At 44.0% G+C, this 63,311-nt stretch overlaps 1 protein-coding gene and 2 long non-coding RNA genes across 3 annotated transcripts; 1 reads left to right on the top strand and 2 right to left on the bottom strand.

Moving 5' to 3' along the window:
* Window positions 1-14,527: 14,527 nt before the first annotated feature.
* Window positions 14,528-16,685, bottom strand: LOC123391348. Its single transcript, XR_006605983.1, has 3 exons — window positions 16,275-16,685; window positions 15,698-15,864; window positions 14,528-14,766 (listed from the first exon to the last, which is right to left on the bottom strand). It is a non-coding gene; the product is annotated as an uncharacterized LOC123391348 (long non-coding RNA).
* An 18,566-nt stretch (window positions 16,686-35,251) lies between these two features.
* LOC101694197 (thrombospondin-1) lies at window positions 35,252-49,357 on the top strand. Its single transcript, XM_004751074.3, is given in 23 exon segments — window positions 35,252-35,406; window positions 35,964-36,059; window positions 36,321-36,880; window positions 37,764-37,839; window positions 38,143-38,342; window positions 38,451-38,573; window positions 39,566-39,659; window positions 41,049-41,222; window positions 41,514-41,690; window positions 42,007-42,180; window positions 42,444-42,571; window positions 42,686-42,838; window positions 43,186-43,404; window positions 43,884-43,991; window positions 44,494-44,653; window positions 44,800-44,918; window positions 46,418-46,652; window positions 46,836-47,063; window positions 47,222-47,328; window positions 47,330-47,494; window positions 47,916-48,013; window positions 48,100-48,239; window positions 48,576-49,357. Coding segments are annotated over 22 exon segments (3,513 nt in total). The 5' UTR covers window positions 35,252-35,406; window positions 35,964-35,992; the 3' UTR covers window positions 48,584-49,357.
* On the bottom strand, window positions 43,951-46,954 carry LOC123391347. The gene is made up of 3 exons (XR_006605982.1): window positions 46,831-46,954; window positions 44,707-44,980; window positions 43,951-44,087 (listed from the first exon to the last, which is right to left on the bottom strand). It is a non-coding gene; the product is annotated as an uncharacterized LOC123391347 (long non-coding RNA).
* Window positions 49,358-63,311: the final 13,954 nt, after the last annotated feature.

Genomic DNA, 63,311 nt, shown 5'->3' on the forward strand with positions numbered 1-63,311 from the left:
CAGGCAGGCAGCTCAGGGGAGATCCCCACCTCTGAACTGGTGGCAAAGCAAGACCCTCCTCACCTTCTGCCGCCTGTGCAAAGATCCCATCAGAACAAAAGATTGTAACGGCCCTTCCAGAATGGTACTGCTAAAGCTGGCCTTTATTTTTTTTTTTTTTTTATAAACCCTATATTTTATTGCCCTTTAAAAATCACGAAACTGAGCAGGAAAAAGTCAAGACTTCTTTTTGTTTATCTGCTCTGTTTAATGACTGGGCTGCTGTCTTCCCAGCTACCCCCACTCCTATTTGGAAGTGGACACTAGACATTTTTCCCATTTGTGACCAAAGCCGTAACAACCTGTTTTCAATTACCCTGCTGAATGTCGCATGGTTACCTCCCTTTCTGCATGGAAGGAAACAGTAAGTAATGCTTTCCAATTCTAGGGTGGCTCTTGGTCCCTCTGAAAGCAGCTGACATACATTCCAGGAGAGGGTGGGTCCCCCCAAAGGGTGACTGAGGATAGAGTGTGGGACCAGAGACAAGGAAGCAAATGAAACAGGCACATACAGGGTTAGGATCCCTCCTTCCAGGTGGGGTTCAGCAGTGTCTAATACACCATGATGAGGGCATTCCAACCCCGGGTCCTCAGGGGCTGAAGAACAAGATAAGCCAGAGGGGCAAAGACTTGGAGTGATACCAAATGGCAGGGCTGAACAGGTGGTTATTCAAACCTTTAGCATGTATAAACCTACCTGGATGCTTATTAAAATACAGATCCCTGGGCTCAACCCCTATACTGCCTCCCTGGAGAAGGGAATTAGTAGCTGACCACAGTCTAGAGTAAAAAAGGGTCTGAAGCCAAGAAGAAGCTCATAGAGCAGGAAGAGCTTCCGGACCGAGTGATTTAATATCCTCATTATCTTTCCTGTTGGGCTCCTACGTCTGGCAGGCCTGACCCTGTATGAAAATAGACCTCGGTGCCCTGCTTGGTCTCATCACATCAGTACTCACCTACTTGCTCCTTTTGGGACCCACATTTGGCATCTTGCCCCATTCTGACTAACAGTCCATCCTCCCTGTTAAAAGCTTGCCATGCTCTCGAATCTGACATTAGATACCACTCCAGTGTTGACTTCTGCTGCCCTCTCTCCCCACTCTCAATACAGGGATGATCTGCAGATGCCCTCCAGCCTCCCTGCCTTTTGCCAATCTGGATAGGTGAACATGGTCCCTGGTCCAGGTCCGCCCCAGATCCTCACATTCTTGGACTTTGCATAGGCTCTATGCACACGAGCTCCGTGGGATTTTTCCAGCTCCAGGGGAGAATTCACATACTCATGAAGAAAAGAGTAAGTGGGGTGTATACAGGAGGAGAAAGGAGAGCTATCAGATAAGGAGTAGTGGCCAGAAAGAAGGGTCCACATTTTAAGGTCAGTGATAACATCCTCCCTTTCGGTCAGATTATTTCCAAGCCCAGCTACTCTATTGGGAAGGGATAGACTGATTGTTCCTGGAGTCAGACAAAGCCATAGCCTTCTCCATCTTGATAGAACCACACAGGAAGGCAGAATCCACAGCACAACCGAAATACAAAAGAAAATCTGACAAGTTGACCATTAGTGGAAGAGCTTCATTTCCCCAGATTGGACCAGAGACGGGCTGTGGGAGTCTTACTCTTGCTGAGCTTCACCTATAGCTCCATAACCTTTGGAATTTAGAACTCCGAAGTCTAATCTCCACTAGACTCCACATGATACCCATCTGGCTTTGTGATCAAAGAACAAATCATGTCCCATGCAAAAACCCATCTACTAAACACTTGACTACAGTATCACTAATAGAAAGCAAATCTGGTGCTCTAGAGAATTATGCAATTTATTTTCTTTCATTCTCAATCTCTCTCTCTCTCTCTCACACACACACACACACACACTTTAAACTGCCTACGAGCAAGAAGTATTCCTTACTCAATATACTGTATGTTCCACAATGCTTAGAAAATACTTTGCACACAGTAGGCCTTCCAAAAGTGCTAATGAACAGAATTCACTATACTAATAAGAAGTAATATTGATAATCTGACCTATGGTAGAATCCATGAAGGATGCCAAGTATAAATATCTCCACAGTCCCTCTCATGAGAATGTCCGTCTGCCCTCACAGGCTCAAATTAATCAAGCAAAGGAACCAAAAGAGATTTTCAAGCCTTGTATATCCTTAATCATACTTTTTCTAAGTTTACATGGTAGCGACCATCTATGGCCAAATTGCAGTCATTGGCCATAGTCTAACCCTTGGAGATTTGGGGATTTGTAGCCTACACCTGTAGCTTGATCAGAGAGCATGTGGTAATTAGGCAAGTAAGAATAGGCAAGAATTAGCTGTTTTACTCATTCTGTCAAAATGCAGAAAAGCCATTCTTTGTTTCACCAAGAACCCCTTGTTGGTAAAGATTTACCAAGAGTGTTGGTTTGGAGTCCCTGTTGTTTTCTTCCCTTTTCGGGAGTCAACCATAGCAGGTGCCCCCCTCATTGGATATCAGCAAAGTCTTTGAGAGAAGACTCATAGGTCTATGACTCTGCCTCCTTTATGTAAGGATGAGCAGTCCCTGGAGACATTTTTCACTAGGGCTTGCCCATGATGTGGGCCAATCCCACTGCATTCCAGATTCCTAAGGCTTAGCTGAAAACCTTGTGGGAATAGAAAGCCTTCTGAGTGAGAGAGAACCAACATCCTCACCCTAAAGTGTTATTGTCTTTTCTGGTAAGTTATTCTCTGATAGCTTATCTTTTGTGAATAAAGAAATAGATTACTTCTCCTAGAAAAACATTAATACATTTACTCAAAGTGTGCTGGGGGGAAAAAGTTGTAAAACCATATCTTCTGATTCCCTAATTTTTTGTGTCCCATAAACAATTTGAGGAAACCAAATACCACATCTTCCCAGGGAGAAAAGCTCTTGCCATTTTGGCAAACCAGGTGTGATATGATCTCAGAATGAACAGAAAGTTGCCTCGTCTTGGGTTAAAGGCCACAAGGCCATACATAAATGAAACAAAGCTTCTGCATTGTTGAGCTGAATGGCCACCCAAAAATCGCAAAGACTGAACTTTTAACTTTCTCAATGGAAAGACAACCACAAGAAGTTTGGCAGCTCATGGAAAAAGTTCCTTCATGACTGTGAAACCTTTTACAGCATTTCATCTTTATACAGAATTAACCCAGGACCTGAAAGACATGTGTCTTTTCCTGTTTTGTTTTAATGGCACTCAGAACACAGGGTACAGTTTTACTTCTGTCTTTAGAACTGTCCTTGCCTTGCCCTCCAAGGCTGGCAGCCAGCTAAGCATTTTTGGCCAGACAGAAACATTCTCCAATCCCAAGAATGCCCAGGAACCAACAGGCCTAGGTGGTTCCTTAAGCTTATTTCCTGTGTTCATATTCTGGAATGGAATCCCAGTTTGGCCTTGCTACAGAGACTGGAAGGTAGGAAAGGTGAGAAATTCTCTAAAATGTTTCCAAGTTTTCTATTTACTGGATAGACAACAAACCAATAACTTTGGAGGAGCTAGACTGCTGGCAGCTATTTTCCAAGAATTTCCAAAGAACTATGGATGGCCTAAGGGAAGGAGGGTAACAGGAATAGAGCAAGAAAGGAGACAAAGTGAAAAAAAAAAAAAAAAAGATTTAATGGGTTCCCTTGTTGCAATTTAACGTCGGAGTGGAGAGCACAGCTAAAATGTATCTTGCTACTGCACTAGGCCAATGAGCCGAAGGGTGCCAATGAGCGCTGTGAAGATGGCCATTTCACTTAAGAAGCCCACTCTAGGAAAAGGCTGTTGTTACTGAAAAACTGCTCCAGCAGCTTGCCAAGTTATATGATGTTTGTTTTCACCAGGACTCTTTGTATGTTTGTGTGTGCCTGTGTGTGTGTGTGTGAGAGAGAGAGAGAGAGAGAGAAAGAGAGAGAAATGGAAGTAGGCTATTCTATTGGAAGGGAAGTTAAAGGGTTGAGGAAGTCCTCTGAAGAGGAAGAGTCACTACAATACATCAGGAAAATGAGAAGTCAAACTTTTGAAAAGGCAGGGGGCGGGGGGATCAAAATCAGAGACAGGATGAAGATGAATGAAAGAAACTGGCATAGAAGTGAAATTGTTTCTTAGAGATAACACAACTGATGTGATCCTCATTCCTACTATAGCTAATGTTCCTCCCTTACTTGAAGACAGCGCAGGAGTCTCTGCCTGGCAAGATAACATGGTCTCCTGTCAGGATCTAGCCCATCTCTCCTCCTGGTCACCAGAGAGTCAAGTGGCAACCTAACCTGACCAGGAAAGAGCCAAATCTACAGTGAAAGGAAAGAGACCCTACCCCAAAGGGGCTGCAGGAGTAGGTCAACTCTAACTGGGACTGGATCCTGAGACAGCAGCATCAAGGAGAGTAGAACATGAATATAAGATCATATAAAGATCATTTCTATGAAAACACTGTCTTTGACACAGGGTTTATCAATCCTGGTGAGCGCCTGGGCTGACAGGGTTAACATTCTCCTGGAACAGCTCTTGGAATCTAGATAAAATCAATGGTTGACAGTAACTTCCACAGAAAAGCCAGACTACTGATGATATGTTATGGAAGAAGAGATCTAAGGTTCAAAGAGGCAGGCACGAGGCAGAGCAGACAATGAAGCTGGAACACCTAGGAGCAGATTATGTTCTGCAGGTAGCCATGAGGACACTGCATTCATCAGAGTGATGAGAAATGTACTGGGGGGAGCAGCAGCAGCAATGAGAAGCATAGCAGTGACTGTCCTCTGTTGGCTGAGCTGACCAGAGCAGGTGGGTACAGGACTGGGCCCCCTGAATGCAATGGAGATGACAAGAAATAATAGACATCATAGAGGCCAAATAGTAGCACTTAACTGACCAGAAATGAGAAGAGTATGGTAATTGTCTTGAGCAGCTAAATTGGTGGGGCAGCCGTGATGCCAGACACAGAAAGAGCTATGGAATGATTAATAGAACATGGAATCCCTAAGGGCAAGAAAGATGGGCTGTCGATGCAAACATTTCTCAATCTGTATTATTGAAAGAAACCAGGACTGGATGATCAGGAAGCTAAAGGCAACCACCTAAGAAAAAGCTGTGATCTTTCGCCCAGTTTCCAGAGCTAAACCAGTTTTCAGATCTTCTACCTTTTGACTGCGGGAAAGGCCAGGTACCCAAACAGAAGTCTCCTGCAATGCCACAGTCAGCATATGAGGTGCCAATTACCTCTGTCTTTTCTAAAGGGTGTTATGGCCATTTACTCCAACCCTTCGAAGACTGATGGATATATAGTCATTCAACAGTGGTTCCTATGGCTGTGGGGCAGGGTGGGGGCTCTGATGTCCAGCTGATGGAGGAGGAAAAAAGAAGCCAAACTTTGTTCACAGATGGGTCAGCCTGATAAGTACAAGCCAGAAATGGACTCTAGGGTTCTCAGTCCCACTCAAGATTGACCCTGAGAGTAGTGAGAGGGCATCCTCCCAATGGACTTTGGGAGATGTACCTGGCCCTCACTTTGTGAAATACATACAGACTTAAAGCAGTGCTCAATAACCTGGCTGGTTTGTTGGTGACCTGAAAGAAGAAAGATTAAGAGATAAGGGACAAGGCAGTCTGGGGAAAAAGAATATGGAACCAGCCATGAAGTGCAGATATTTCTGTAACCCTTATTAATCCCACCAAAAGGCACTCACCAGGGATGAGGCACTTCACAGTCAAGTAGACAGAATGACTTGGCCAACTGATGTCAGACAGCCTCTCTCATTAGCCACTCTAGTGCTGGTATAACAGGCATATCAACAGAGTAGTCTTGGTGGCAGGGATGGAGGTTACACATAAGACCAACTTGCAATAAAAGCTGACCTATCTACTGTTGCTGCTGAATGTCCAGCTATAGGCACAGAGGTCATTGCCACATCCCAGTATAAAGAACCATCTTTCAAAGAGACTAACTACACTGAAACCTTTTCTACATGAGGGTGAGCAATCTATCTTGATTGAAAGCAGCACATACTGAGGGTGTGAATTTGCCTTTCCTGCCAATAGACCCTCATTCAGCATCACTAGCTGAGGGCTTGCCTCATGTTCAGTTCACTAACAATGGAGTCCTCACACTATCCCATCATACCAAGGAGCTCACTTAGAACAGAGGAGGAACAATAATGAGCACATGATCATGGGATCTGCTGGTCTTGTCACATACTGTACCACCCAGAAGCTTTTGATTTTACAGGGTGAAGAAACAGCCTTTGGGGGTGTTTCTGGAGCACATTACTGTTTATGCTTAAGGATGGAGTATCATCCTTCAGGATGCAGTGAACCCCCTTAATCAATGGGTAGTACATGATACTGAGCCCGCTCTATATAGAGCACATGGCTCAGGCAGGACAAGAATATGGTAGTTCCACTTACCACTCCACCCAATGACCTACCCAGGGAATATAGGCCTTCCACAAATTCCTGGCTCTGAGGATATAGAGATTCTGGCTCCAAGAATGTAAATACTTCCACCAGGGACATTGCTGGAATCCCACTAAACTTTAAGCTAAGGCTGCTACCCAGACACTTTGGACTTCTTTTGCCGAGAGATCAACAGACAAGAAAAGTCATCATCCTTGCAGGAACAACTGACCACGATCATCAGAAGAAGGCTGGGCTGTTGTGAAACAATGAGGATAGAGAAGACTATGTTTGGCAAAGAGAAGGAGCTCTGGGGCATCTCATGTTAATCCCCTAACCAATTATACTGGTAAATGGATAAGAGCAGGAGTCATGGCTTGAGAAGAGCATGATAACCAGGAGCTCATCTCCTTCAAGGTTAAAGATCTGGGTCACCCACCAGGTATCCCCCTGGACCATCAGAACTCTTAGCCAAGGGGGAGGTGAATCTACAGTGGATTGTAGAGGAAGGATTTGATGGAGTGTCAGGTGTCCCTGAGAGCAGGTGCTTTGATGAATACTATAATTTCTCCCATTAAACTTCCTTTTGTATGTTTCTCTAGGAAACAAGGTTGGCCAGTAATTCTAGAGGCTCTGTTCCCAGATAGGATTATTTTTTAAAAGGTACATGTGGATCCAAGAGATGCAAGGAGTGATTTCAGTGGATGCTGTGATATGTTACCTGATTCCCCACTTCAGTTCTGAGGATTCATTCCCCCAGTTGCCAGGATCATTAGCTGCTAGAAGCTAGCAGTGGGGTCCTTCTCCAAGAATTGCCCTTGGCTCGAGGGAGATGCCTCACCTAAGGTCATGTCTGTTCCCTCCCTTCAGGAGGCACCTGAAGCCAGTGAGTGGCCAGGGTCCAAAAGCTCAGTCCCTGTGCCTCATTTTGGGATAACTGTAAAGAGTTCTCTAAACTCCAGATCTCCCCAAGATCAGCTGAGGTCATTGTAATACATCATAGCTCAACTTCTTTCTCTGCCCAGCCCTTCCCCTCACTCTCTCACAGATGTTGAGGGCACTCCCTAGTAAATTTCCTACCACAAATCTCTAGCTTGGAGTCTATTTCCTTGGATCATGATCAAAAACACAACAGAAGAAAAAAATCCTAAAAAAAAATCACACACATTGACCCCAAGGTCTCACATCCAAGACAGTCCAAGGAAATAGTGAGAGATGAAATCAGAGTTTTGAGTTGGCTCGTGTGGCAATATAATTTAAAAACCTATGGAGCATCTAAATGTTCCAAAAGAGAGGATAACTAAAATAATAACCTAGAATTCTTCACAGCCATGACAGTTCATATTTTTGAAACATATGTAGTGATGTGGGAAAGTATTCACAATATAACAAGTGAAAACAGCAGGATACTATAAAACTATAAATGGTCCACAAACATGTCACTTGAAGAACTATAAAGTGTAAGAGAAATTCAGTGACCCAGAGGTGAATGTATGAGGAAAATCCAAGAAAAAAGTCACATTTCATTTGAGTAAAATTTCTCTCTCACAGCCAGTGTCATTTTTCGATAAAATAAAATACAGTGAGATCTCCAGCATGGGGTATTTTGAGGATGGCAAAAATGACCTCTTGGCAAACTTGATCTAGAGTGGAATTCGGTATTAATTTACAATGATAAGGTACGTTTTAGCGGTCTGGAATTCCATACTACAGTGGCTAAGTATCTAGGAGGTGTGTGATTTTAGTCTGCTTTCCTCTGTTTTCTCCTCATTTGCATTGCTTTAGTTGGTTTTCCTTAGTTAACAACCTCACTCTTGAAGATGTCTGATTTCTTTGGCTTATTTTGACAATTCAGGGAAAAGAAATTTGCTTGATCATTCCCACCTCAAAAATCCTAAAATCCTCTGGCCTTCATCACAAGCATTAGAGAAGAAGAATTCAAATAAAAGAAACTCATTCAGATGACACCACCAAGAATTTTGAGGTAATAGTAAGGAGTAACCCAGCTCTAATACTAAGGGGGGAGGGAATGATTTTTAAAAGTAAGGTTTTATATCTGGATAAACTAATAGTGATGTGAAGTTATGCTTCATATTCAAACCATCCCCTGTGCATATGCTCTCACTCTCAGCAGAGCCCAACCACACCAAAGCCATTCAAAGAATCTGACCCCATTTCCCCGCCAAGACCCTGATGTTTTCTAGGTTGGAATAAAAATCAAGCATTCTCATTTTCTCAGGTCCTTCCCCTCACCCTCAAGATAGTTCAAACACCAAGGAAGCAAGATGGCAGAGAAGCAGCATGCTGAGATGACATTGGATAGCAGGAGTTCAGCTAGCTAGTTATTAAACCATTCTGGAATACCTACAAACCCAACAGGAGATTGAAGAGAAGAAGAGCAGCAATTCTATAAACAGAAAATTGATCACTTTCTGAAAGGTAGGACCTGCAGGGAAGTGAATCTGAATTGATGGGAAGATAGACCATGGGGGAGTGGGAGGGGCTCCCAGCAAGGGGTGTAGCAATGAAGCACAAAATCAGAACTTTTAGAAGTTGCTCCAGAGGCTAAGTGGGGTGGAGCCTTCACAGGGACAGTGTGGTCTCAGGACCTGTGGGGTCACAGAAAGACCGTGGGTGTCTGAGTGTAATAGAGCTCCCAGGTATCAGAGCAGGGAAGCTGGCTACAGAGACGGAAGCCGAGGAGTGAGCTTCATCTCAGGGTTACCTTAAAGGTTACCTTAAACTGTTATCTGCGGTGCAGTCATACCACTGCTCTTTAAGCAGGGACCCCACAAGTGGCAGATCCAGGGAGACTCACCTTCCTCTTCTGGAGGCAGGAATCTACTGGGTTTGGAGACTCCAAATGGGGTCATGCATCATAGACAGAAATGCTCCGTCACAGGCCAGTGATCTCAGAGCTCAGCCAGAGACCAGGGAGACCAAAGTGATTGAGCACTTTTCTCTGAGGGCACACCGAGGAGTGGGGCACCAAGCTCTCGGCTCCTCTGGGCTGGAGATTGGAAGGCTGCCATTTTCATTCCCATCCTCCAGAGCTCTACGGAAAGCTTCAGGGAACAAAAGCTTTCAAGCAAACCCAAGCAGAGTACTTAGCCTGGCCCCTGGCAAGGGCAATGCAATTTCACCTTGGGCAAAGACACTTGAGAATCACTACAATAGGCCCCTCCCCCAGAAGATCAGCATGAAATCCAGCCAAGACCAAGCTCACTGATCAAGGAGAACAGCGGAATTGCAGAGGAGGGGAAAGCAAAGTATGGAATTCATGGTTTTCTCTCCATAATTCTTTAGTCTTGTAAAGTTAATTAATTTTTTTAATTTTATTTTTTTCTTATTCTAATCTTTTTAACTTTTACTCTTTCCTCTTTTAATGTTTTTTAACTAGTTTATCTTAACAATACCTTTCTTTAAAAAAAATCTTTTTAAACTTTCATTATTATAGTCATATTTTATCCTTCATTGTATCTAACTTTATTTTTTGTATACATATAGGGTTTTTGTTCTGAAAGATTTTGGGATACAATTTCTTCTAATAGATCAAAATATACCCTAAATCTAGCACAGGGCTTTGTTCTATTCTCCAGCCTGAGCAAATTCTCTACACTTTCCTTTTCTTTTCCAACCAACTTATTTTATCAATTCCTTTTTCAGAATCTTTTTTTAATTTTCATCTTTACAGTCATATTCTATCCCTTCCTCATGTTTACTCTTATTTTTGTTTATGTATGTTTTTCTTTCTTAAAAAATTTGGGAGGTAGTTTCTTCTAAGAGACCAGAATACACCCAAAGTTAAGTGGGTGGCACTGTTCTATTCACCAGTCTAATATATAAATTTTTTATCTATTTTATTTTATTTTATTTTCCCTCCTTTTTTCTCCCCCCATTTAGGATCTCTTCTGATTTGGTTAGCGTATATTTTTCTGGGGTCTTTGTCACTCTTTTAGTATTTTACTCTCTTATTCATATATTCTTATCTGGATAAAATGACAAGGCAGAAAAACTCACCACAAAAACAGGAACAAGAGGCAGTACCAAGAGCTAGAGACCTAATCAATATGGACATTGGTAATATGTCAGATCTGGAGTTCAGAATGACAATTCTCAAGGTGCTAGCTGGGCTCAAAAAAGGCATGGAAGATATTAGAGAATCCCTTTCTGGAGAAATAAAAGAACTAAAATCTAACTAAGTTGAAATCAAAAAAGCTCTTAATAAAGTGCAATCAAAAATGGAGGCTCTTACTGCTCGGATAAATGAAGCAGAAGAGAGAATTAGTGATATAGAAGACAAATGATGGATAATAAAGAAGCTGAGCAAAAGAGACAAACAACTACTGGACCACAAGGGGAGAATTCAAGAGGTAAGTGATGCATAAAATGAAACAATATTAGAATAATTGGGATCCCAGAAGAAGAAGAAAGAGAGGAGCAGAAGGTATATTGGAGCAAATTATAATAGAGAATTTCCCTAATATGGCAAAGGGAACAAGCATCAAAATCCAGGAGATATCCAGATGGCTACATCATGCTCTCTGTTCAGCCTAGACCCTGCTTCTCCCTCTCCCTCTGCCTGTAGCTCTGCCTATTTGTGCTCTGTCTCTCTGTTTCTTCACCAAGGGGAATGGGTTGGAGAACTAAAAGGGACAAAGAGATCTTAAAGAGACTGTATGATGACACAAGGAAAGTAACAGTAAAATAATATAATAATATATATATATATATGTATATATATATACATATATATATATATATATATATGAGTGGTACAGAGGATTTAATCCCTTTCCACTCTGTAGATCAGGGGAACTCTTGCTGTAGGACCATTTGAAGAAAAGTCCCTGTAGAACCAGAACACTTGTGTTTATTCAACAACTGTTTTGAAAGCTCTTGCTCTATGTCAGGCACTCCGTTAGGTGCTAAAGACATGACGACCTAGACTCTGCCCTCATGGAAATTATATTGTAGCAGCTCAGAGATTTATTAGATTGTTCTCCAAACCCAGCCGACTGCACCCTAGTCGGTGGAGACACACCCATGCTGTGGGCTCCTCCATCCCTTAGAGGCTCCCAGGAGTGCTGACAAAGGGGAACACCAGCCAGAACCATCCCGAGAAAAGGATTACCTGGAACAGCTCAAGGAAATCTTCAGAGCGGCACCTGTTTCCCTCTCCTCCACTGCTGCCAAGCAGGAAGACAAGACCAAACTGGAGAGAGAGATGGCCAAACCCCAGAGGAGTGCCAAAGCCTCAGAGGGAGCGTCAGCCCTGGGTGCTGGGGCAGCCCTGGGCAAAACCACACGAGAGGCGAAGTTTGTAAAGGTACCAACTTCACCTCATTATCAATCTCCCAGACACTACCTCCACTGTCAGTTGCCTTAAATATGCCCCCAATCTTCCAAGAAGCCCAGACATGCCATAAAATGGGTGTCTGATTAAGAAGGCAAACGAGGCTTAACCTCACCAGGGATGTCTCTGCAGCCCCTGGCCAGTCCTCTACCCAGCCAGGCAGAAGAGGTGTAATGGAAAAACCCGGGCTCCTGGCCAGAAGGACCCGGTTTTCCACCCCAGTTCCACCACTTACTATCTGGTGACTGCGGGCAAGTTACTTAACCTCTTTCAAGCCCCAATGCTCATGACCATAAAATGTAGATAATAATGCCCATCCAAGTACCTTCTGGGAAAGATTAAAACATAAATGTGCTCTTCGTTCCTTATCCTCTCCTTCATCTTTTAAGGTTAATCTATAGATCTCACCAAACACAAAGTAAAATAAAATGAAATATTTAAGATAGGGGCACCTGGGTGCACCATCCATTAAGCATTTGCCTTTGGTTCAGGTCATAATCCCAGGGTCCTGGGATCGAGCCCCGCCTCGGGCTCCCTGCAGGGTATTTGCTTCTCCCTCTCCCACTCCCCCTGCTCGTGTTCCCCTTTAGCTGTCTCTCTCTCTCTCACTCTCTCTCTCAACTAAATAAATTCAAAAAAAGTAAAATTAATAAATAAAAAAATAAAATAGGCATTGACAGAAACCCCATCCTGAATAGGGAGTCCCACCTGTGGTTTGCTATCACTGGTTGCCTTGGTTGGAAAGGGCCAGAGCCCTGGTGCTAAGATCCAGGAGATCACTTTAGCCAAATCCAGGCCTCTGGGCAAAATGTGTGGAAGAAGCTATCAGTATTATAATCCCCCTGAGAAAGAGCATGAAAAGAATGTGTACTCTTGGTTGCTCTATAAAGTTCTAGGTTTGGGGTGCCTGGGTGGCTCAGTGGGTTAAAGCCTCTGCCTTTGGCTCGGGTCATGATCTCAGGGTCCTAGGATCGAGCCCCGCATCAGGTTCTCTGCTCAGTGGGGAGCCTGCTTCCTCCTCTCTTCTCTCTCTCTGCCTGTCTCTTTGCTTACTTGTGATCTCTGTCAAATAAATAAATAAAATCTTAAAAAAAAAAGTTCTAGGTTCTGAAGAGTCTATACTAGACATAATGAAGAAAAGAAAGATAGGACTTGGCTTCATTTACAGAGGTGAGGTCACTGGGATTTGCTGCCTGTTACCTGGCCAGACCTCAGGGCTGGCCTCCCCCCAAAACTACGTAGTACTCTCCATCAGGCTGCCTGTGCTCAGCCCCATCACCTGGCTCTTCCCCCTAACAGAGCTGAGCTTCTGTTTTCCTCCCCCTGTGCCCTTGATCCTGCTCTTCTCTCCACCTACAAAGCCCTCCTTCCCTGTTTGCCCCTCTCCCTCCCCATATGCACACGCTCCAGCTCAGATGGACCTTGCCCCAGGCGGGGCAAGTTAATAGAAGCCAGAGCCCAGGGCGTCTGTGGACCCGGGCCCAGGGGTCTGCGGGAGCTGATCAGGCTAGTACAGACCTGGGACTTCCTTTGGAATGTGGTTCTCAACCAGGGTGCCCTTAGAACCCGTTTGGGAGTTTTAAAACATTTGACAGCCAGAGCCCACGGAAACCTACTAAATCACAGTACCTTGTGGGGAGGGGCTGCCTGGGCATCTGTATTTTTAAAAGGTTCCACCTTTGCAGCTCTGGCTAAAAACCACCACTCCCAGATAAGGACTTTTCTATATAAAAGAAATTGGATGCCATGGTATCACTTCAAAGACTCTACAAGTAGAGCTGATGGAAAATAACCCAAAAAGCAGGTGTTGGACAACCAGGCCCTTTACAAATCAAACGGGCCAGGTAATAAAAAGTTTGGGATGTTCAAAGACTTGAGTAAGAAATCAGGCGAAGGTTTCATTATTTCTCAAGATTTATTGGCTAGCAGAGGGGGGGGATGGAGTGGAAACTGTGTCTGGACATGGGTCCTGAAATTAGCCAGCACCTGTAGGTCTGTAATTAGCAAAGCAAAAACAGTCAGAAGTAAAAATATAATTTATAACTTTGTCTAGGATGGTAAAAATCTCAGGCAATAAGCAAAAACGTTTGCTTAAGGACAAACAATGCAACAACATGACAGCTTATTTTTTTGTTTTGGAAAGGGTAACCATATGATGGGAGAAAGAAACGTAGCAGAATTTGCCTTCTTGGACTTGAGTTGCAGCATTTTGTACAGCAACTCATGAAATTTTAATTGCCGAAATGGTTCACATGTGCAGAGGGAGCAAGTCACGTGGGTTGAATACTAACAAAAAGACCATGAAGGAAAGGTGAGACTCTCTGGCAAGTCTCCAGAAAGAAGAGGGGGGTCGTGGGGTATCCTGGGATCCATGATTGCTCACTTTAGGTTTAATTCTGTATCCTAGTCAGCAATGTAGAAAAAAGAACAAAAGACCCCTGAAAGCAATCTGAAGAAGACTTATAAATGAAGATGTTGGCAAACCCCTAGGAGATGAGCAAATTGAGATGGTGGGCTCACAGGTTTAACCTATGGATAAAATAGCAGAAAGCTGAGATTATTTATAAAAAGGCAAAGTCACACATCGGGGGGACATTAATCAGAACCCCTCTATACGGCCAAAACAAAAGTACCCAGGGCACAAAAGTGTCCAAAGCAACAGAGGTTAAGAGTGACCAGGACCCAGGTGAGGGAGGGCCCTACGCACAGAAGCCCCAAAAGCCCACCCCAGCCCACCCTTACTGACCCATTCTTCAGATCAGCCTCATCCACAGCCACAGCATGGACAAAGGCAAAGCATGCTATCTCTACTGATTACCAGTCATACATGGCTTCTTTCTAGAAAAATAAAAAGTCACAATAAATATCCAATCACCAGATAATCCAGGTCAAGATCTTTTTCCCGGCCATTGCCATACTTTAAACAGCATGTACCAAGGCCACACTCTAGGAAGTTTTCATTCTTCTGCAGCAGTTTGATCTAAGAAAGAAAAAAGGGAGTCTGAGTTGGCCTGTGGAGGGGAGAAAGAGATCTCAACAGCCAGCAGGTGCTGAAAGCCTGCTGTGGGCGTAGCCCTTTTATTAGACACCTGATTCCCATTGCTAGGAGGCGGCTGTCACCCGGAGGAGCTGCGAATACGTAGGGCGAGGGCAATCAGCTGTGTTTGAATTTGTCCTCAGAGCTGCAGGTCTCTGCTCTTTCCCTCTGCCACCCAGTCACCCGCTGTTGTCTTTAAGAGGGCTCATCCCCCATTTTATTCCTGGCCCCACTTCCACCTGTCTGCCTGTGCTTCTAGAGCCTTCAGAGCATGGGTGGGCAGAGCTAGCAGGCCGACCCTTTCCCTGATGTTCAGCCAATGAGCAAGCCTCTCCTTTATGTCCTATTGGTGGTTCCCGCCAATATCGTGGCCCCTCTGGCTCCTTACCAAGCCAGGGAGGGCAAAGATCCCCCTTCTTGTGGGAGTCCCTCTACTCCTTGGACAGGTTTTATGCAGAATTCAGCGGTTTCTGACTTCTAGTGCCAGGACTGGTGGCCCAGTGGGTCAAGAATCAGGCAGAAGGAAATGAAAAGGAGCAATATGGCAGTCCGGCAATTAAAAGGACATAAAGGGCAATGTAGGATCCCCTGAGGTGGGCAGAAGGCAAGGCATTTAAGAGTGCAGACATTGAAGCTAGAGGGTTTGGGAATGAATCCTGGCTCTGGCAGTTCTATGTGAGTCTGAGTAATTCTCTGCCTCAGTTTCCTCATCAGTAAAATGGGTTGTAGGGAGCATTCTGAGGGAAGCACTTAGAAATGCTCCACAGATGCTAGAAAACAAAAGTGGAGCAGAGGCGAGGCTTCCAGAAGTCTCAAAATACATTCTCAACATCCCTAGATGAAGACTATTCATAGACTTCCTTCCCTCGTTTACCTCTCCTGGGACCAGTCCGTGTTCCTCCTCCTCCGTGCAGAGCAATACACTTCTCAAGTTGTTCTTGCAACTGTTTATCCCAAGTGAAACGCGAAATAACAAAGTGTGCGCTGAAGCTGGATGGCTGTCAGCAACAGGCCTCCTTGGGCAGAGAGAAGGAGTTGTGGCTGGGGGGTGAAGGAGAAACGATCATGAAGCTGGCTGGATCCCCAAAAGTCCAGTCAACATATCCAGCCCTGACAGATGCTTCTTCCTGACGTTAGGTAAGTCTTTTCTATTTTGGACCACGTGGGCAAATTGAGACGTGGTTGAGATATTGAAAATTTCTGTCCGAACACAGGGTGCTGAACCCAAGCCAAAAAAAGCAGATGAACAAGCCTGACCCTCCTGCCGGTCCCTCTTCTTAGTGCATCTCACCATCCTTGAAAAACCTCTGCTGTGACAGCTGTTGCTGTTTCTGCCACTAAGGAGAGAGGACTGGACAAGGGCCCCACTTTCTGAAAGGGTTTCCTGGCCCACAGCCTTCAACAGGAGCAATAATAGAAAAGGCAGGGAACAAGGAAATGAAACTCCGCACCGTTCTACTGCAGCTGCTGGCCCCAAAAGCAGCTTTGGAGGCCATCTTTGGATTTCTTGAGATTTTCCAGTATCTAGCACATAGTAGGTTCTCAAAACATATCTACAGAATGAAGAAAACACAAAAAATGCATTGCAAGGGTGACTGGGTTTCTGTAGCTTACTCCCAGAGGAAATAGGGAAAAACATTTTGCTAAACTTAGCCCCCAGTGATAAGAGGCATCCCAGCCTGGGAGGGAGAGAAGCAGACTTGGCTCCCAGCCCCCCCCCCACAAGTGTGCAAAAGGATTTCCCCCAAGGCTCTGATTAAAAATGCAAATCCCACGGGCACCTGGGTGGCTCAGTCGTTAAGTGGCTGTCTTTGGCTCAGGTCATGATCCCAGGGTGCTGGGATCGATTGAGCCCCGCATCAGGCTCTCTGCTCAGCGGGAAGCCTGCTTCTCCCTCTCCCATTCCCCCTGCTTGTGTTCCCTCTCTGGCTGTCTCTCTCTGTCAAATAAATAAATAAAATTTTTTAAAAATGCAAATCCCAGAATTCCACTCCCCAGGAAGGGAGATTCAGGGTGGGGAGGGGCAGGAATTTTCTTTTTAGAACAAGCTCCACAGGTGATGTCAATCCAGGTGGTCTGTGGTTCACCAGGAAAGGAACAACTGTTCTTCATTCCCACTTTACTGGTAGCCTTCCCTCGAGCTTCTAAGATGATCAGAGTGCTGGCCACCTTTCCCCCCGGAGAACTCCTTGACTTCTCAGAAATGAACGGACACCATAGTCTCCCAGACCTAAATGCAGATAGAAATCTTTGAGACAGGATGACAGGTAAACCCGCTCATCAGCGAACAAGTCCCAGATCGACCAGAAGAGGAGCTTCTGGGAGGGATGAGCGGTGAGAGAAGGAGCGTGACAGTACCTGAACCACAGCCCCCGCCCCACGGACATTCCTGTGACAGGAAGTAAGAGCCTCCTGCCTAAACACAGGCGTCCCTGGGAGAGAGAAATTCCTGGAAAACATAGAGGTTTTTATTGCTTCGTTTTAGAAAGACGACAGGGGCAGTCCTTCCATTCTTACAAAATATGGCTAAATTGAGAGCTCAGTCTCCTGCCCAACACCAGAGAAGTTTAATTTTATGTTGTTACTGGCTTAATTCTTAATGGCAGACTTTTTAAGAGGAACAGAGTAATAAGGAGCATTCCTATGAGTCCTCCAACAGAGAGAATGGGATTTTAGGGCTGATGGATGTCCCACTGGAAAGCCAGCTGGTCTTGGGAGGGTGTGTCCTTGCCAGCTCAAGTCTCAGACACACAAAATTCAGAGCTCAGGAAACAGCCCCTCCCTCAGGGGACCAGGAGGTCAATGTCTCCCCAGGTGTGTGTGAGGGAGAGAAACCAAACAGGACGGAGGAGGAACTGGTGAGCTAAACTCCCAGCCTTAATCCACTGAAGTGAAATGCAATCTGCTCACTGATCCAGGCGAAGGTACCAGAAAGACCATGCTGGGCCTCACCTGGAAACTGCAGGAATGCAGTCTGTCAGCACAAGGCTCTCCCCTCTGCAGCAACCTGATGCCCTCCCTACCTTCTTCCAGACCAAGACTCTTTTCTATTCCATTCTGCTAGCATTTGTTGAGTGCCTAAGGGATACTCTGGGAAGTGCAGGGAACCGATCCCTTCAGCCCAGCCTCTGTATACTTGAGCGGTGGGTGACCAGCATCCTACCTGAGATTAAAAGACACACTTAGAGTCCCCTGTAGGATTTTTAAGGAGCCGTAAATGATCAGAAGATCAAATAATGAGATCTGAAAGCACTAGCTAGCTACTGACAAAGGAATTGCATCCCAAGGTTTTTTGGGGTTTTTTAATTATTTGTTTAGAGGCCCAACACATTTGTCCAAAGTTAGCAATTCTTGTCAGATATGCAGTCCACACCTAATGGATTCAAAGTGCAGGTAAAATTACACATGTACAAAGAAAACAGGCAAGACATTTCTGCTATATTTCTGATTATAATTAACTTTATAATTAGAAATTTATTATAACTTTATAAAATAATTGTTAAAAATATTTAAAGTTTATCTTTCATGATGACAGACCCGGGAAATACTATTTCAGTAGAATTTGATAAAAAGAGATTTTTATGATCAAGTAGGAGGAAACCGGGACTTAGATTCTTACCTCACATTCTTTAAAAAAAAAAAAAAAAAAGCACACACTCTTGATTAAAATAGTGCACATTGTAAAAATTTTGAAAAACACATTAAAAATCAAAAGTAAAAAATACAGATTATGTACAGCCAACAGGATGTAACTGCTGTAAACATTCCACTGTATCTTTGTCTGGGCTTTTTATTCTAAACATAAATGCACGTATTATTTTAATTGGAAGATACAAACATTTTTATCATCTGCTTTTTTATTTTTTACTATAAAGCTGTCCGTTTGATCGCAGTGTTATGAGCACTATATTTATTAGCTTTCTTCTTAATCCTTGACAAATTGATAAACCCCAAATTGTCTCATCTAAATATTTAGTTTTCTGATCCCTGTTGAGATTGGCCTTTGGTTTCCTTTGATTTATTGACCACTTGTATTTTTTCAAATATAAATTGTCTTTTGTGTCTTCTGCCTAGTTTTTATTTTTTTAAGATTTATTTATTTATTTGAGAAAGAGAGCATGCATGAGAGCTGGGGAAGAGGCAAAGAGAGAGGAAGAGAAGGTCACGCAAACTCACCACTGAGCACAGAGCCTGATGCAGAGTTTGATCCCACGACCTTGAGACCATAACCTGAGCCAAAATCAAGAGTCAAATGCTTAACAGACTGAGCCACCCAGGTACCCCTGCCTACTTTTCTGCTGGAGTATTCAGTTTTCTTGGAGCTGAAAAGATTGTGAAGATACATGAATATCTCCTTGGTCATATATATGTTACAAATATTGTCACTGTCATTTAATTTTGACTTGGTTTGTGGTGTCATTTCACACTCAGCATCTTTAAGTTGTGTGTCATCAAATCTATTCATATTTTCCTTTTCAGTTTCTCCCTGTTTTCAAGTGTAGAAATTATTTCTCCACAGGATCCAACATCAAGGTTGATTTTCTTCATGTTAGTATGATTCAGTCTCTGCATTTTGAAAAAAAATAATGCATTGACATGATTACAGGGCAAAGTTTATAGATTTATGTACATACATAGTGGTCTTGCCTCTACCCCTCCCTTCCTCACCCAAACAACCCCCTTTCCCTGTAGGTATTCATTTTTATTAGTGTCCTGTTCACATTTTCAGTACTTCTTTGTGAAAACTCTAAAAAAATTATCTATTTGATCCTTCTGGAACTAATATAGAATATTGCATATTGAAAAGGATTGGGTTTTTTCCTACTAATGTTCCTAATTGGTTAAGGCTAAGAGCAAAATGTTGATTTCTGAACATTTATTTTGAATACATTTATATTGTTAATTTTTAATAATTTTTCAGTTTGTCATCTTGGGTTTTAGATAGATGATCATGTCACCTTTTTTTATTTATACTGATGATGTCATCCTCTCCTTGCAAATAGTATATTCTTATTCTAGTTCTTATTTTGTTATGTCAAAATAAATCACCACTTTTCTTTGTAACAAATTTATAGTGATAACTTATAATACTGCCTATGATTTGTAATCATAAGAATCTTTTCCAGCTCTCAAAAAGAATGACCGTTACCACCTCTAGAGTTGCTCTTATCATTTCTTTTAGTTAGGATGGGCTACATTACATTGCATTTTCATGTTAGTGAACAACCATGAAATCTTAAAAACTTAGAACCATGAGGGTTTTTTTTCTCACTTAGGGAATTTATCACCATGGATCATGGGAAGCTCAGTTCCACGCTAGACAGACTCCAGGACCCATTCTGTTGGAGGTTATACGATCAAACATTTGTCAGCTGTTGATGCTCAGGCTGGGGGAAGGAAAGGTGGAAAATTATGCACTCATTCCCACAGCCTTCTTTCTGGGACACATGTCATTTCCAGTCACATTTTACCAGCCAAATTAAGTCATATGACCATCTTGGCTGCCTTTAAAAGAACCTAGAAATTCTATCCTACTACTTGCCTAAAAGAAAACTAGTTGGAGGGGCACCTGGGTGGCTAAGTGGGTTAAAGCCTCTGCCTTCAGCTCAGGTCATGATTCCAGGGTCCTGGGATCAAGCCCTGCATCGGGCTCTCCGCTCAGTGGGGAGCCTGCTTCCTCCTCTCTCTCTCTGCCTACTCATGATCTCTATCTGTCAAATAAATAAATAAAATATTTTTTAAAAAAAAGAAAACTACTTGGAAGTGTGAGTATACAGCACTAACAAACTATAGTGTCAGTCTAAACACACACATCTGTATACACACCCACAAATGTATGAATGGATTCTTCAACATTGGTGATAGTTTTTAAGGTATCTTGGGGTTTTGGCAGTGACAGAAGTGATCCATGTTAATTGTACTAACTAATGAGATGATTTTTTTAAAGAGAGCGTAAGTAAAAGGGGCAGGGGGAGAAGAAGAGAGAATCTTAAGCAGGCTCCATGTTCAATGCAGAACCCAACATGGGGCTCAGTTTCACAACCCCAAGATCATGATCTGAGCTGAAATCAAGAGTCAGACACTCAACCAACTGAGCCACCCACATGTTCCCTAACTAGATGATTTTTAATAGACTCTCTAATCCAGTAATGCTAACCTTCCAATTCCAAATGAATTTTTTAAACTTATGAATTGTTAGGGGTTTGACTTACTTCTTCCCTTCCTTTTAGTCTAAATTAATTAATGTTTACTATGATTTGCTGGTGGCTGACTTCCAGATTTAGGTTCATAATCATATACAGCACAGCTAGTAATTTAATTATAAATGCAAGTAATCCCTAAGAGGCCACAGTTTACTTTCAGATCTTACTGATTTCATACCCTAAGAAAGTCCTTAAATTATAACACTGATCAATAAAGTGATGGCCACATATTCATAAATGTCAAGCAATTACTAAATAATTTGGCCTGGTAAATCATTCCTAATTGTGTCTGAAGTCAAAGGTATCACCAAATCTTTCCTCATCTGAGGTTAACTGCATTCCTTATACAAAGCAACTGGTTGCCATGAAGAAAGTGGAGTCATTCAAACCTCACCATCCCAAACCAAGCAGGATCTTCCATTTCCATAGCCTCCATCACACCCATTCGGTTGGCTTGCCTAAGACATGAAATTACATAGAAATTCTCTTCTGAATCCCCAAAACATGTCGGTGAACCAAGAGCCTGAAAATATACAATTATGGTATTAAATCATTGATTAGTGACACAGAAAAACTGAGTGTTTTTATAGCATGCACTCCTTAAGAGATTTGTCTATTGACATTAAAATCCCCAGTGGGAGTTCTCGCTGGTATGGGCTGTGAGGATTCTGGTTGGAGTACTATGATAATGCATTTACTTACAAGATGGAAGGTTGGGGCAGAAATATGTGTTCCCCCATCCCCTCCCAAAAAGCTTTGTAATCATGATATATATTAATAACACATATAGTACACACACATATAGTAACACATATAGTACACTCTCTCTATATATATATAATATACAGTAACACATATAGTACACTCATGCATGCATATATACATTTTTTAAACATGACCCTGGAAGACCATGTTCTTTCATTTGCTCTTCTTCCTATTGTCCTATTACAGGAGACCCTCAGTCAGGATTTTGAAGTTTGTTTGTTTGGGGTGTGGTTAATGTTCTGTTCCGTTAAAGTAAGGCACACACTGGGGAACCTGGGTGGCTCAGTGGGTTAAACCCTCTGCCTTCGGCTCCGGTCATGTTCCCAGGGTCCTGGGATCGAGCTCCGCATTGGGCTCTCTGCTCAGCAGGGAGCCTGCTTCCCTCTCTCTCTCTCTCTCTGCCTGCCTCTCTGCCTACTGTGATCTCTGTCTGTCAAATAGTTAAATAAAATCTTTTAAAAAATGTTTTAAAAAAAAAAGTAAGGCACACACTGCTGAGGGAAAATCTAGCACCAACCACCGTCAAATGGCCCCGCCCCCTCCTCTGGTTTATACTAGCCTTAGCAATTAGGTAAGTTAGTATTGTTTTAAAATGGCTATTCTTTGCCTGGTCTCCCTTGGAATGCATTTCTCACTCGCAGCCCAACTCCCCCATGCCAGCCCAGAATTCGATTAATCCTCAACAAGTGGCCCATTTTGCACTTGATCTTAGCCAAAAGGCCAAGAAGCGATTCAAGTGGCCCATTTTGGATGACAATTCTGAGTGGATGCTCCTAATGTCATAGCGTGTCTTTTATTGGTTTTCCCCCCTTCATTGTATTCCTTCATTGATGTTTTTGACCTGGGTCCAGAAATGGTCTGGTTCATACCATTTAATTTTATACCTTTTGTTTCATTTCATTTAAATTTTAGGAAATAATGGGTATTTAAAAGAATAAGCATTTAAAATCAAACAAAGAAAGGGTGGAAATGAGCAGAGCATGGGATGACCATTTGAGAGTCATGACCAAAAGGGCCCAGAAAAGCCTTTCCACTGCGCTCTGCAGGGATGTCTGCCTGGGTTCCAATACATCTGTTCTATTTTTTGCTACTCCCAAGCAAGTTCATGTTCCCTCAAAATAAACCACCAAATCTGAGGATATATAATTAATATAGAATGATATGTAATTATTTGTCTCACCTTAGATGTAAAACGGTGTCCTTCCTTAATGTGCCTGCGTGTGTGAATAGCAGAAGACAGAACTCTTTCTGTTGTGTGAAGAAAAAAAGGAGCAAATCTAATCGCAGGCATAAATACCTTTCTAGAACCGCACTTAAGATAGTGGGTTCCCTGGGACAGCAGATCCTTGGGATATTATCAAGCATTGCAAAGGGGAAAAAAGATCTGTGGTCCAGTGGGATTAAATAAATTCAAACAATGTTCTTCATGTAGACTTCTCTGTATCTTTAACATGAGGTTAATGGCCCTTCTGAATCTCCAGTGCAGTCTTAAATACACGTTTAGCTGTTTCCTGAATTTATTTAATTACAAAAACCAACTTTTGAAAAATGCTTGGTGGCACATATTTTAGGAATCCCTACTCTAAAAGAAAGAAAAACGTAAATAATTGTTTAGTTGAAAAGACAACCTCATTTGAAATTAGCAGATGATGGGACGCCTGGGCGGCTCAGTTGGTTATGAAGCTCAGGTCATGATCCAGCTCAGGTCATGATCCCAGAATCCTGGGATCCAGCCCCACATCAGACTCATTGCTCAGTGGGGAGCCTGCTTCTCCCTCTCCCTCTGCTGCTCCCCCTGTTTGTACTTGTTCACTCTCTCTCTATCTCTCTCTCTCTCTGTCAAATAAATAAATAAAACCTTTAAAACATAAAAATAAAAGCATCCAAAAAAAATTAAGCATCCAACTCTTGGTTTCAACTCAGGTCATGCTCTCAGGGTTATGAGATCAAGCCCTGCATCAGGCTTTGCCCTCAGCATGGAGTCTGCTTGAGATTCTCTCTTTCCCCCTCTGCCCCTCCCCCCACTCACTCTCTCACACGTGCAATCTCTCTCTCAAATAAGCAAAATCTTTTAAAAAAATAAGAGAAAGAAAGAAAGAAAAGAAAACACAGCTAGTTCTTCCCTAGAGACCCACCAGAGCCAAGGTGTACCTGTGCAACCTTTGACTTTGGCAGGGATCCCCCAGCCTGAGCAGTGATTCATTACAGGGTCATCTGGACATGTCTTACTATGTCCATCTCTGTTTCAGACAATAACTCAGCTAGTCTTTAGATCAGTGTCCTAATAGGTGATGGTGGAAACTTCCCTGGTTGGGGGTCCAGGAGGGGAGCAAGATCGTCATGCCTGAACCTGGCCCACGTGTCTTCTTCCACCAGGCCGGGCTAGCTGGGAGGATCGCTGTTGTTTTTTTACGAATGTCATCCGGGGTAATTCATTCTTCTGTCTTTGCCATTGAGCCATAACTGTGGTGGGAGGATTTTTTTTTTTCTTTGAGTTTTTTGTGTGTGTGTTTTAAACCTAAACTGTTCAAAGAAAATATGTGTTGTTCCTGGACCTCTATGTAGCATGTTTTCTGAATTAGATGCATTTTCACAGAGAATTAGTCTTTAAATCCCTGTGAGCTTAAAAATAGACCAAGAACCAAATGTTTCCTCTCTCTTTGGAATGTAAAGTGTTTTTGTGAGTGGGTATTGGTTTTCCTTTGGGGGAGTGCAGAGGGAGTAGCATAATTAAGCAAATCAAGAAAAGAAAGAAAATAATTTAACTATTTCCCATACCACCCATACTTAGAGACATACTTATATTCATAGTAAAGCTTATACTGGATATTCATTTATTCATTCATCCACTCTTTCATTCACAAAAGTTGACTGTGGACCTACCAAGTTCAAGGTGCTGTGCTGAGAGAAATGTACAGGAAGAAGCCTGGAACATTTAAGAGCAGGATATTGATAGACATACAAATGGAAGTTTTTAATGATTTGAGCTTCTTAGATTTTTGACTAATTAAAGCTCAGGAAAAGTGATAACATTGGTGTTGGCAAAAGTGCCAGCAAAGGAGTTATCAGACAGAACAATCTGCAGCAAATTTCATCAGCCAAGAAACTTCAATTCTTTATACCCATCCAAGGAGAAAGTTAATTATGGCTTTGGTTAATTGTTCTCCTGGCTCTGTGGTATTATCTTAACACAGAAGGCAAGAGGAGGCAAAAAGGAGTTGAAAGAACAATCCTTCTACAATACACTGGGGAGAATCAAAAACACAGATGTTCCTCTCTAGGACCCTTGTGACTGATCAGATTCTCCTACCCAGACCCTAAAAGGACTTAGCCAAAGCAATAATGTTAGCTGTGAATGTTAACACATTAATCAGTCTTTCTTCTGTATGGAAAGTTCCAAGACTTTCTGAACAGAGTCCTTCAAGACTCAGCTTATATCCTCTGTGACCTCTGCACACTCAAGCCCCCACACAAAACCAAGCCGGCCTTGGCCCCTACTCAGCACTCCCACACACCCTTCTTGTCTTCACTACTCATCCCTCACCATCAGCATTTTTCTGGGTCCCTCTCCCTCACAGGTCTGGTAGATATATGATGGGTCTTTAGCATGTACTAGGCACTCAAAAGATGTATTATAATACATAAGCTATGAAATTTTCAGAGAATGTATCTGAGGGAAACATTAAAAAATACTCATGCACATTTAAATAATAAACACTACATTAAAGGTGGTTTACATCTATAAACAGAAAAAATCTGGCAAACAGCAAAAAAACAATGACCTATCTCACAGGGTACATGGAACCCACCACAGCTTCCAAGAGGTAATTAGCCTAAAGGTAACTCTCAGCTCTAACCACTAAAAGTGTGGAGTCTGCTTATTTTTAATAGTGGGGAGCATTTCATTTTGTTAAGATTTATTTGTCAGCGCATGAGAGAGCACAAGCAGGGAGAGCACCAGGCAGAGAGAGGGAGAAGCAGAATCCCACTGAGCAGGGAGCCCGATGCAGGACTTGAGCCCAGGTCCCTGGGATCACAATCTTGGCTGAAGGCAGACACTTAACCGACTGAGCCATCCAGGCGCTCCACTGGTGGGAAGAATTTTGGAGCAAGATGTTGACACACGTGCTCACATGAATACTGAAGGCATCATGATTTGAGACACTGATATCTTGGATCAATTAAAGCTTTAATTGTTGGAGCTCACCCTTCAAACTTTGCAACACTGTCACACGGAGAGCACTGGGTGTTATACACAACTTTTGAATTCTAGAACTCTACATCTGAACTAATAATGATGCACCAAATGTTGGCTAATTGAATTTAAATAAATAAATAAGCAAACATAAAATGTCTCTATCTTCATGAAAGGAAAAAATATGTGAGGATATAATCAAAACGTAGGCTAGTTTATCTGGAACATGACTTGGTATACATAGCTCTTGTTCTGCTAGGCTGTAACGACTTATCCTTGGTAAACAATTCATGTAGATTATTATAATAATTACCACAGCTAAGTCTCACTTTCCTTTCCCCCTTCTGGCTTCATTTTTTCTTCTCCAATGTCCATAGATGTGTCCATGTCTACTGTGTTCCTGAATCCATGCCTTTAACAATGCCTACCACACCTGGCTTATGTAAGCTTATGTAAGCCCAGGTACCACAAGACGAAAACCATATGCCCCTTGCTCTGGTGGTCTTTCACATGGTCGCCTCTGTGGTCATCCTGTGGGGTGCTCCCCACGCTCTCTCCCTCTTAAGTCTCCCTCCTAAGCATCTCCTCCAGGAAATGGAAGAGTCCAGTTGGGCGGGCCTAAAATTATGTAGTTTAATGAGTCTTGTTTAAGAAAAAGATTACAAAATTATGAGTTCAAAATGAGGTAAAAATGGATCTTTATTGGAAATGAGAACTGTCACAGCAAACTAAAAACTACTTCAAGTAAGAAACACCAGGGACATCAAAAAATCCAGAAAAATTAACAAACTATTTGCATCATAAAACTTCTGTAACATTTTTCCACAGACTCCCTTCTGGCTCCACACATTTAAAACTCTGCTTCTGGTGCTCACTTTGGCAGCACATATACTAAAAAAAAAAAAAAAAAAAAAAAACCTCTATTTCTGGGGCGCCTGGGTGGCTCAGTGGATTAAGCCTCTGCCTTCGGCTTAGGTCATGAGCTCAAAGTCCTGGGATCCAGCCCCACATCGGGCTCTCTGCTCAGCAGGGAGCCTGCTTCCCCCTCTCTCTCTGCCTGCCTCTCTGCCTGCTTGTTATCTCTGTCTGTCAAATAAATAAATAAAATCTTTAAAAAAAAAAAAACTGTTTCTGCTCCACTATACACATGTGTGCAGGGTCAGACACGGTAGCACACGTACAGCAATGCTGCCTCTAGCCCTACACCTTCCTGTTAGGACACCAGCAGGTGACAGGAAAACTCATGGAAGCCATTCCCATGCTACAATGGCTAGTGATTACTTCACAACAGGTACAAGTGACTACAAACATATGTGTCTTTCTACTGTGTCCCTTTAGCCAAAAATTGCCTGTGGTCACTTTAACTCTCCAACATGAGAAATGTGACAGATGCAAGTTAGAATGAAAAAATCCATGGAGTTGTGGTTAAAATATCTTTTGTACACGTTACCGAACATTTGATCATGTGACCACCTCACTAGGGCCTCTCTAGGGCCTTGGAAGGGGCCCAGCACAGAGGAGTCCGTGAAACTGAAGTTCCCCCAGCTTGTTGGTAAATCGCTCTCTACCCTCCTCTCACTCCTCCCAAGGAGTCCAGCCCCTACCTACCAGATTTGAGAAGACCCATGAGGCTCAATGTGCCAAGCACTGTGCCTTAGGGAAGGATGGACACACTGACCAGGGAAACAGCAAGGAGAAGCCATACAGATGCCCTCTGACTTCAAGTCTTGGGACAAAGTGTGATGAGGGCAGGGATTAGGATTCTGATGAAAGTTAGGGCTTCAAACTCAAACAAGTGGACTCAAGGTCATTGAATAATGAGCATTTGGATCATAAAGAGGAGAAGGGATTCACAAGAGAGAGGTGAAAGAGGAGAAAATGAGAGAGGAGAGAGGAACAGTAAAGAAACAAAGAAGTATGGGAGGAAAAGAAGAGAAAAACAAGAAGTTTCCTGTGTACACCTCTTCCCTGGGAAGCAGTCTTGTTTATCTTTGTAGTAACATTTACAAGCTTTCTTCAGACTATACACTCATCCTCTTAAATTAGAAAGAGTGACAGTTCTCTTGGCTCCATTCTGCGAAATGCCAGTTGCCATGATCTCACTATTACAAAAGGGAAAAGGGAGGGAAAAAACCACCTCCCAAGAGATTAATATCACTGAAAACAAATGCCCAGTGGCCCGGCCATTTGGTCACTGTCCACGTTCCCCAGTGGCATGTGAGTTTTTCGTCCAGACCTAAATTGGATGCTAATTTCCATGTCATCGTCAATCTTCAAAACTCTTCAGGCAATAGTTGGCGTTTTCTTTATGTTTGCTTGCCTTACTCTTTTAACTGACTCCTGTAATTTTCTTCCAGGAAAAAAAAAAAAAGGATAACAACAGAAGACTTGGAAAGATCACTTAATCTGGACTGCACATGTGAAGACTGTTGAGAAAATTTGAAAAATTATTATTTATAAATGGGTGGCTTGAAGTAGCATATTGAACCTCAGAAAAGTTAAATTCTGTAGGAGGAATGTGTTTAATCAACATCAGAGACAAAGTCCCTCAAAGAAATCCTGGAAACTCCATTGTCTCATAGCTTTGCAGTGTCATAGACTTCCTTCGTGACAGGGACCCCTGAAGGTCACTAAATTCCAGATTAACTACCATCCATGCCATTAGTGAAAACATCCAGGAGACATTTCTCAACCCATCTCTGTAACATTCCAACATATCACAATCTCCACTTTGGGGAAATCATTATTCCCAAAAATAGCAGCATTACTCCACATACTTTGTGAAAATAAATAGATCGACACCTTTACAATCTCAATAAAAAAAAACGAGGTACAGAATTAAAGCACATCCTATCCCTTTGCAAGCTAACTTGTCTGTACATTTTCCAGCCCTTGAACCACCTGTGAGGCTTACATACCTTACCCAGGTGCTCCCTGAGCCCTTCAGTTGCAGACAGAACAACTAAACATCTCACTCTACAAAAGATTTGGTTAGTGATGGGCTGAAGGATTCTTTCATACTTCCCGAAAGCCTGAGGTCAGATTTCCTCTAGTTCCATACCCTGCTCAAGAATCAAAGGGATTCTCCATTGCATACTTGGCTGGGAAAATCTGAAGTAATGGTGCATTTCTAAAGCCTTTGGCAATCCCAACCTCAACCCAAGATGTAGCACGTCTCCCAGGAGCAGCGAAGTGTTACAGAAAAGTCAAGAGGATCAGGAAACCACCAGAATCAGGGACTCTGAGAGGAGCAGAGAGAAAAATAGAAACAGGTTTGGTCAATAAGCTGTGTTCAGAGTCTTCTCTGTCTTCCCCTCCTTCCTCTTCCCTTCACCTCCTGGGTCTCCCACCTCTCATGCTTTGTTGTTGTTGTTGTTTTTTTAATTTATTTTTATTTATTTTTTTTAAGATTTTATTTATTTATTTGACAGACAGAGATCACAAGTAGGCAGAGAGGCAGGCAGAGAGAGAGAGAGAGAGGGAAGCAGGCTTCCCGCGGAGCAGGGAGCCCGATGCGGGGCTCGATCCCAGGACCCCGAGATCATGACCCGAGCCGAAGGCAGCAGCCCAAACCACTGAGCCACCCAGGCGCCCCATATTTATTTATTTATTTATTTAAGATAGAGAGCAAGAGAGAGAACACAAGCTGGTGGAAGGGCAAAGGGAAAGGGAGAAGCAGGCTTCCCACTGAGCAGAGAGCCCAATGGATACAGGGCTCCATCCCAGGACCCCAGGATCATGACCTGAGCTGAAGGCAGACGGCCAATGGACTGAGCCACCCAGGCACCCCTCATACCTTTTCTTAACAGATAGAATTGGAATGTTCTTCTGCCGATTTTAATACTGAGACATCTTTGCAACCATATGCGATGAATCTCAAACAGCAGAATGCCACCAAGGGGAAGATTGAACTAGAGGTCGCGGCACCTGGGCTGTTTTCCCCGACTTCCACCACCGATAGGCTCTTGGACCTCATTCAAGTCATTTCCCTTCCTTGAATCAACTTCCTCTATTAACTGAGTGGTTGGACTAGATGATTATTTCTGGCTTAAAAAGTTCCAGGATTTGGGGCACCTGGGTGGCTCAGTGGGTTAAGCCTCTGCTTTCGGCTCAGGTCATGATCTCAGGGTCCTGGGATCCAGCCCCGCTTCGGGCTCTCTGCTCAGCGGTGAGCCTGCTTCCCCCTCTCTCTGCCTGCCTCTCTGCCTACTTGTGATATCTCTCTCTCTCTCTCTCTCTCTCTCTCACTCTCTGTCAAATGAATGAATAAAATCTTTAAAAAAAAAAAAGTTCCAGGATTTTATTTTTGGAGGAATTTCAAGCACTGGGAGAGAAAGAAGCAAATGGAAGGCAGGAGGCTTTCTTTGGATGCATTACACTAAGACCAGTCAGTGACTCTCAGCCTCCTCCCCTTATCCCTAAGACTGCCTTCAGATGTATGCCCTTCTTGTGAGGTGGCAAATGTAGAAAAGAAAAAGTTGACACACTGAAACCCAAATCAACCATACCTATGAATGCTCCAGAAGGACACCGAGATGATAGAGCATAAAAGTTGAAAAGAGAATAAGTCAGAGGGTCTAGCATAACATGGGGACTACATATTTTCTAATAGGCATCTTTTAAGAGAGTAGAACGTGAAAGTTCTCACATACACAAGAAAATAATTATGTGAACTGATGGATGTGTTGATTAACTTGATGGAATGAACCCTTTCCCAATGGATGTGTATATCAAATCAGCACATTGAGCATATATTTTCTGTATCTGATCATTTTGTCAATTTACCTCAATAAAGCTGAAAAAAAAAAAAAAAACTCATAGAGAAGACCGTGAAAGGGAAGTTGAAGAGGCTGCTCCAGCTTTTCACCATCGACTCAAGGAGTCCTGCACCCCCATCCAGAGGACCAATGGGTCTTTTCTCAAAGACAGCATGGCAGGGAGGGGTCTGTCATTAATCTCTGGTAAGAGGAATTCCCTCACTTTCCCTTCTTGCTAAATCTTTCTGCTTCCATCTCTGGACCCAAGCTGAGACCTCATCACCTCCTTTTTTCTTCTTCTTGCCCCATGTCCTCAATTTCCGAGCCAGTCCATTTCCCAACTCCTTCACTCACAGTCCACTACTCCTGTCTAGCCTTTCCTCTGTGAGTACCCTGGGCTACATCTCAGCAGTAGGTAGTGTTTGCTGCTGACAAAGGCAAAAGGAGAGAAAGAATGGCACAACTTCTCCAGAAAGTGCTTGAATAATATATATGAAGAGTCTTTAGTATATTTTATCCTATGACCTCGTCTTCTTTCTCTTATCCTAAAGAAGTCAGAAGAGGTTCCAGGAAAGAATGAGTGAAAAGGCAATCCAGGGCAGATGAAAAAGAGCTGTAGGAGTTGTGATTTTGTGGCCCTGCATAATAGGAAACAGCAACAAATTGGCCTAAGTAATCAACACATATCCAGAGAAATCTGGAGGCAAGACCGCCTTCAGGTTGGGTAGATTTAGCAACTCCTGAAAATGTAGTCTAACTTTCCGGTTCTCTCCAGATCTCTGCTTTTCCTTCCTCAAAGTTGGTCTCTTGCTAAGTTTGGTTCCCCTAGAGGCCAACAGTGCTTCTCAGCGTTCTTGTTCACGTCCAAATGGAGCCAAGAGAGAGCCTGATTTCACTGGGCTTTTTCTTAAAAGTAAGAAAGATCTTTTCCCAGAAGCCTTCAGCAAAATTCTCATTGGCCAGAACTGGGTCACAAGGCAATGCCCAAATCAATCACTGTCTGGGAAGGGGATAATGGTAGTGGAGAAAGGAGTTACCCTGAAGCCAATCGCTCTACCCCTCCTTACTGAAATCAATTCCCAGAGGGTACTGCTTCAATCCTGTGGGGAGGGGCGCAATGTCTGGGAGTCAGGCACCTCGTGCAGCCCAAGGGCAAAGGCATAGCAACATGAAATGGTATATAGCTGGTTGGGGAAATGGTGAGTCGTACAATCCCTTGGCACCATAAATTCACTTGGGCACAAAGGGCCTTGGAAATTCAACTATTAGGGCCCTTTCCAAACCCCAGCCTTTGGGTCCTTACAATATAGGCCTTATACACAAGAAAATAAAATTTACTTTGAAAAACTAAATAATAAAGAATGAAAGGTGATGCGTTATGTGGCAGAGATCAGCCACATTTCAAAGTTTCACAGAAAGAAGAAACAGTGCAACATAAAGCCATTGGAATGTATCTCACGAAGGAGGCAGATTGGTGTTCCATTGAAGGATAAGAAAAATCGCCTAGTGACTTCCCTCTGGCTTAGCTCATCCAGGTAGCTAACCTGAAATAACTCTGAGCTATGAGCTACCGAAAAATATTCAGAGGGAATGAATTTGTGATGTCTTCACTGTAGAGATGCTATGATTTTAGTCTATTCTAGAATTCAATAATTTTTGGGTGCTGCTCACTGAAGAAATTTTTCACTGGGAACATTTCCAATATGTTGGGTTTTTTTTTTTTAAATCCCTACACAAAAACACAGCCCACCTTGCTGTTCTTTGCTAGATAAACAAAATTTTTTTTCTCAATTATCCTGCTCTCCTTAATCACATGTAATTTTTAAACTAGCTGTTACTGACAGTCCTTTCCTCCTATTTGATGGCGGTGTTTTTAGGTCAATTCCACATCCGATTAAGGAAACTTGAAAAAAGGAAATCCTACAGCAAAAATGCCATATGCCTTCCAATTTAATTTTAAAGACATAATCCTCAAGGATAGCAACTTGGCAAAGAGAGAACTGAACCCTTTTCTGGAAGACCCATCACTTGGGTCCATGTCAGTTTATTGGCCTGAAATTCCAGCATTTGTAAATACATACCCAAGAGGGATGACATCCTTCCAATTAAAGGTGTAGGTTCTTTCCCCTTTTTTTCCATTGCAGCTTCTCTCAAAGCTTCCCCGAGGTATTTAGGTTTCTCGGGAATATTTTCATCACACATTGACCAGCAGGAATGTGGGTGAGTTTCTAACAGGGCCCAAACACCCCCTCCACTGGGACCTGTCCTTTCCACCAGAAAAACGAAGAGCGCTGTGATTTGGGAAAGGGTATTTGTGTTTGAGCTAAATAACTCCTTACCTCTGTCAGCTTTCTTTGACAAGAGAGCTCTTCCCTGCTACTATACAGGTCACCTTCCCATCTGTAGAGCATGCCCAAGGATAAAGTTCTTCTCCTTGTTTTGTTAAAAGAAGCCAAGTTCCAAGAAAATCCAGAGGGATTCTCACAGTCCCTTAGTCACGGAAGCAGCTAGCCTGAAGGGACATTCCAGTGAACGTCTATCCTTGCCTATCTATCTCCCCAGGGGAGATGAGCTTTTTACAAAAGGAAAGATGTATCCTTTTTGTGGGCCTCTTGTGGCCCTTATGCCCCCCGCTGATCTGTATAAAATTAGCAAGTGGGCGAGTAAGCAGGGGGCCATCAGCTGGCCAAGGCTCCAAACACTGTGCCTAAGTATTTGATATGATGAAGAATTAACAGCAAGTGAAAAGAAAAAATTGCCTTTCAAGGAGCACACAGGGTGCTAAGGAAAAAGGAGAGGGACATACATGGCTGCTGACTCTGGAATCTTCAGATCTGTTTGGATGAGTCACCACCAATGACTTCTGCAATAGGAATCTGATTTGACTAATCATCCGAAAGAAACTTTTATTTCTGTCTCCCAACATGTGAAATCTATCTGGCCGTCAGGTTTAGTTACTACTTAAGCAACAAACCGACATGTGTCTTAGAAACATACTTGTCATCTTCCAGAAGTACTCGATGTATATTGAGTAACTAGCAAACATTCATGCTGTAATCCACACACACGTGCACCTTGTCACACAACACTCCCACACAGGAAAAGTGAAACTGCCCTTTGATGAACGCACACTGGTGGGTGTTTCCAGCGGTTAGGAGTCCTGCCAGGTGTGAGTCCTAAGAAGGAAGGTGAAGGAACCGGAGGGCTTTCCCCAGGCTGTGGCTGAGATCCTTATTTGGTAAAGCTACTACCTAGCCTTCTGCGTCTCAAGGCCAGCCTGATAGCGCAGGACCACAGCAGGGGAAGTGTGGCTGCTGACATCCCAGCCCTAAGAGATGAATGGAATTCCAGGCAGCTGGAGTCACGCTGGCTTGAGACACTGGTTTGGAGACCAGACTTCCAATGACAGAAGCATTAAGCCGCCGCGCTCATGGTAATTGGTGCACCCACAGAAATGTAACCCACACCTCGGTTTCAGGAGCTAAAAAATGAAAAGAACGTTGAGGGAGGAAAAAAAGGAAATAAAATGTTAGGTGGAGGATAATTTATTACTTTATGGGTCTGTTCTGTAAATAGCTTAAGACCCTAGAGCCAGATGGCTCCGCAAATCCTCCAACCAGGAGTCACGTTAAGAAGCACGAGTGGGCATAAAAACTGTTTTTCAAGACACAAGTTCGGTTTGGGCTCAAGGGAAGTAGATAGGGAGTACGTTTGTTTCCTTAACATTCCCGGCTAGAAAGAAGCGGTCTTCGCGGGTCCCCTTCATCACAATACATATACCGCCCCCAAGCGGCCAGCCGTGGAAGCGCGGTAGCCGGCCCACCGGCGACTTTCGCGGGGACTTGGGCGCCAGGCAGCTGCAGAAAGTGTGCCCCGACGGGCAGCGGGAACGCGGGCTCCGTTCACCGCCCGGATGGCCGATGCGGCCCCGCACTCAGCTCCTTTAGGGCTCGGGCGGAGGGCGGGCGCGTGGTCCCGCACCCCGTTGGATGGATGGAGGAAGGTCCCCAAACACCCCAGCGGGAACTTCTTTAACGATTGGTTCTCCCTCGGCCCCATTTACCCCGTCGGGCTTCTTTGGTTTTACAAACGGGCTCGGTCCCCAAGTGTCAGCCCTCGCCCAGGTATTCAAGATGGGTTTGCCTGAAACCGTTCCCCCCCCCCCAAGAAGGGTCTGGGGGCGGGGGGATGGGGGAGGGTGACTAAAGCCTTGTCGCCGCTCGGGTTGCTCACACGGGACTCCCGGAGCCAAGGTGCGGATGGTGAGCGCGCCAAGTCTGCGTAGGCGGGCACCTATTTTTCAGAGACTTTCCACCACTCCTCGCCCCGACCCCCACCCCTCCGCTCTCTAGCCGGAAAGTTATGCGCCAGGCAGCGGGGGGGCGGAGAGAGGAACCCAGACCGCCCCCCGGCGCCGGCCGGGCCGCCTCCCATTGGCCAGAGGGATCCCCAGGAATGTGAGAGTGACTTTAAAAGCGCGCCGCGCGGCGGCCTGACCAGCCACTGCTTCCGAGCGGGCTGGGTAGTCCCGGGTCCCGCAAGCCTCCCCGCGCAGCCTCCGACTCCGGCCGCCGCCTCCTCGGGCGCTTTGCCCGCCCCGCGCCTCTCCCGGACTCGGACCCGGCGCTGCGCCCTCGCCACCACTCCGGGCCGCTGCACTCAGGTAAGGGCTCTCCGGGCGGCCGCTGAGGACCGATGCTGCCCTGGTCAGCCCCCTTGAACTCCGAGGCTTCAGCCCCGCGGGGACTTCGGACCTCCTAGTCTTCGCTTTCCTCCGCTATCCCTCTCGTCGAAGGGCTCCAGAGCTATTCTCTCCGGCCTTGGGGTTCACAAGGCCAACTCGCCAGAACTCCCCAGGATTTTTTTTATTCTCCCAGGCCTCCCCCACACCTTTCTCTCGGGGGTCTAGAGGAAAGGCTCCACTTCCCCGTGCCTCCCTGTGCCCCCAAACTGTATCTCCTGCTGTTTACCTTCAGCTTCCCAAGGAAAAGTCCCCAGGTGGTTGGTCTTTGCCCCAAGGCCACCCCTGCAACTTTAAAACCACAGTCTCCTCCCCCCCCCCGCCCCCCCGCTCTTTTTCTTCCTGATGCCCTGTCCAAAGTAAATACTGTCGTTCTCCAGTCCTGCAAATGTGGGGCCGAAGGGGGATGCCCCAGGTCTTCGTGCCCACCCTCCCTGCTTGGCTGCCTCTGACCCTGGGCTCTGTGTTTCCTGTTACAGGCTCCCTGCTGGGCACCAACAGCTCCACCATGGGGCTAGCCTGGGGACTCAGTGTCCTATTCCTGTTGCATTTATGTGGCTCCAGCCGCATTCCAGGTGAGTCTGTGTACTACCTTTTGAGAGCGGGAGGTAAGATGAGGGGGAGCCGCTTACGCCTAGTGTGCCTCCCTCCCATGCTCTCCTCTGCCAGCTGTTTCTCCCCAGAGCCCTGATGGACCATCAACAGGCAGGTTCCCTCTAACCCTGGGGTTTATTCAGTTCTTTCCGGGGTTGCTTAGAGTTTTCGCCCTGTCCTGTAGTCCCCATCCCTGGCCTCAGCCTACAAAGCTCACTGTGTGTCCTGCTCCTGTTGAACAGAGTCCGGGGGAGACAACAGCGTATTCGACATCTTTGAACTCACTGGAGCTGCCCGTAAGGGCTCTGGGCGCCGACTGGTGAAGGGTCCCGACCCTTCCAGCCCAGCTTTCCGCATTGAGGATGCCAACCTGATCCCCGCCGTGCCCGATGACAAATTCCAAGACCTAGTGGATGCCGTGCGGGCAGAGAAAGGCTTCCTTCTCTTGGCCTCCCTGAGGCAGATGAAGAAGACCCGAGGCACACTGCTGGCCATAGAACGGAAAGATCGCTCCGGCCACGTCTTCAGTGTGGTCTCCAATGGCAAAGCAGGCACCCTGGACCTGAGCCTGACCGTGCAGGGCATGCAGCATGTGGTGTCGGTGGAGGAGGCGCTCCTGGCGACTGGCCAGTGGAAGAGCATCACCCTGTTCGTGCAGGAGGACCGGGCCCAGCTGTACATTGACTGTGAGAAGATGGAGAATGCAGAGCTAGATGTCCCCATCCAGAGCATCTTCACCAGGGACCTGGCCAGCGTGGCTAGACTCCGCATCGCGAAAGGAGGGGTCAATGACAACTTCCAGGTGAGGCATCTTCTCCAGTTCCTGGTCCATGGGCTCGGCTGTGTAGCAGCTGACTTGCCAGGAGACGCAGGGTTTCCAGTACAGAAGAGCTTGCTTGCCTGTGGCTTAAAGCAGTGGTTCTCCAACTTCAGGGAGCATCAGACTCCCCTGCAGGGCTTGAGAAAACACACAGAGTTTCAGAGTCAGGGTGTCTGGGATGGGGCCTGATGATTTGCATTTCTAACAAATTCCAGCTGAAGCTCCTGCTGGTGCTGGTGTTCTGGGGATGGAACTCTGAAAACCCGCTAAAGGAGACAAGAAATGGTTTTCCCATAACCACCTGTTCAAGCTTTAGAGACTCTGTATGCTCTCCTTAAGTAACTTGTTTCCAAGCGTTCTACCGATTGTAATGTAGCTTGAAATGGATCCTGTGAGCAGAATAAATACCATTTGGCTATCTGATTCTCCATGGGGATGGAGCAGGTCTCCGTAGATGAAAATAGTGGGGGGTTTTGCTGCTGCAGCCTCTTCCTTGCTTAAACATCTAGGTTTTTGCAACTGTGGCTTTGAAACTCCCACATCTAACTCTTAGACACTGGAGAGTATCATTATATCCTCTGTTCTTAGTATCCGATTCCATTTCCTGTATACCCAAGTAGGCTGATAACAGATTTCTTTGTAAAGTACTGAAGACTTGGCAGGAGACCCAATTAAGATTGTGAAGTTGTTTGGCAGTTTACGTTGGTGTGTTATTTTGACATGGTGATCTTTAAAGGGAGCTCTTTCAAACTTCTAGAACCTCTATTGTGTGCTTTTCCTGGCATAAACCATCTCCCCCACCCATTTCCCCCCAGCATCCCCACCCCCCACCACCCTACAAGTAATGTGTGTCCTCTGCCCCCAGGGGGTGCTGCAGAATGTGAGGTTTGTCTTCGGAACCACACCAGAAGCCATCCTCAGGAACAAAGGCTGTTCCAGCTGTGAGTACACCCTTCTATATTCTGGGGGGCATTTGAGGACATTCAGGGGGTTCCACCCAAAACAAGCTGAGAAACTTAGGGAATGGTGGCCGTGCATAAATTGCCCCGGGTAACTTAGTTAAGAGGTGTATAAAAGTGACTTCAAAGGGGGATCCACATATATGAATCCCCCGCCCCCGCCCCATGTCCTTCACCCCAGGTTTAAGGTCTTTCCAAATAGGATCTCCAGTGGCTAGCCGGTGAGAGCAGCTATGTGAAGATCTTCCATTACTTTTCTCATGGCATTCCGTTCTTTCTTGGCAGCCACCAATGTCCTTCTGACCCTCGACAACAATGTGGTTAACGGCTCCAGCCCTGCCATCCGCACTAACTACATTGGCCACAAGACGAAGGATCTGCAAGCCATCTGCGGCATCTCCTGTGATGAGCTGTCCAGCATGGTCCTGGAGTTGAGGGGACTGCGCACCATCGTCACCACACTCCAGGACAGCATCCGCAAAGTGGTCAGTGGCCTCCACTCACAGCCCCTAAGCACAAGCTCCTGAAAGTGTAGCACGGATGACACCCCCTTCTGCTTAAAATGACACTAATGACTTTTCTCCCCCTTCTAGACTGAAGAGAACAAAGAGTTGGCCATTGAGCTGAGGCGGCCTCCCCTCTGCTACCACAATGGAGTTCAGTACAGGAATAACGAGGAATGGACCGTGGATAGCTGTACGGAATGTCGCTGTCAGGTGAGGGATCATTCCAGAATGAAATAAAGGGTGGTGTGTTTGAAGCCAGTCTCTAGGGAAATACCCAGGTGGCCACACAAGCTCTTTCTACACTCCATTGTCTGAGACTGAAGTGGGTTTGTTTTTTTCCCCCCAAGATGCAGTTGTGACCTCCCTAAAATCTTGAAACTCCCAGAAAGTTTTTCAAAGTCTTTATACCCCAGGCTCAGTATCTAAAAGAACAAATCTGCTAGGACATTTGAGTAATTTCCCTGCTTTTGTTCAAAGGCTAAGTGTTGAATGTCTGGTAAATAAAACCTGGTCGGAACATTCCTTTTATTTTCCCAACCCTGACTTTGTATTGAGCAATGACACTGAGATTCCCTTAATACAGTACTGATTGTTCAAGTCGCTCAGGCCGACACTGTGAAGACGTAACTGTCTACTTAGCTCAAATGGCACTGCGGGCAGTGTGCATATCGGTGACTCTCCCCAAAACCAGTGCCGGGCAATGTGGGACAATTCGCCTGATGTGCTGAGCAAAGTCTGCTTCAATTAAAAAAAAAAAAAACCTGGGTTGCTAGATTTAGGAGCTCCCTTGATTTTCATTCTTCTCAATATAAAATCAGATCTATACATGAAGGTAGAAAATGCTCACTGATCTTGATTGACTCTATAAAGAGAAAATTTTCAAGTTTAAAAGTCCTGGCTGGGTTTGGAGTTCATTGTCAGACACCCATTAAAAGGTTAGAGTCAAGCTCTTTGGTGGTTCTGTTTGGAAAAGTTCTACATGCTGTCCCTTCCCCCACTTAGTATCAATTAAAAAAGAACTCTCTGAGGTACTAAAACTGTCTTCAAAATACAGTGACTGCAAATAAGACAGATCTATTAAACTCCTTCCACTGGAGCATTTACAGCCCTGACCACGTTTCGTCTTATAATTATAATGTTACAGTACATGAACTTCTGCTTCCAATATGCCCCATAACCCATGTCTCCCTCTTGCCCTGCAGAACTCCGTTACCATCTGCAAGAAAGTGTCCTGCCCCATCATGCCTTGCTCCAATGCCACAGTCCCTGATGGAGAATGCTGCCCACGGTGCTGGCGTAAGTTTGTAAAACCACATAACCGTTCTTGAGTGACAAGGCCTATTCTCCGTATCCACGGGGCCCTGGAACCCCGCCCCCATTTCCACTGTGTGTTTTCAACTCCCTGTTTCCTGCTGCGGCGTCTGGTTAACTGATGGCCTGGCTGCTCTCTAGGAAGTAATGATCTCGGCCCAGCTTACTAATTTCAACCTGATGCGTGGAGGAAAGGGGAGACGAATGTGTAGCGGCACTAGCTCTAAACAGACTGCTTCTAGAATCTGACACTGTGGCCCACAGTGAAGAAAAATGTGCTCACCAGATAAAATGGCCGGTCTGTGGTGCAAACACTGAACTTAATTGGGGCCTGAAGTTTTACCCATTTTTTTATCTGCTGGAGTAGGAGGCCTAAGAATAATAGCAGTTCTAGTTTCCGGCCACGGGCATAAATAAGGCCCTAGATTGTTCCGTAGCACCCTATCCCCTGGTTGGTGTTGCCAGTGTAAAGTAATCACTCTGCTCAGACAATATTGAGTATAGTACGGACAAGTCATAAAGTGATTCAGCACAATAAAGACAAGACCTGAAGCAGGAACATAGCACTCCCCATACACCTCCACATAGCCCCACCCCTGCCCACAGCTGGTCACAGCTCAGAATAAGCAGTCTCATCCAGCAACCATGTTCGTGCGACTGGCTGTGATGATCACGGGCACAGCTGCTTCTGTTCAGCTATCCCCTTTAGGTGTGGGCTGGGGGGAGCAAAGACAGCTGGAGAGCAGTAGAGTCCTGACCTTGAATCCGGGATTGCTAGGAAAACTTCTAGCTGCCGGCAAGAGCAACAAGTTCTCTGCCTTGTGTCTGATACAGCGACATGTGACTGTATCCTGGGGCCTGGGTGGATGGTCTACAAGCCCATTCTCTGGTGAAAATACATGCAGAGAAGGCCCCACATGCTAGGGTAAGAGGAGCTGTGCAGTGATTTATTTAACTTCATGACTGAGTAGGAGGCAGAGCCAACAGCGGAAAAGCTGCCTTCAAGTTCATCTGCCAAACACATGGTCTATGGCTCCCCTGACAATCCAAATGGACTCCTGTGAGCCTACACATCTAGTACTCTTGGAAATGCAAATCAAGATCTCCACATCAGGAAAGGGAAATGCACTTAAGAATGCTGAGAAAGGAGGCCCCATGGGTAGACTAACATGTGCTGGGAGAAGGTGGGGCAGTGCTGAGCCTTCCCTTACCCCAGTGCTATACATGTAATGACAGGGGATAGACCCTCTGGCTGTTGGCCTAAGAAATATTGGCTTTTTGCCTTCTGGCAAAGGAAAAGGTCCCAAAGAGTGTGAGCTACAGACTAGCACGTCCTTGGTGATCACGTACCAAATGACCCTGCTTCCTCTGCAGCCAGCGACTCTGCGGATGACGGCTGGTCCCCGTGGTCTGAGTGGACCTCCTGCTCGGCGACCTGTGGCAATGGAATCCAGCAGCGCGGTCGCTCTTGTGACAGTCTCAACAACCGGTGCGAGGGTTCCTCCGTCCAGACGCGGACCTGTCACATTCAGGAGTGCGATAAGAGATGTGAGCATCTTGGCCACTTGACAGTGAAGAGCACAGGGTTGGCATAAAGGTTAAGGGTACAGTTCCTCAACTGTCTGCATCCCAACCCCAATTCTGCTCACCTTTGCACCCTTGAGCACAACCTCCCTCTCTGAGGCTCTTTCCCCAAATGCAAACTGGGGGGGAATCATAGCTCTTGATGGGTTATTGTGGAGTTATTGAAAGGATTTCATTTAGGTAATGAATTCAAAGCAGTTAGCGTGGAGCTTGACACCCGATGGGCACCCTATAACCATCAGCTGTGTATTTTAGTTAAACAGGATGGTGGCTGGAGCCACTGGTCTCCGTGGTCATCTTGTTCCGTGACCTGTGGTGATGGTGTGATCACAAGAATTCGACTCTGCAATTCTCCGAGCCCCCAGATGAACGGGAAACCATGTGAAGGCGAAGCCCGGGAGACCAAAGCCTGCAAAAAAGATGCCTGCCCCAGTAAGTGCGTGTGTGCTGTGCAGCTGAGGGCTGAGCGCTGGCTCAGTGCGGCGGGATGCCTGGCATCTGTGGCCTCCAGTTCTGTGGGTCACGGGGGGGGGGGGAGGTAAAGGTTACTCCCTAGGGAACAAGTAGAAGCAAAGTCCTGCATGCTCAGCAGCTTCTTTTAATAAGAAACAGAAAACCATTTCAAACTCTCTTCCCGAACATTCTGTCCATGTATCAGAGGAGCAGAAGTTCACTTGAACAAATGATAGGTGAGGTATTTGGAAATTGACCTTAACTTGGGCCTGTGGTTCCCTTCCCTTCTTTGCAGTCAATGGAGGCTGGGGTCCCTGGTCACTGTGGGACATCTGTTCTGTCACCTGTGGAGGAGGGGTACAGAAACGTAGCCGGCTCTGCAACAGCCCCACACCCCAGTTTGGAGGCAAGGACTGTGTTGGGGATGCAACGGAAAAGCAGATCTGCAACAAGCAGGACTGTCCAATTGGTGAGTCATGCAGCCCAGGATGAGAGCACCCTTGGGAGTTTGGGTTTCTTTGTTGTTGTTTCACTGAAATCCATGGTCAGCATTTTGGGTTGGCGGGTAGTTTGGCTTTGAATGGTCCTGCGTGTTCGGACCGTACTGTCCATCAGGCATTTCCGCGTGAATGGTTATGTATACCCCATGATATTTATGACCCTCTGATCTTGTGAGGAGCATGCCAATGACAGCTGCTCAGACTGACCATTGGCCTGTCTCCCTGATCTCAGACGGATGCCTGTCCAATCCCTGCTTTGCTGGGGTCAAGTGTACGAGTTACCCCGATGGCAGCTGGAAATGCGGTGCCTGCCCCCCGGGCTATGGTGGAAATGGTGTCCAGTGCCAAGATGTCGATGAGGTAAGGACCATGCTGGTGGTGTTACTGGGTCCCAGGGTAACGGTTCAACTTGTCCCAGCCCCTTCCCAGGGTGGCACTCCTGACCCAGGAGGCACACTGTTGTTTCTCCCACAGTGCAAAGAAGTACCTGACGCCTGCTTCCACCACAACGGTGAGCACCGGTGTGAGAACACGGACCCCGGCTACAACTGCCTGCCCTGCCCGCCGCGCTTCACAGGCCCGCAGCCCTTCGGCCGGGGTGTGGAGCACGCCACCGCCAACAAACAGGTAGATGGGACTGGACTCCCCAATTGGAGTGGGCAGGCAGGGGGAGCCAGCAAAGGGAGGCTGTCCTTTCACAGCCTTCCCCAAAAACTGGGAGAGGGTTGAACATACAGCCTTGGGGCAAGACAGTCCACTGAAAACCCAGCAGGGGAAAAACAGCCTCTCACAATAGAAAATGCTGCTCTGGACTCCGTGGTGAGCCAATGGGCACGTACATCTCCGGGGGGGCGGGGGTGGAGGAGGAGTACCCCACACTCCTTCTCCTCATGGAGCCTCTATCTCTGGGGAGACCAGAAGGATGCGGGGTCTCACGAAGGCTCTGCATTCACTTGGGGACACTGTGCCCACAGGTGTGCAAGCCGCGCAACCCCTGCACAGATGGGACGCATGACTGCAACAAGAACGCCAAGTGCAGCTACCTGGGCCACTACAGCGACCCCATGTACCGCTGTGAGTGCAAGCCCGGCTACGCGGGCAACGGCATCATCTGCGGGGAAGACACGGACCTGGACGGATGGCCCAACGAAGACCTGGTGTGCGTGGCCAATGCCACCTACCACTGCAAAAAGGTAGCGCCCACTTTCCCGCGTGCTCACAAAAGCAAGCATGTCATCCTGACCCAGGGAGGAGGCTGAACAATCTTTAATGCTTAAAGTTTGAACATGAAAGTGAAAGATGAAATCACACAAAGGCAGAATGGCATAAAGTGTTCACATTAAATCCCCTGGGTGCCATGAATATGAAGAGGGTGGGCCCTTTTGGCTGGTGCAGTCCAGAGTGGATTCTTTTCTCCAGAAAAATGTTCACGACTCTCCCAAACACCAGCAGGGCAGGGCTGGTGCTCCCAGCATGGATTAAGCACGGGGCACTTAGACAAATGACATACCCCCAAGAAAATGCTTAGATGATCTTCCCATTAGAGACAACAAGATGGCATCAGGGAGCACAGCAGATCTGGTCCGTGTGAGGGTTCTGGGGGCCCTGCCCCGGGCTCAGGCTGAGTGAAGGACACATGGACCAAGCCCTCATGTGAGTCTTCTCTTTCCAGGATAACTGCCCCAACCTGCCCAACTCCGGGCAGGAGGACTATGACAAGGATGGAATCGGTGACGCCTGTGATGACGATGATGACAATGATAAAATCCCAGATGACAGGGTAAGGATGTGGCCCAGGCCTCCTCCATCCCCCTTCTCCACATAGTAGCAGCCTCTGGGACTCCCATGCAGAGTCACTTGGGGGCACTCCGAACACCTAGATGTTGCCAAGAGAAGATTTAAAATGAGGGGTTTGGTTTTTCATCATCACCTTCCCCCTGCCCCACCTCCAGTTTGAGCAAGACAGACACTAAGACCATGGCTCTCTGGACTGAGATTATAAATGACAGTCAGTTGCCCAGATCTGTTTCACATTCTTACCTAAATGACATTAAGATTTCTATCTGATGTACTGGGAACTGGGGGTGGTGTCCTTAGATTTACATTTTACTGACTTGTAACCCACAGCGATCCATTTTCCATTCATCAGGCCCTGCCTTTTAACCTCCTAGGGAAGGAGTAAATAGAAAATGTCCCACGTGGTTGCAGTTTGATGTAACAGACCACCGCGGGATTGGCCTTGTTGCGTGAACAGTGTCGTAAAATGCTCCATTCTTTTGCAGGACAATTGCCCATTCCACTACAACCCAGCCCAGTATGACTATGACCGAGATGATGTGGGAGACCGCTGTGACAACTGCCCCTACAACCACAACCCAGACCAGGCCGACACAGACAACAACGGGGAGGGAGACGCCTGTGCTGCAGACATTGATGGGGACGGTAAGGCACTCCCTGATGGCAGCAGGTCTGTAGGCAGTGGGGACCACTCTCACCTGAGTTCTCTCCAGCCTTGGCTCTGGGTGGGCAGTTGGTTGAACCCCGGCAGCTGGACACTCCAGCCCTGACCGATTCCCTGTGCTCTGCAGGTATCCTCAATGAACGAGACAACTGCCAATACGTCTACAACGTGGACCAGAGGGACACCGATATGGATGGGGTCGGAGATCAGTGTGACAACTGCCCTCTGGAACACAATCCAGATCAGGTAGGTGGGCTCCGTGGGGGACCCTCCAGTAGAGTACTGGAATAGCTTTAGCTAGGCCCTTACTTTAAAAAAAAAAAAAAGTTAGAGTTCAAACCTTTCCATGACCATGGCTCTCAGAGGTCTCAAAGCCAACTGGCACATTTGCACGACAGCACCTGTAGATCCTTAGTGTGACCATCTGATAATTTCACTCTTCTCTATCAGGCCTTACCTACTCTGCATGTCTAACAAATTATAAAAGGAAGAAATCTAGTAACTCTACTTATATTAATCATTTCTAACACTATAATGATATAATCTGACTGTAAGAAAACCTCAAGCTAAAAACACTTCCAGAAGCTAGAGAAATTCCTGTTTCTAAATTGGCATTGCAAACAGATTATTCTCTACTTGTGTGAAGGAGTGCTACAGGTAGATCTTAGCCAGAGCAGGTTCCATGTCTGCAAGTATTTCTTTTTACGTGTAACTGGCCATCATATTCTAGCAATGTAAGTTAAGGCCAGTCTTTTTTTTCTTTTTTTTTTTTTTTAATGCTTCGCTATAGAAATTTGGAAACCAGCTGAGCTAATGGCCTCTGTTTTGAGTTTGAGTCTTACCATAAACTCCTTTCATATCATTTAATCTCCCTGGAAGAGTTTTTTGTTCCTCAGATTGTAATATTTATAAACATTCAGGCATTATGGAAATCTTACTCACAAGAAAAATTCCAGTCTCTGTGTCCCTTAGCATCCTATATATCCTGAAGAATATAAAAAACGTACTGAGAAATATAGTTTCAGAGAAACTTACAAGTTTATCTTTACCTGAATCAACAAATAAACTTTATAGATCTATAAAACCAAATACAAAAAAAAAAAATTTTAAATAAAAAGTCTTAATCCCTACCAGGCACATTACCCAGTACACACAAAAAGCTGTGCCCTGTTCCCATGATTTAATGACCTGAGTAGAAGCATGTCAACAACTTTAATTGAAATCTTCAATGGAAAATAAGAGTGACCCAAAGAATTTCATCTAATGTTGAGAAATAAGCAGTTAACAGACTGAAATCTTAATGTTTTAGTCCAATAAAGTGAGGTACCTTAGTAATTTTACTTAGAAAGCTTTATATTTAAAAACTCTGAATAGCTCTTAAAATTCATATGAAAACAAGGATCAAGAAAATTAAGATTTTATTTTTTCTGAGTGAGGTGGCAGAGGGGCAGAAGGAAGAAGGAGAGGAAAAGGGAAAGAATCCCACACAGACTCCACACTGAGCGTGGAGCCCAACACAGGCTCAGTCCCAGGACCCAGAGATCATGACCAGATGCTGGTCATGGCCCACTAAGCCCCCCAGGCACCCCAAGGATCAAGAAAATTTTACTACTACTATGTTTTGGCAATAGTTTATAGACTTGAAAACCCACTGGCCATATCAAACATGGGAGAATCTTCCATTAAGTGCTCTTTAACGTTAATGACCAACACTTCAACTTCCCTTCCCTTTCTGTCTCTTTCAGCTCGACTCTGACTCAGACCGCATTGGAGATACCTGTGACAACAATCAGGATATTGATGAAGATGGCCACCAGAACAACCTGGACAACTGTCCCTATGTGCCCAATGCCAACCAGGCTGACCACGACAAAGATGGCAAGGGAGATGCCTGTGACCATGACGATGACAATGATGGCATTCCTGATGATAGGGACAACTGCAGACTCGTGCCTAATCCTGACCAGAAGGATTCAGACGGTGAGACAGCAGAGCCCCTTTTTAAGAGACTAACACCATGGCTCTCTGGATTGAGAACATAAAAGCAAAATTAAGTGCATTTGAGAGGAAGAACAAATGAGATGCCAATTTAGATAAGATACTGAATCTCTGAGACTAGTCCTATTTTAGAATTTCACTGAACTCTTGCCTTTTTTACCTTAGGTGATGGTCGAGGTGATGCTTGCAAAGATGATTTTGACCATGACAGTGTGCCAGACATTGATGACATCTGTCCTGAAAACATTGACATCAGTGAGACTGATTTCCGCCGATTCCAGATGATTCCTCTAGATCCCAAAGGGACATCCCAGAATGACCCGAACTGGGTTGTACGCCATCAGGGTAAAGAACTGGTCCAGACCGTCAACTGTGATCCTGGACTTGCTGTAGGTGAGTAGTGAGTTCTCCATACAAAAAGCTAGCATGCATACGGCAAAGAAGCAAATCTAAAACATAGTGCTTACATGTATCCCTGAGGATATTTGGGAATATAACAGAAGCTTCTGAAGGCTGCAGCTTTTCACCTGGGTCTGGCCTCCTTTTCCTAGGTTATGATGAGTTTAATGCTGTGGACTTCAGTGGCACCTTCTTCATCAACACGGAAAGGGATGATGACTACGCTGGGTTTGTGTTCGGCTATCAGTCTAGCAGTCGCTTTTTATGTTGTGATGTGGAAGCAAGTCACCCAGTCCTACTGGGACACCAACCCCACTAGGGCTCAGGGATACTCAGGCCTTTCCGTGAAAGTTGTTAACTCTACCACCGGGCCGGGCGAGCACCTGCGGAACGCCCTGTGGCACACGGGAAACACCCCGGGCCAGGTAAGAACAAGGCCCTGAAGAAGGGAGAGTGGATGGGCGCTTGACTAGCACTCGGGATGCTGTGCTTGGGCCAACACTCTCAATGTGGGGGCTAGGGGGGTTCTTGGATAGCAAGTTCCCAGCACCACCAACTACCGCATTAAGTTCTGCTTAGTAAAAACCTAATAGCATCTGAGAAGGGAGCTCACTCTAACTAGGATTTGTCTTCAAATCCAAACACCTTTTCATCCCCTTCAAACAAAACTTTCCTTCTCTTTCTGCTTTACACAGACATTCAAGGGCACATATCAAATGAAAGCCCTTGGAAAAATCAACATTGCAGCCCTCTAATTTAGGTCCACTTGGTACCTTTCACATATTTCTTCTAGAACAAAATCTGTATCTCGGTGGAGCCGTGTTTCAACCTTTTCTTTTCCTTCAGGTGCGTACTCTGTGGCATGACCCTCGTCACATAGGCTGGAAAGATTTCACTGCCTACAGATGGCGTCTCAGCCACCGGCCCAAGACGGGTTTCATTAGGTAAAGATGGCACTGACGATATTCTATCCAGTCACACCAATGGGGAAGGAGGAGGTGTCACTCAAGAGCTTTTCTTTTTCTTTCAGAGTGGTGATGTATGAAGGGAAGAAAATCATGGCTGACTCGGGACCCATCTATGACAAAACATATGCTGGTGGTAGGCTAGGGTTGTTTGTCTTCTCTCAAGAAATGGTGTTCTTCTCTGACCTGAAATATGAATGCAGAGGTAGGAGCAACATTACTGTGAATGTAATTCATTCATTAATAATAATAATAATAATAATAATAATGTAATTGAATTAGAGATGCAACTGACATAGTTAATTCAGACTAAGATTGAGAGTGCCAATTATGGAAGCATCCGTTTTAGAAGACAGTTTTAGAGAAGGGCTATGGATACTTTGCTGTGGAAGACCATGATAAGACCAAGGCCTTAACTGTGGCCAATCCTAAATTATGCTTTGGTTACTATAAAAGTAGAGCTCTACTAAGGCTAATTTATTAACTGACAAAGCTAGTACCTTCATGAATTAATTGGGTTATGTATTTGTTTACTTAACAGATTCTTAATCATCAAACTGTTGATCAAAAGACTCATCCTAACTAATGCTGGTGTTGCACCTTCTGGAATCACGGGCTTAAGAAAAACCCCCAGGATCCCTCCTCCCTGCCTATTCTCTGCTTGCTTATCATTGTGGACTCCTAAAATATGGGACCTGCCTCGAGAAGATGCCATTTTCCCAATCAGACTCAGCATGCAGCCTCTGAATGCGAAGAGAATCGTCCAAGAACATACACAGTTATTGGTCTGCTTTTCACAAAGCAAACGCACCCACATGCTTCAGCTGGCAGGTGGCCACTCCCCTCATCTTCTGTCAGAGTAGAGTACTATCGGGAAACCAGCTCGGAGCAGTGGACTCCAAAGCACTTCCAGGCAATGTGAGAGGAGGGAGGACTCACTAGAATTGGCCAACCACCAGGTTTGACAGACTCTCTTGGAACTAGGGGGATCAGGGGCCAAAGCCCTAATGGGAGGGCGCATTCCCCGAGAGATGATTGTATGAAGACAAGATGGAGGAGCAGTTACATGTTCGGTACTAAGTCATCTTCAGGGGATTGGAAGACTCTTGCTGGATTTCATGATGCTGACCAGCGTTAGCTGATTAACCCACGTATGCAGGCACTTAAGAGAAGCAGGGAAGGGTGGGAAAGACTGGCCTCTGGACTTCCCTCCCACCCCTGTGATCCCCACCCCTCACCTCTCACCCATAGTCACCATAATAGGGAGCGAGAATTAAGCCGGTGGAAGGCTCTGCCAGCTGCCCCCCCGCCTGCTTACCATGAAAATGTTGGTTTTATTCCACACGTAGCTTGTGCAGATGCAGCAGGAAAATCAGAAAACCTACCCATCTCAGTGAGTACCAGGCTGCCTCCAAAGGGATGGGCAGCCGTGCTCGTATTTTTATGGTTAGAAAGGCACAAAATTATCAACTAAAACATTCCTTGTCTTTCTTTTTCCTAAATCTCATGGAGTTTTCCAACTCTTTTAGACTGTAGTTTTTGGTTTTTTTGTTTTTGTTTTTGTTTTTTTACAAACACTTTACAATGTAAGATATTTATTTTTTACTTGCTCTGGAGGATCTGTCTGAAAGACTATTCATGGAACAGGAAGAAGCGTAAGGACTATCCATATCAGCTTTGTTAGGAGTCTTCATGACTGTAAGATTGTAAATACAGATTATTTATTAACTCTGTTCTACCTGGAATCTAGGTTTCGTATGGAAAGTGTCTGACAGCAGGTAGTGGAGACTTATCAGCAAATCTCTCAAGAACGGCACAAGGAACATCAGAGCTAGCGGCTTTTCACTTTGTGCTCAGAGTGAATGATTTGGGATCTTTTTTTGTCTTTTCAAGTGGAATTAGTTGTCCATTTGCTAGTGTCTTTAAATTTCAAAGAAAAGCCAGGAGGCCTTTCAAACTGTCTGTACCCCATCCCTTGTGCCTATTTCCAGGGAGAAGAAAAGCATCTACACTTTTTCGTTTTTTTCCAAAAGAGAAAAAAAAATAACAAAGGTGAAACTTTTATACAAATATTACCTCATTTGTTGTGTGACTGAGTAAAGAATTTTTGGATCAAGCAGAAAGAGTTTAAGTGTCTTACAAACTTAAAGCTACTGTAGTACCTTTAAAAAAAAAAGTCAATGTTGTACATAGTATAAAAATTCTTTGCAGAAAAGTATTCCCAATAAGGAAATAGCATGGAAATGTTAAATACATTTCTGAAAGTTATGGGTTTTTTTTCTATCTTATATACCATTGCTTTATTTTTATAAATTATTTTCTCATTGCCCTTGGAATAGATCTCAGATTGTGTAGATATGCTATTTAAATAATTTATCAGGAAATACTGCCTGTAGAGTTAGTATTTCTATTTTTATAAAACGTTTGCACACTGAATTGAAGAATTGTTGGGGTTTTTGTTTTGTTTTTGATTTGTTTTTTGCTTGTTACCCCGCCTCCCAGTTTTGACTATTTGCCAATACCTTTTTCTAGGAATGTGCTTTTTTTGTACACATTTTTATCCATTTTACATTCTACAGCAGTGTAAGTTGTATATTACTGTTTCTTATGTACAAGGAACAACAATAAATCATACAGAAATTTATATTTATACTTACTGTATCCATGTTTATTTGTTCTCTGCTGGCTTTGTTAGGAGGTGGGGGTAAATTCCATTCCTAAAGCAATACAGCATACAGAAGAACACATTACACTAATCAGTAACATTCCCAGTTCCTGTATAATTGAAGAAGAAAGATTTGCTCAAGAAACACATTTGCTGGATTTGTAGAATAAGAACAAAACATGAGCTTACCATAGCAAACAAAGGCAAGATGGGACACTGGAGTGGCTCGGTAGGCGAAGCATCCGACTTGATCTTGACTCTGGTCTTGATCTCAGGGTCCTGGGTTAAAGCCCCATGTTGGGTTCCACACTGGGTGTGGTGCCTACTTACAAAAAAATCTTGGGAAAGCAAGGACTCAAGATAGGGCCCCCTACAGGGCATAATTTTATATTTTACTAAGGTAATAAATATCCCCTTTTAAATCCTTCTGCAAGTACAGTCCTGTCTTTATGAAGAACCATGAAAATGGGAAAAACAAGTGAAGGGCACACAATTCTCACAGCTCCATTTTCGGGCCCATGAATGACAGCATTAGGTGGGCTACGCAACTGCATGTTGTGGAGAAGCATTAGATGAGCTACTAGAAGCATTAGTAAATGCTACAAAAGGCTGACCTCCAAGATCTATAAAGAACTTCCCAAACTCGAAACCCAAAGAACAATCATGTCAAAAAATGGGCAGAAGACATGAACAGACACTTCTCCAATAAAGACGTACAAATGGCAAACAGACACATGAAAAAGTGTTCATCATCATTAGCCATCAGGGGAGATTCAAATCAAAACCACATTGAGATACCACCTTACACCAGTCAAAATAGCAAAAATTAACAAGGCAAGAAACAACAAATGTTGGAGAGGACGTGGAGATGGGAACCCTCTTACACTGTTGGTGGGAATGCAAGTTGGTGCAGCCACTTTGGAAAACTGTGGACGTTCCTCAAAAATTAAAAATAGAGCTACCCTATAACCATGCAATTGCATTACTGGGTATTTACCCCAAAGATACAGATGTAGTGAAAGGAAGGGCCCTATGTACCCCAGTGTTCATAGCAGCAATGGCCACAATAGTCAAACTGTGGAAAGAGCCGAGATGCCCTTCAACAGATGAATGGATAAAGAAGATGTGGTCCATATATACAATGGAATATTACTCAGCCAACAGAAAGGTGAATACCCAACTTTTGCATCAATATGGATGGGACTGGAGATTATGCTGAGTGAAAGAACTCAAGCAGAGAAAGTCAATTATCACATGGTGTCACTTACTTGTGGAACACAAGGTATAACATGGATGTTAGGAGAAGAAAAGGAAAACTGAAGGGGTGGGGGTGGGGGGGGAATTGGAAGGGAAGACAAACCATGAGAGACTGTGAACTCCAGGAAAAACTGAGGATTTTATATGGAAGGGGGTAGAGGGGATAGTGGAGCCTAGTGGTGGGTATTAAGGAAGGCACGTATTGCATGGAGCACTGGGTGTTATACGCAAACAGTGAATCTTGGAACACTGCATCAAAAACTAATGATGTATTTTATGGTAAGTAACATAACACAATTAAAAAAAGAAGAAGAAGAAGTAGTAGTAGTAGTAGTAGTAGTAGTAGTAGTAGTAGTAGTAGTAAGTACTACTGAAGGAAGAGCCATCCTTACAAAGTTGGGCCAGGGATGCCTGGGTGGCTCAGTGGGTTAAAGCCTCTGCCTTTGGCTCGGGTCATGATCCCAGGATCCTGGGATTGTGCCCCGCATCGGGCTCTCTGCTCAGCAGGGAGCCTGCTTCCTCCTCTCTCTCTGCCTGCCTCTCTGCCTACTTTGTGATCTCTGTCTGTCCAATAAATAAATAAAATCTTTAAAAAAAAAAAAAAAGTTGGGCCAAACTCTACAGATGTCACCTTTTAGAGAATGAATTCACCTTTCGTCAAAAACAGCACTAAAAAAGAACTTAGAAGAAATCCTACATATACATACAAAGTATAAGATTAGGGTTTTTTTTTAATTTTTTATTTTTTATAAAAATATATTTTTATCCTCAGGGGTACAGGTCTGTGAATTGCCAGGTTTACACACTTCACAGTACTCACCAAAGCACATACCCTCCCCAATGTCCATAACCCCATCCCCCTTCTCCCCAACCCCCCTCCCCCCAGCAACCCTCAGTTTGTTTTGTGAGATTAAGAGTCACTTATGGTTTGTCTCCCTCCCAATCCCATCTTGTTTCATTGATTCTTCTCCTACCCACTTAAGCCCCCAAGTTGCATCACCACTTCCTCGTATCAGGGAGATCATATGATAGTTGTCTTTCTCTGCTTGACTTATTTCGCTAAGCATGATATGCTCTAGTTCCATCCATGTTGTCGCAAATGGCAAGATTTCATTTCTTTTGATGGCTGCATAGTATTCCATTGTGTATATATACCACATCTTCTTTACCCACTCTTCTGTTGATGGACATCTAGGTTCTTTCCATAGTTTGGCTATTGTGGACATTGCTGCTATAAACATTCGGGTGCACGTGCCCCTTTGGATCACTACATTTGTATCTTTAGGGTAAATACCCAGTAGTGCAATTGCTGGGTCATAGGGCAGTTCTATTTTCAACATTTTGAGGAACCTCCATGCTGTTTTCCAGAGTGGTTGCACCAGCTTGCATTCCCACCAACAGTGTAGGAGGGTTCCCCCTTTCTCCGCATCCTCGCCAGCATCTGTCATTTCCTGACTTGTTGATTTTAGCCATTCTGACTGGTGTGAGGTGATATCTCATTGTGGTTTTGATTTGTATTTCCCTGATGCCGAGTGATATGGAGCACTTTTTCATGTGTCTGTTGGCCATCTGGATGTCTTCTATGCAGAAATGTCTGTTCATGTCCTCTGCCCATTTCTTGATTGGATTATTTGTTCTTTGGGTGTTGAGTTTGCTAAGTTCTTTATAGATTTTGGACACTAGTCCTTTATCTGATATGTCGTTTGCAAATATCTTCTCCCATTCTGTCAGTTGTCTTTTGATTTTGTTAACTCTTTCCTTTGCTGTGCAAAAGCTTTTGATCTTGATGAAATCCCAATAGTTCATTTTTGCCCTTGCTTCCCTTGCCTTTGGCGATGTTCCTAGGAAGATGTTGCTGCAGCTGAGGTCGAAGAGGTTGCTGCCTGTGTTCTCCTCAAGGATTTTGATGGATTCCTTTCACACATTGAGGTCCTTCATCCATTTTGAGTCTATTTTCGTCGTGTGTGGTGTAAGGAAATGGTCCAATTTCATTTTTTCTGCATGTGGCTGTCCAATTTTCCCAACACCATTTATTGAAGAGGCTGTCTTTTTTCCATTGGACATTCTTTCCTGCTTTGTCGAAGATGAGTTGACCATAGAGTTGAGGGTCTATTTCTGGGCTATCTATTCTGTTCCATTGATCTATGTGTCTGTTTTTGTGCCAGTACCATGCTGTCTTGATGATGACAGCTTTGTAATAGAGCTTGAAGTCCGGAATTGTGATGCCACCAACTTTGGCTTTCTTTTTCAATATCCCTTTGGCTATTTGAGGTTTTTTCTGGTTCCATATAAATTTTAGAATTATTTGTTCCATTTCTTTGAAAAAAAGATGGATGGTACTTTGATAAGAATTGCATTAAATGTGTAGATTGCTTTAGGTAGCATAGACATTTTCACAATATTTATTCTTCCAATCCAGGAGCATGGAACATTTTTCCATTTCTTTGTGTCTTCCTCAATTTCTTTCATGAGTACTTTATAGTTTTCTGAGTATAGATTCTGTGCCTCTTTGGTTAGGTTTATTCCTAGGTATCTTATGGTTTGGGGTATAATTGTAAATGGGATTGACTCCTTAATTTCTCTTTCTTCTGTCTTGTTGTTGGTGTAGAGAAATGCAACTGATTTCTGTGCATTGATTTTATATCCTGACACTTTACTGAATTCCTGTACAAGTTCTAGCAGTTTTGGAGTGGAGTCTTTTGGGTTTTCCACATATAGTATCATATCATCTGCGAAGAGTGATAATTTGACTTCTTCTTTGCCGATTTGGATGCCTTTAATTTCTTTTTGTTGTCTGATTGCTGAGGCTAGGACTTCTAGTACTATGTTGAATAGCAGTGGTGATAATGGACATCCTGCCGTGTTCCTGACCTTAGCTGAAAAGCTTTCAGTTTTTCTCCATTGAGAATGATATTTGCGGTGGGTTTTTCATAGATGGCTTTGATGATATTGAGGTATGTGCCCTCTATCCCTACACTTTGAAGAGTTTTGATCAGGAAGGGATGCTGTACTTTGTCAAATGCTTTTTCAGCATAAGATTAGTTTTTGAAGAGAAGGCCAAAGCATTACATTAAGCAGACCTTGAGTTCTGGGTGAGCTAACAATGAATGTAGAATACCGGCCAATTAATTTCCATTTTTAATAAGAACAGGTCGAATCAAAAATCTTAGGAATAGGCTAAAGGTCTGGCTTTGGAGTCCAGTGAACTCTAGAAATGACTGACAGACTGAGATACACTCTTATTGACTTCTGTCTCATTCTAAAAACACTTCTCCTTTGAAGGCAGCATAATCATATCGAAGCATATAAACTGCCAAATCATTTCATGGTGCCCAGGTAAAGAATCAATCACTAGAAGGTATGGAAAGGGTCACAGAGTTTGGAAAACTGATTTGAAAGATAATTCTTTCAAAAAGGACAGCATTCCTTCTGAGAGGAGCACAAACATGGCAAGTCTTGGAAGAGAATTCTAATTCACTTTTAAGTAGCAAGCCTACAGTCACTGAAAATATCCTAATAGGACAGTGAAAACAAGGGGCACATGTACCCCCAATGTTCATAGCTGCAATGCCCACAACAGCCAAAGAGGTCCTTCAACAGATGACTAGATAAAGATGCGGTCCATATATACAATGGAATTACTCAGCCATCAGGAAGGCTGAATACTCACCATTTGCATCAACATGGATGGAACTGGAGGGGACTGTGCTAACTGAAGTAAGTCAAACAGAGAAAGACAAGTATCATATGGTTTCACTCATATGTGGAACATAAGCAATGGTATAGAGGACAATAGGGAATGAAGGGAAAACAATGAGAAGAAATCAGAGAGGGAGACAAACCACAAGAGACTATGGACTCCAGGAAACAAAACTGAGGGTTTCAGAGGGGAGGGGAGTGAGGGGAGGAGGTAACCAGGTGATGGGTATTAAGGAGGGCATGTGTGGTGATGAGAACTGGGTGTTATACACAATTAATGAATCCCTGAACACTACATCAAAAAAACTAATGATGAACTCTATGTTGGCTAATTGAATATAATTTTTTTAAAAATTCTGATAGGACACAGAAAAAGTGTATAGGAACAGGAGCTTTTTCCCAGACATGTTCCATGTTTACTCTGAGACTCACCTTCGAATCAGTAGGTTACATGGAAACAAAGGGCTTGTAAGAATTAAAATTACGCCATCAGGGTGATACCTTTTTCCTGCTACGAGAGTTTATGGTCCTGTGTTCCAGAGAGAGTTGACAGGCCATAAACTTCGGGTCCTTCAGGAATTTACAATAAAGGTGGTGCCAGTTGTTTTCTTGAGAAGTCATAAGCAGAAAAAGCTCAAAAATTTTAAGATCCTGAAGATTCTCTTTCCTGCTTTTCTTCTCTATCTTATTCTGGGGCAAGGCAAAGACTGAGGTCTAGAAGGAACCTTAAAATAAAAACTGATTTTTTTTGTGTGTGCATGAAGTTATTCCTATACTTTGTGTCATTATTACATTTTTTTATCTTTACTTTTTTATTGTTATGTTAATCATCACACATCATTAGTTTTTTTAATATAGTGCTCCAAGATTCATTGTTTGCCTATAAAAACCAGTGCTCCATGCAATATGTGACCTCCTTAATACTCACCACCAGGCTGACCCATCCTCCCAACCCCCCTCTCCTCTAAAACCCTCAGTTTATGTTTCTAGGAGTCCACAGTCTCTCATGGTTCATCTCCCCCTCTGATTTCTCTAAATTCACTTTTCCTTTCCTTCTCCTAATGTCCTCCATGTTATTCCTTATGCTTCACAAGTAAAGTAAACCATATGATAATTGACTTTCTCTGCTTGACTTATTTCACTCAGCATAATCTCCTCCAGTCCCAACCATGTTGATGCAAAAGTTGGGTATTCACCTTTCTGTTGGCTGAGTAATATTCCTTTGTATATATGGACCACATCTTCTTTATCCATTCATCTGTTGAAGGGCATCTAGGCTCTTCCTACAGTTTGGCAATTGTGGACATTGTGGCTATGAATATTGGGGTGCATATGGCCCTTCTTTTCACTACATCTGTATCTTGGGGAAAGCACTGATTTTTAATAAGAACATTTTCTCCCTTACAGGATAATATTTAGAACAAAACAAAACCTGGAGTCTTCATGTTGCATTACATTATACCCTTGATTGCACCTGGTCTCATCTGAATTATAGTCTATATTCAGCTTACCAGTCCCTGTTAGAGGTCCCTTCAGTTGATGTGCTATGGAATGAATGGTGTCAGCTCTTTCAATGGCAAAATCCATTATTTAAGATCATTCCATCTTACTTCTCTTCTCTTAAACTTCTATAACATAAAGGCTCATTATACCCCAAATACCATTTGCGGAAACACATTAGGAAGGCATAAGCTCTCAACCCCCCTACACACACACACACACTCAAATACCAGAAGCACAGGTTTAGAAAGCTGAGCTCCTCAAAAAGGGTATTGGGCCATAATGGCTCCTCTCTGTCACCACTCCAAATTCCCACCCATGTCACCTCTCCCCTGACTTAAACCTTACAACACACATCATTGCTAGGAGAGTCTAAAAGCATGACTTCAATTCTGCTGGTACCCCCCAACAAAATCCTTCACATCAAGATGAATTACACTGTCACACATTGACATCAACAACAAAACCGTTGTTATTTTCATGTCAACTGAAAGAGGCAGCTCAAAAAAGAAATTGCCTATCGATTCCTCTGAAAATAGTAGCACAGAATTCATTTTTTAAAGTCATCGTTAACATCATCCACTAACAGGTGATGAAACAGGTAAGCAAAAAATAGTCGTGCGACATACTTATCCCTCCAAACTTCATTAAAGGCAGCACGATTACCTGCTCATTTCTTTTTCATCAGAAATAAACTGGACTTGTAGAGCCAATTCATTGTCAAAAAGTGTGGACATAAATTGCTCTCATGAATCCAAGTGACTAACCTGTAACTAGACAAACCTCTCTTAAAATAGAGCCACACAACTTTTCTTAAGTAGCTGATCTTTGCTGCTTTCTAATTTCTTTTAGTGCACTCTAGAGAAAAAATTCTGAGTGTCTTCCCTTTTCCCTCTCTATATGGTATTTATAGCATTTTGATTAATACCCATGTTTCAAGAATATCACCCATCCATTTCCAGTATAACATAAGACTAACCAAAAAGAAGATTTAGAAGACCTCTTTATGTGGTCTTTTTATAAGAGGTGTGTATCAAATTACTATCTAGAAAGTGGATGTCTCTTTCTATGACATCTGTCAGTTTAGCATGGAGAGCATCAACACATTATTTAATATTTTAACAATTTTATATTATAAACCCCCCCCATCTTCAATCTATTTAAAATTAGAGCATTTACCATAGCATTCTCATTGGGAAACAGTGTGGATTTATGTGACTATGTCTTGCTACTGCTTACTTTTTACTACTGTCCATAATTTCTACATGTTACTCCAGGCAGATTAACCCAGCTCCTATCTAGAAAAAGCAAGCATGAATCCCTGACTACACCAATTATCACAGCCCATCCCCTGGCCACAGAATTTGCTTCAGAGATGAGAAGATGATTAAATTGGTTCAATCAAAGAAAGGCATAGAACCTCTGCTCAAAATTCTGACATAAATACACTCTCCAACAGGATGATATAGTTGCTGCATTCTGAAAGATGATAACTGATAATAAAAATCAAGTAATTCAGGGACTCCTGAGTGGCTCAGTCAGTTAAGTGACAGCCTTTGGCTCAGATCCCCGAGTCCTAGGATCAAGTCCTGCATCAGATTCCTTATTCAGCAGGGAGCCTACTTCTCCCTCTCCTGCTGCTTGCCTCTCTACCTGCTTGTGCTCACTTAGTCTCTCACTCTCACTCTCTCTCTTGCTTTCAAATAATTTTTTTTTAAATCAAGTAATTCAGTCAAACTCCTATTTAAGCAAAGTATCACTGTTAATAAGAAAGCAAAGTCTATGCTAACATTGCTTTGTTGAGAAAAAAAAAATTTTTCCCCCTTTGGCAAGTTATACTTACCACCAGACATCAGAGAGGAGGAAATCTGGAAAATCAGGGCCCAAGTAAGAATTCACAGTGATTAAATCTGTCTGAATCCCAATGAAGTTGTAACACATAAAATCAAACACAAAGTCATCATAGCACTTGAGCTAGTTTTAAGGTAACTCACACATACATAAAATGTTGGTTTCTATAATGTATCCCTGATGTTACAAGTTTGGCAATAAAATACAATTTTACAAGAAATTTCAATGAAAAAAAACCCCACTGACCAATTGTACCTCAAGTCTCAAAAATATCAAAGAAATATAATCCAGGTAGAGAAAATCCAAATATTAACATCATTATTTGAGGAATGGTCCCTATAAATGCAGTCATTGAATATAAGAATTCGGAAAAAAATTATGTAATTGAATTTACCCACTTTCTCAGAACACGCCCAGCAAGTCTTTGCTTAAGATTCTTTACATTCTTCTATATCATATCTTCAGTCTCCTGTTCATCTGTGCATTGAAAACAATAACCAAACTGGTTAGGTTATCAGAAGTTGTGTGCATAATTAGGAAAAATTATTCAATCTACACAACAGTTAGTCATTTTACACATGAGACAATAGCCATTCTCATTTAATACTTAATTGAACAACTCATCACAAGCTGCATACAAAGTTTACAAGAAAACACAAAAGAGAAGGTACTTGCCTTCATTTAGCTTATAGCCAAGAGAAAAACTTTCTAGGTTTTAAGAACTAAAATGGTTTATGGATCTGGAGATGGCATCAACTTCCATTGTTGCTTGCTTTGCATTATTTCTGGGAAGCAGGGTGAAATCAAAAGAAATGTGACATTCAGAGTGGATAAGAATTGACCACCTGCCATTTCTTCACTGTGAGGAAAAGACATGTGACACTAACAAAAATGGTATGGAAATATTCTCCCAACCTAGTGAGAAGATTACCAGAGAAGGCAGAAGTGATAAGAGAATCAACTAAAAGATGAAGATAAAATTGAATCCAGAAACGAGAAAAACCAAAGCCCTCATCCACCACTGGTGGGAATGTAAATGGTGCACCCACTTTGGAAAAGTCCAGCAAATCCCCAAAAAGTTACCACAGACCCCAGTAACTCTACTCCTACATATATGCCAAAGGGAAATGAAAACATACACTCCACGCCAAAATCGGTAGGCTAGGCCAGTTGCTTTTTTTTTTTTTTTTTTTTTAAGATTTTTATTCATTTGGCACTTCTGGATGCCTCAGTTGCTTAAGCCTCTGCCTTCCGCTCAGGTCATGGTCTCAGGGTCCTGGGATAGAGTCCTGCATTGGACCCCCTGCTCGGCGGGGAGCCTGCTTTTCCCTGTGTGCTGTTCCCTCTTCTTGTGTGCTCTCTCTCTCCCCTCTCTTTCTGTGTTAAATAAATGAATAAAATCTTTTTTTAATTCTAATTTTAAAAAAAGATTTATTTGTCATAGAGAGTATGAGTGCACAAGCAGGGGGAACAGGAAGTGAGGGAAGCTCAGCAGGGAGTCTGATGCGGGACTCAGTACCAGGACTCCAAGATAGTGACCTGAGCTGAAGGCAGATGCTTAACAGACTGAGCCACCAAGGTGCCCTGTAGGCTAGTTTTTCATAGCAGAATTACATACAACAGCTAAGAAGTAAAAGCAACCCAATGTCCACCCACTGATGAATGGATTTAAAAAAAACTCAGTATAGTCATACAAGAGATCAGCATTCAACATAAAAAGAATGGAGGATGGATACCTGCTACAACGTGGATGAAACTTAAAAAAACAATTGCAAAGTGTAAGAAGCCAGACCAAGAAGGCCACATATATTTTTATGATTTTGTTTTATATGAAATGTCCAAACTAGGCAAATTCACAGAGACAGAGAGCAGATTAGTGGTTGCCTAGGGCTGGGGGCATTGGGAGTAAAAATGGGGAATGACTATTCATGGGCGATGGAGCATTTGTCTGAGGGTGTGAGGAAAATGTTCAGATTGAGAGTGGTGATGGATGCAAAACTTGTGACTTATAAAACCACTGCATAGTAAAAGTACTATTGAATGGTGGCCAAAAAATGTTATGTCCACATTCTAATCAACTCAAACCTGCGAAAATTTCCTTCCTTGGGAAAAGGTTCTCTTCGCAGATCTGTAAGGTATTCTTGAGATGAAACTGGATTTCATCCAGGTTGGGTCCGCATAGAGTTCAGTAACAAACATCCTTACAAGATCAACGCAGAGGCAGACTGGCGAGGCCACACAGAAGAGACAGGCAATGTGGAAAAAAAGTGGAGATTGGCAGGAGGAGGGCCACCAGGAGCAAGAGAAAACCAAAAACATAAAAAGCCTGAGAGAACCTGGAAAACGCACAAGGGGGCATTTTCCCCTAGAGCCTCCAGGCAGAGGTATGGCCTTGGCTGACTCCCTGATTTCAGAACGCAGGCGGCTCTGAGATGCTTCAGAGAGATGCTAGGGTTTCTGTTGTGGTCATTTGTTGTGGACAACCACAGGAAATGAATCCAGGTATATAAAATATAGGTGTCGATAATGCTGTCATTTTTTTTTAAAGATTTTAGTTAGGTTGACAGAACAGAGATCACAAGTAAGCAGAGTAGGCAGGCAGAGAGAAAGAGGAGAGGAAGCAGAGGCGCCCCGCTGGAGGCAGAGAGCCCCGATGTGAGGGCTCCGAGGGGGGTCCCAGGACCCTGAGATCATGACCTGAGCGTGAAGAAGCAGAGGCTTAATCCACTGAGCCACCCAGGTGGCCGCCAATAACCTGGTCACTTTTTAAAAATCCAGCCTTAATCATTAAGGGCACAAATGTACGCGCTCTTCTATCAGAGCATTCGTCAAATGAGAATGTAGTGGTGTTGCCAACACACAGACGAAAAAAATAAGCACGGAGAAAGGTGGGAATAGAGGAGACGCAAACCTCAATATACCACAACATGAGAGGGAGGAATGGTAAGAGTGGCCCGGGCCTTCCCAGCGTACTATTTCTTCCTATCTGGAGTGTTGTCCATTCTTGACCACGCCAGTAATGACCATCATCCTTGGAGGCTCAACTTGACACATCACATTCCCCATCTCCCCAGTGTTCATATCCCTCGTAGTGTTGTTGACCCTGGACTGGTGGGTGTCCCAAAGCTCTTACTAATCGTGTCTTGCCCCTGCTTGTGATTTCCTGGCCTAAGTGGGCTACCTTCATCAACAGACGATGTGAAATAATTCAGAGATGGGGGTTGTTGTCCCTATTCCGTATATCCTAGAACAATGTCCTTAAGAAAATGAAGAATACTAGATGTACACAAGATCCAACCCCTAGAAGCCTAGATTTAATTCCACCTGGGATGGGAACCACAGGCCGTGTGGTCCTGCTTTAAATCTCATCACAAGCGATTTCTAATATGTTGCCAATGTAAGAGGCATTGCTGAAGGGATTGACTTGGTATATGCTTAACAATGCCAGACCAGAGCTGAAGGCAGATGCCAAAATAATACAGAGGACCGAGAATGAAATCCCCACTTCCAGATTTATATGTGTCTCCCAATACATTAGTATAACCATGAAGGAGTTTGAGAATCTCAATACTAGGACATGCTTGCTTTTGGTGGTTCAAGGAAGGTTACCCCAAAAGCAAATACGGCGAGGTAATGCTTAGAGCAATTAGACCATCTGGAGAAGGCAGGAATCTTCATGGGGTAGAGGAATGAAAATTTTACAGAAGAAAAAGGAGGGAGTGCAGTCAGATGGAAAAGAAGGTACTTTCTGACAGTTATTGTTCAACCGACTAGTAGGACTAGTCAAACAATCTAGTCCAGAGCTTCTCCCACTTTAACAAGTGACACAAGATCACCTGCCTTGGCACCACTTGTTTACAATGCAGACTCTGAGACAGTAGGTCTGGACGCCAGGGCCCGGGACCCTGCATTTCTAACGAAGCTCCCAGGAACTCTGGTGCACAGCATCTAGTCCACAGGATCTTAACTTTTTCATTCATTACCCAATTTGAATAGAAGAAACTGGAATAACAAGCTCTTATTAAACTGTAAAATAAACAGAATTAACACATCCAAGTAAGTACCAAACTCTCTTCCAAAATGCCATGTTAAGACTACTAAACAAAAGGATAAATGATATTTTATGAGATGAAGAAAATAATTGGTGGCACATATTTGCAGGAAAAGCCTACCTCAAATCAAGAATGAAAAAGCATGAAAGAAAATTAGTTGAAAGTGACTTAAGATAAATTCATTGAATATAACTAAAGTGTTACATCAAAAGGTAATGAACTGTGGAAGTTCTCATAGCAACTCTGATATTTT

Source organism: Mustela putorius, unplaced genomic scaffold (genome assembly GCF_011764305.1).
Source record: "Mustela putorius furo isolate JIRA1106 unplaced genomic scaffold, ASM1176430v1.1 tig00000219_pilon_pilon_pilon, whole genome shotgun sequence".
Lineage (NCBI taxonomy): Eukaryota > Metazoa > Chordata > Mammalia > Carnivora > Mustelidae > Mustela > Mustela putorius.